Genomic DNA, 72089 nt, shown 5'->3' with positions numbered 1-72089 from the left:
TATTTTGGGGCTAGCTTCATAGTCGCAAATCAACACAACATAGCCATCACCACAAAAAAGCAAAATGTCCAACCTTTTGCTTCTTTCATAGTTTTTCTAGCTATGCATGCAGCGCTTTTATCTCACAACATTATGGAACGACGCAAGTACTGAAAACCAGATTTTTCCGTCTCCTATAAAACTTGGAATTGCTACAATCGACGTGACATGTCGCGTTGTTGAAATTTTGCCAGTTGCGTAGAACTTTGCCCCTTCTACAAGTGACGAGTGTACTGCTTATCTCCAAGAGATAATGTGGCAAATCCTGCAGCTAGTGCAAACCATCACTTCGGAGCTGCTGCGTCGTCGGAGTTATTTGATTATGGTCGCGTCACGCAAGCTTCGAGCTAAATCAGCCTTTGAATTTCAGTGAACTCGACGCATTAAACAGGAAAGCCAGAAATCTACGCAAATCGACACACTGCACAGAGGAAAGTGCGTAACACACCACAAATTTTTTTTTCAAAACATAACCGTCGTTTGACAAACTGGAACTAATTAATCACGCCAAGCCCACGAAAGGAATTAAAAAAAAGGCACATTTCATGGTTAGAACGCTACACGCGATTACCAGCGCCGCTATCAAGCGCCAGCCCTAACAAAAATTCGCGCATGAAGTTTCAACAAATGGACACCTGACTACGCAAGAAAAAAAATCGCCTGCAATCATACAATTGGGGGAAACCTAAACGGAGCTACGCCTGCAGTTATAACTACTTCACACACCAAAACTTCCAATGCGCGTGTTCGCATTAGTACTACACGTTCAGATATTTAAATCACCGACATCTGTTATCTGCTGGCTCATAATAATGCAATTGTAATAATTAAGCATTTAGTAATCGTAGCGTATAGGAAGTAACAATCGACCTACCAAATAGGCACAGGTTCGCAGCTCCACAGCACGCACGCCTGGGCCTGCCGATCCAGCGCACATGACGGCCCGCCGCCGCTGATCGCCGGTGTGGCCGTTGTACTCGCACGAGTTGTCAAAGTTGCACTGCTTTCTTGCAATTTCCGGTAACAATGGTGGATTTGAACATCACTGACATCACCGAGAGCGTTCACCGACGTGGCCAGATCACTTCGCAACACGAACACATTCGCATAACGTCGCCGGTACAAAGATATGACGATAATTACCGCCGAAAACAATCGCCCCGTTTACGCCGGAATACGCCATGTTCTCGCTCCTTCCCGGTCTGGTCGGCGCAGCCTTTCCTCCTCCTCCGCCATGAAAGCAAAGCGGAAGCGTCGACTTGTTTCTCTTCGTTCTCTCCTTTTGCCTTTCGCTTTACTTTCTCCCTCAAAGCATTACCCTCACTGCTCCTTACAGCTTTTGCTTTGTAACGCTCTCTCCATGCTACGGCGCTTTTTTTGCGCGCGAAATTTGCAAAGCTGCATATAAGCGTTGCGTCCGCTCGGGGCCGCATATAGCGGGCCTAGCCTGCCGCCGCAGCCATTGTCACGCATAATATTGCTTGAAAGTTCGTTTATATGCAGTAATTTACGCTGGAACGAAAATATACCGCATATGTGCCGGACATTATTCGGTACTTGACTAAGAGTGTAACGGCGCTGCCAATGGTGCGCGCGCTTGGGTACGACGTAGAGAACGGCGTAACTGACGGCGCACTCAATGGAGACGTTGAGAGAAACACGGGACGAACGGTTTTTCGTTTCGCCTAGCCATATACAGCTTTCACTGTAAAACATTTGCTTTCAAGTTGAGGGTGCGGCTCTTACACGGATTTGTACGGGAAGAATCTTCCTTCGTGTGCGACGCATTAAACAGGAAAGCCAGAAATCTACGCAAATCGACACACTGCACAGAGGAAAGTGCGTAACACACCACAAATTTTTTTTTTCAAAACATAACTATCACTAACTTCGCTATCACTAATACTGCTTCGCCATTGCGGCGGAACTGCAGCCTCTTCTTTTTCTTTCTGAGTCCTAGTGGAAGGTCTGGTTCGCATGACTGTTATTGATTCTCATTTCGAGTGAATCCGGCTTCGTGTCCCTTCGGCTACTAAGTTAATTATATATAGTTATGACCTCTGCATGCACGTTGCAATGTTTCCATCCTCAATAAATGTTGTAAATTATTATAAGTTTATTTTTTCACGAGTCGCTAGCATTACCTACTGGAAAAAAGCAATACTGAGACACATATTATTCAGGTGCATTTCCCACACCGTTGATAAAAGACTCTTCCGAAGGGGTCCCTGAAGTGTGCAGGTATTTTTCAGTGTCAAAAAACGCGCAAAGCAATCTGTAGTGAGTTGAACATACAGCAATGTATTGATTCTCCATACATACGCTATCCATATCATTAGAAATAATTGTTAGTTGGCTACCTCTTTCTCTTTAAAAGTATATAAACTTTGTCCTGTGTGCACATTGAAATATGTGTCTGTGCATGGTGTTCACACTGCAAATTAAAATCACATGTTGAAGGGAAAAAATACGGATAAAGTAGCCACCGTTTGTGCTTCTAATGCGCTTATTTTCCTATTGTCAGGATTTTCCGAAATAAAGCGAAAGTATGAATAAAAACCGTGCATGTCCGCGTCAATAATGATTCAATAAGCTTTTAGCCACATTAACATTTTAAGGAAAAAGGTAAAGGCAACTCAAAAGACACCATAAATGATTTGGGTAACAGGACTCTGGTAATGACACTTTAGGAGCGAGGGGGGGGGGGGGGGGGGGCTTCGGCATCGCCGGGGAGGGGTAGCCCCCCCCCCCCCACCTCCCGTAGTCGGCGCTTATGGGTGAAATCCACTGGAAAGCTTCGACGATGGCGTAGATCGGCCGTGCTGTCAAGAAGACCGCCAAGCTCCATCCCTTTCCACCGCAGCGCCCTTGGCGCATTCTAATGTGGAATAAACGTGGTTTCGCTCATTCACCAGGCCCGTCGCCTCAACAGTGCCGAGTCAGTGTAAAGCGTTGACTGAAGGTACGTTTAAAAGTACGGGGGGAAATCCTTTTTCACGAGTTAACACCACTTTTTCGTATCGGGCATGTTTCTATCCTGTTCCGTGTGCCGATCCCGATGATAGTGTGGCCCAAAAAAGTGCGCCATATGGGCTACAGGGTATGTGCCTCAGGGACCGCTAGACGCTGTCTAGTCGCGTTCGTGTGCAAATCGCCATATATATATATATATATATATATATATATATATATACACAGTGTTTAAGCAAACACTTTCAAAAATTTCTAAAGGTTGCCTGTGGCAGATAGCACAATTCTAGTTCATGAGCTGGTCTACTCAAAGCGGCGGACATTTCTTGCACAAGAAATTGACATGCATAATCGACTAATCAACAAAAATTCACTAATTAAGTTTTTAACTAATTACCTGATGGACCTGTATTGTAATTTACAAATTGTAGCCGTGTAGTTCGCAAGGCGGATCCACTTGGAATTAATTCTCAGGATGACACCAGTTTCAAGATATTAATTCCCGAACTATTGCGGAGAAATGCATTGGCGTTCCAGTTAGTTTCTTAACAAAACGTCGCTTAAATTTATGCATTGAAGCACAAAGTTAACTGGAACGCCAATGCATTTCTCCGCAAAGTTCGGGAATTAATATCTTGACACTGTTGTCATCCTGAGAATTAATTCCAAGTGGATCTGCCTTGCGAACTACACGGATACAATTTGTAAATTACAATACAGGCCATCAGGTAATTAGTTAAAAACTTAATTAGTGAATTTTTGTTGATTTGTCGATTATGCATTTCAATTTTGTGTGCAATTAAAGTCTGCCTCTTCGAGTAGACCATGCTCATTAACTAGAATTGGGCTATTTACCACAGGAAACCTTAAATAAATTTTTAAAGTGTTCGCTGAAACACCCAGTATATATATATATATATATATATATGATTAATAAAATCGGGCCCCTCGGTTCCCTGTTTTCTCGTCCATATATATATGACGGAGAAGAAAGGGAACCGAGGGGCCCGATTTTGTTAATCATATCACAGGAAGCCAACAAACATAGACACCAAGGACAAGATAGGGGAAATTACTTGTACTTACTAAGCGAATTAACGAAATGACAAAGGAAATTAAAGTGAATGCAAAAACAACTTGCCGCAGGTGGGAAACGATCCCACGTCGTTGCATTACGCGTGCGATGCTCTCACCATTGAGCTACCGCAGCGCCGTTTTCCCATCCACTTTCTGGGGTATTTATGTTTTACTACTAGAATTAACCCTGGGAGTGTTAGCCAGCGCCCTCACTCACAAGCCTTGGTGGGGGATGTGGAACATCCTTTCTGCCGCAGGCGTCACGAGTACGTGATCTTGTGTGGAGACAACTGGTCAATAAACCCACATATGCTCCCTGAAGGCTTGAATGTATCAATCCATTTTAATTTCCTTTAATTTATCATTTCTTTAAGTCGCTTATTTAGTACAAGTAATTTCCCGTGTGTTGTCCTTGGTGTCTATGTTTGTTGGCTTCACATGATGCGCTTATATATATATATATATATATATATATATATAATGCAAACACAAAATAAAATTGTAGTTGTGCGAAGGCAGGATTTGGGCAGAGGACCACGGCAGCACATCTGCCCGATGCTCTAACCTTTAGGCCATGGGCGCATGCCAGAGGATACAGAATAGACCATCCTTAAAGGAACCCTGCAACACTCTTTATCGAAGGCATGCGATGCATTTCCTATGAAAGGACACTCTTTTTAAATAGTATGGTTGGTCCCTCGTTCTTAGGAATCGGCAGAACACGAAAATGAAACGTGTCTTCACAGAAGCTGTTATTTGCTTGCTTCGGGACTATGCCCGCTGCAGCGAAAGGCGCACGATTTGCGGGCCGGCGACCATGTTGCAGGTTTCCTTGGCGCGCGGAGTCCTGTTGGCGAGCAGCGTCCAGCTGCCGCGTCGCTTCGGCAAAGTTACGAGCATTTTGGTCCGACTCCGTATAGTGTCGTGAGCAGCCAGTTGAGTTGCGACTTGGTCAGCTTCAGGGATGCGAGTGACAGATTTGGCAGCGTGCGCCGCGAACGCGCGAAGGCGTTCTGCTTCACGCTGGCGTGTCTCTCGCAGGACTAAAGGGAGGTTCGCCCGTCGACGCCGTTGCCTTTCTGCGCCACTTAGCGTAGCAGACTTTAGTTGGTGCCATCGCAAGGGAAGCAGTAGGTGGCGTTTAAGCACTGCTGATGGATCTTGTAGCTGCACTCCGTGGCGAGGCATCGAAGACGAAGCATCGATTGCGATAGCAAATTAGTAGACAGCTATATGAAGTAAGGATAGTATTTTTATCGGCCGTATAAACTTATAAACATGCACTTACGAACTGTATTAATAAGCATAGTGTGACGCGTGCGCAAGCGAACATGAACAAATCTCACTCGATGACCGCGGAAACTCGCTGTCAAAACGTTGGAGTGAGAAAGCGCGGCAGCAGCCGCAGCGAGCTAATTGACCTTCGTGATGCCTCTTGCTTCAATGCAAACTAAGCGGCGAAAACACAGCGCACATGAAGCTATCAGCACTCGCACTCAGTCCTGATCGCAGATTGCTTTGAAGATAGGGCCCGCGCGGCCGTGGCATACCCAGCAGCCGCCGGAGTACAGAACCCCCTCCCTCCCCCATGTGCCTTGCGCACGACAGAAGACGGAGCGCTTCCTCCCCGTTTTCCTCCCTTGCGTGCGCTAGATTGAGCCGCTATCGTCGGCTGACCCTCGCACGTTTTCAGTTATCGCCCCTGGACCTTATAGGGAACATCACGGTGACGCCGACGGCAAAAATGCGCCGGGAGCGTCCGTATAATTGCTATCTCAATAAAAGTAGATTGGAATAGTTTTACGTTATATCAGCCCAGGGTTTAATGCGACTCTCTACGTCTGTGGCGACATATGGTGACCCAGAAATTGTTGCAGCTACGATTGGACCACCTAATTTGACAGACAGACAGACAATGAACTTTAATGAAGGTCCTGAGAAGCTCCGTTGCCCCCTCTCAGAGAGGCGACGAAGTCGCTGGCCTCAGCCACGTCTGGACAGGGAGACCGAGCTCCAGCGCCGCATCGTGGGCTCTCTGGACAGCCCAAAATTGGCCTGACTGGTCGGAGCTCCGAAGAGCAGAGCTCCACTCCTCTGCAGTCCATCGATGCGGGCCCCTCTGTAACGAGGGGAATCCCCAGAGCATGTGGTCTAAAGTACTACGTTGTCCGCAGCTAGGGCAGTCTGGACTAAAGCAGTCTGGATTGATGTAGTGACATAAATTCAGGTTGGGATATGATCCCGTCTGAAGCATGCAGAGTGTGACAGCTTGCGGTCTGGTTAGTGTGCCGTGTGAGGGAGGGTATAGTCTCCTACCTAGGTAGTAGTGTTTGGTAACCTCGTTGAAGGTGGAGAGAGTGTCAAGGGACATTTCCCCTTTCATGAGCGTCGGCGCGGGAATATGCGATTCGATGGTAGTGCAACCGATGTTCTTGGCTTTACAGGAAAGCATGCACCGTGCTACTGGCGCTCGACCCACTCTTGCCTATTCTAGTACGCTTTAGCTACAAAGCACGTTTCTACTATACGCTTCGCGTTGGTTTATCATGTGTTTCGTCATGGTTTCGAAGTGCGCTGCCATAATTCATATTCCAATATTTCACCAAAAATTCAGATGGGCTTGCTCCAGACTGCTTCAAAGTGAACGTTTATATGCTCTAAATTACGTCAAAATGAAATTTAGTCTGCCCGAAGCTGCGCCAAAATGCAATCTTGCTTGGTCCAAACTGCTCCAAAACGCTATTTTACTAGCTTCCAAAAATTGCTTCAAAATGACTTTTAGCAGTCCCACCCCTGCAAACGTTTTCTTTGTCGTCCTGTGTTCCATATCTAAAAAAACGAATGACGTTTTGAGCCTCTCGTTCAGTATTGGCTGAAGATGTTTAGACAGAATCTTCGAACTCAATACTTACACTTAGCAAGAACGAAGCATTTCTACTATCTTGCCTGCAGGCAAGATTCATTATCAAAGAGTTAACTGCACGATTTCCCTTTGCGTCAGAATTATAAGCGGAACATGTCTAGTGTCTAGTCGTTCGTGTTCCAATCGTTCCAGTCGCACAAACTGGCGCACAGAAGTTGCATTCCAATACCTCAGGCTATAGACAGCTTTGCTTGATGGAACGAACTGTAGCACAGCCTATGCAGGCCATGCACACCCTGCGGGCTCGTGCCATCGCTTCTCCACACGTAGTACTCATGGTAGCATAGCTTTAGGGTGGAACCTGCCGGTGCGGGGTTTCCGCAGAGCAGCACCGCGTCCCTCACATCACGCAAACGTGCCCCCGCGTGCGGTCATAACTCCGGCCGAGGAGCTCCAGCCAAACGCTACTTCTTCTTTCTGGGGTTTTACGTGCCAAAACCAGTTCTGATTATGAGGCACGCCGTAGTGGATGGCTCTGGATTAATTTTGACCACCTGGGGTTCTTTAACGTGCGCTACAACGAACGCAAGCGCACGGGCGTTTTTGCATTTCGCCTCCATCGAAATGCCGCCGCGGCCGGGATTCGATCCCGCGATCTCGTGCTCAGCAGCGCAGCCAAACGCTAATCGCATTGAAATAGGGTAGGCCCGCATACGCGCCAAGACCACTTCTTTGTTCGAGATGTAAAAACAATGTGCGGCTGCGTGTGCGGCCCACGCTGCAGCTCCACGCCGGAGGACGAGGCTAAGCGACAATTTCGACAAAACCATGCACTTCAAAAGCGCGAAGTTGACGCACACACCGTGCCCGCCATGAGCATGCGGTAGTGTTCGAACGCGAGGTCGACACAAGACGACAACGCCGACAAGACCCTGTGACTCTGTCCGATGCTGCTCGTGGTCATCGAGTTCTCCTGTTCATTTGTCTACACACATCCCACCAAGCATGTTTATACTTAGGTTATGTTTGCTGCAATTAATACTGCCACTATCGCTACGAGCTTTAAACTGCGTGTAATGCTCTAACAGGTTGCTATCGCATTCATTGCTTCACCCTTATGGAAAAACTGTTACTTTTGTAAACAAATAAATCACTAAAATGGTTTAGTGGCTGGATTCGAACCTAGAACATCTAGCACAGAAGCCCGATACTCTTACAATTACGCCATTGACGCTTTTACTCCACAACGACGTGCCTCATAAACACTCGTCGTCTTGACATATAAAACCCAGGAAAATATTTAAAATTCATCAGCACGTCATCATGCGTCTAAATTTGGGCCGATTCCGAAGATAGTGCAGTCAAACAATTTTCGATTACGACGCTCTTCTTACTGCCCTAGCGTGAGGTGGGGGGGGGGGGGTGGATTGAGTGGTTTGCGTAGTGACTGCGACACTATATCAGCGCCAACTCGCCCAGGAAGACTTCGTTTTTCATCGACTTCACTTGCAGGTTTAGTCGTCTTTCAACATTTTTTCAACTTTTTAGCCACGCTGAGGGAGATTACGCAATTGAACACAATGTTACCGGTGAAATCGCGCATCGTGCTTGACACCTTAAGATAAAATAGCTTACTTTATGGCGCAGAAATCAGCATTTTTCTGACGATGTATTGCTAGCTCAGAAGAAATGCATCCAGGTTATGGGCATCGCAGGCGCATTGCTCAAGCTCAGTCGTCCCCGCTGTGCCCCTCGTCACAGTAGACTGTGTCGTCATGGAACGACCAGATTGCGTACATGAAGTACAAGGACGTGCGCCGCTGAATTGTACTAGTGTCATTTTATCATGCAGCAGTGGCTCGGCAGTATATTTGTAAGCTGCCAAAGACTTTAGCTATAGTGCAAACGTCTTATCGCCTCAGCGCTGTATTAGATTGTGCACTGGGCAGTCACCTGGCTGGTTTATCCGCTTTCAGAAGGTGCATAGCGATTACTTTCATGATTCTACCAAGGTCGATCCACATAGGTCGCGAAGCTTCGGGCGAAAAGCGGTTCAGGACCAATTGTCACCGACATCAACAAGGGTGGTTATGGGAGCAGCGATTGAAGCGCGACTATGTTTGGAGGGAATAAACACTGGGAAAGAAAAAAGCGTTTTTAAATTAAAGCGAGACGCAGTTAGATTCATTCAACGAAAATAAAATTCCTAATTCATTTCATATACGCATGGCGAGAAAGGATACAACTATATTTTACTAGATCATTATCAATAAATAAATTTTTTCATGGCCCACCGTGAGAGCGCCCATCGATAGCGGCGGGCGTTGACGCCGCTATCACTTGCAATGCCAAGTAACTCTTGGAGTGCGTGGAAAGGCGCGCTCGTAAACTTCACCTGTTACAATACGCCCCCTCACATGTGTTGTGTTGCATGTCGACGTTTGTCTGAATTAGGTGACGCGGGTAGTTTTATTGTTTCTTAACCTGTGCCGTCAAAAGTAGTGAGTTGCGACTATCAGATACTTGTTTACTTTAGTTGTTTTCGTGCGACAGCGCTGGCCGACGGACTTGGCGTCCGACAAAAGGACGAGCACTCTACGCAACCTACGCCCAAAGCGTTCGTCGGCCTCCAAAGAAAGTATGTTCTGTGCAGCGATGCGATTTCGACACCTGTACGGCTTTTCCGGCATCGCTTTTCGCGCTGAAAACTCGGAACGCCCATGAAGTCGAATGGCGAGGCATTTGAATATACAGCTCTAATGGCAGGCCTCCGAAAACAAATTTCGTACCTATGAGAACAAAATGACGTCACTTCTTTTTTAACGGATATGACATCAAATTATTTTTTCTTCCGCCGGAAGTGTTCCCTCCTCACACAGATGGCGCTAAGCCCCATGAACCGCCGGTAAGCAACCATGTTTTGAACGTATGGGCTTCTATGGAAGCTTCGCTACCAGGTATATTTACCTTGATTCTACTACTATTCTATTTCGTGATTCTAGTATTTTTACTTTCTTCGTAAGGGCAAACATACAAGCAGCTACAAATGCGCTAGATGATTATAGCACACCTGTACAACATATGCGTTCAACAAAACCCGCAAAGAGATTCTATGTTTCCCGCCAGATGTCGACTTCCACTGTGCATGCATAAGCCATAACAATTCGCGGGATCGAATCCCGGCCATGGCGGCCGCATTTCGATGGGGGCGAAATGCATAAAAACACCCGTGTACTTAGATTTAGGTGCACGCTAAAGAACCCCAGGTGGTCCAAATTATTCGGGAGTCCCCCACTACGGCGTGCCTCATAATCAGATAGTAGGTAAGTTTGGCACGTAAAACCCCATATATCTTTTTTAAACCATAACAATTGAGAATAGGGTACGTGTTATCGATTGGCTCTACTAGATAGTGCATGATGACTTTACTTCAAGCTAGTGACTGTTTTCACAAAGTCGCACGCACAGGCGAAAGAAGGAAATCTAGTAAAAAATCGGTGCAACCCATCCCATGGTGCTTGCAACCTATCTAATTGTATCGATATAGCGAAACAACGTACTGACATCGTAGAAACGAGTTATCCATGAGGCGTGTACTCCAGCGCCACTCCTCTTTCACGCTGACCTAAGAGCACTCGGTGCCATCTAGCGCTGCCGACGCGATGTCTACGCGTGGCCTCAGAAATGCATGGCGCGCCGGTACATGCGAACGCTCACAAACGCAGCAAGGCCAAGTTTACGCGGCGAACCGGCGAAATAGTCTTGCCATATCATTCCGATAAAACCTTTAAAGTTGTGCACATATACTTTGCTGAACTGCAGGAGAGTACTGGAGTTTGCAAGACGTAATCTTTACTGGTTGCAATAGGTCAGTGCACATATATTAGCAGTGTGTTCTGGAGGAGCATACGCTAGCAGCGTTATGGCCCTTCTTGATCGAGCAATGTTTCGACTACTTAAAGATGGCATGCCAGACATCTTTCAGTAGTAGAAACATTTTTCAGTACGGACCCGCATTCCCAAGCAAGAACCTCCAGCAGTGGGCAGATATAGCCGTGCTGTTACGTTAGGACGTTACGCTCCATATCGCCCGCAGGCAAATGGAATGACCAAGAGAGTTATCCGTGACCTTAAGTAGTTCATCGCCATGTACCCAACGTTTAGAGGAGGGTGCAAATGCTGTCTAGAAGCAGTTGCGGATCACCACAACAGCTAGGACGCACGCTAGTCTTCATTGACCGACGATACCAGCTGACAAAGAACTTGAAATTGAAGACAACATGCGCCTGTTTGGGCGCTGTAATTGCAACGACGAGGAAACCAGAAATTGAAACGCGATGAAGTTACAATTTGACAAAGCGACACCAAGGACACCGGGTTGATATTGCACAGAACAGCCTTGTGCTTGTACGAAAGGGGCTTCCCGGCAGCGATACAAGAACACTTGGCCCTTTCAAAGTAGTGCAAACATCGCTACAACAGTGTGTGCTTAAAACTATCGGGTAGCTCAATAACGGACAGTTAGAATTCGCTGCGAGAAATAAGGTGACGTAAAGTGACGGTTGTAAGAAGTCGAGGAGAAATAAGTGACAATAAACAGTAATAACCACCGTATGACTAACTATTCTTAGTGTCGTTACAAACCCGCCGTGGTTTCTTAGTGGCTATAGTGTTGGGCTGCTAAGCACGAAGTCACCACGGCCGCCGCATTTCGATGGGGTCGAAATGCAAGAACACCCATGTACTTAGATTTAGGTGCACGTTGAAGAACCCCAGGTGGTCCAAATTAATCCGGAGTCCCCCACTACGGCGTACCTCATAATAAGATGTGGTTTTGGCAAGTGAAACCCCATAATTATTTTTTTGTCTACGGGTTGATTATATTTAAGCCTCATGGAATGTTTAACAATCGCCCGTTGCAGATAACGTAATTCTCGTCCTTGAGCTGGTTTATTCAGAGATGCGGATATTACTTGCATGACAAATTAAAACCTATATTCCAATAATTAACAAAATTCACTGATTAACTTCCTAATTAATTACTTACGGCATATATGTCAATTTACGAATTGTAGCCGGTGAGTTTGCAAGGCTTGTCTACTTGAAATGGGTTTCCAGGGGACGTATTCTGCGAGGATCACTTTCGGCGATAGTATCGCCTCGGCGACAGTGTCGCCGCCAGGCGCGCGCTGATTGGTTGGTTGAGCAAAATCTCATCATCTCGTCATCGTGTGCTTGCATAGCTGACTGCGTTGCGCTAATCATTACAGCGTAGAATTTCACTTCTCTTCTGTCACCGTAATGGGGAGGCCGCTATTACGGGGGTATGAGCCATTAATTGTCTTACGTAATGGACAGATGTAATTTTGAAGCAATTTCATGGAAATCCATTCAGAATGAACGGGCTCGGGAAAGGGCTCGTCGTCGACGTGCCGATTCTAGTGTGAGGGCTTCCGAAGACCAGACGAAACGTCAGCGAAGGGCGATGGGCCCCGAATTGCGGGAGCGCGACGTTGAGGCCACATGTCAGCGTCGTCTAGACCTCAGGGAACCAGACAACGGTGGTGCACGCCTCGGCAACGCTAGCGCCAACTTCCCCGATGCGACGGCCAGGTTTCAACGCGATTTTCTCAACCGGAACTTTGGAGCCAGCTGCAGTGTGTGTGAACGGTTCTGGTTCGAGCACAACGTGGTACTCGTCAGCGCATTTCGTTCGGAGGAACACCAAAAAAACACACGGCAAGCTGCGCTTATCCCCTTCCTCGACAGGGGAGGGGCTACTGATTTGTTTTTTTTTTGTTTTTGTTTTTGCTTTGAGTAAGTAGCATGAACGCTGAGAACATGGTTTCTATTATGCAGGTCATCATCATCATCATCAGCCTATATTTTATGTCCCACTGCAGGACGAAGGCCTCTCCCTGCGATCTCCCATTACCCCTGTCTTGCGCTAGCGTATTCCAACTTGCACCTGCAAATTTCCTAACTTCATCATCCCATCTGGTTTTCTGCCGACCTCGACTGCGCTTCCCTTCGCTTGGTATCCATTCTGTAACCCTAATGGTCCACCGATTATCCATCCTACGCATTACATGGCCGGCCCAGCTCCATTTCTTCCGCTTAATGTCAACTAGAATATCGGATATCCCCGTTTTTTCTCTGATCCACACCACTCTCTTCTTGTCTCTTAACGTTAGCCCTAAGATTTTTCGTTCCATCGCTCTTTGTGCGGTCCTTAACTTGTTCTCGAGCTTCTTTGTTAACCTCCAAGTTTCTGCCCCATATGTTAGCACCGGTAGAATGCAATGATTGTACACTTTTCTTTTCAACGACAGTGGTAAGCTCCCAGTCATGATTTGATAATGTCTGCCGTATGCACTCCAACCCAATTTTATTCTTCTGTAAATTTCTTTCTCGTGATCAGGGTCCCCTGTGAGTAATTGACCTAGATAAACGTACTCCTTTACAGACTCTAGAGGCAGACTGGCGATCCTGAATTCTTGCTCCCTTGCCAGGCTATTGAACATTATCTTTGTCTTCTGCATATTCATCTTCAACCCAATTCTTACACTTTCTCGATTAAGGTCCTCAATCATTTGTTGTAATTCGTCTCCATTGTGGCTGAATAGGACAATGTCATGTGCAAACCGAAGGTTGCTGAGATATTCGCCGTTGATCCTCACTCCTAAGCCTTCCCAGTCTAACAGCTTGAATACTTCTTCTAAGCGTGCAGTGAATAGCATTGGAGAGATTGTGTCTCCTTGCATGACCCCTTTCTTGATAGGTATCTTTCTACTTTTCTTGTGGAGAACCAAGGTAGCTGTGGAATCCTTGTAGATGTTTGCTAAGATATTCACGTATGCCTCCTGTACTCCTTGATTACGCAAGTATCTGCAGGTTTATGCAGGATTACGCAGGATTACGCAGGTAACTGCTGTTTATTAGCAAGGAAGGACCAGATTGCTTCTAGGTGTAGAAAGAGGATGTTAGAAAATCATGTCTTAATGCATTCAGACAAGAAAAATGGCGAGTACGGGTCTGAACTGGGCAGGAACAGAATGCGCCATTACATCCCAGCTCGCCTTATTAGCCATCTCCCCACCATTCCTCCCCAGCACGGCTCTCAAAGGGTAGCATTCCCACTCCAGCTCTGTATCGCACAGAAATTTGACAAGGAGCCGAAGCGTCTCTGTCCTGAATATCGAGTATCCTCAAGGGAACGGCGTGTCAATTGCGATGGTGTGTTGGCCCATTCTACGTCTCAGTTTATTCACAAGATATAATGAAGAACAGACGGTGCCAGGAAAAGGTTAATTGCTTTCGAAATATTAAGTACAACCGGTGGTCGTGTACTTTTAGCCAGCGGCGGCCTCGAGGAAGTCGAAAGGAAAGACGTGGCTAGAAGCAGTATTTGCATGGCAGCTTGATAGAGAAGATAAGCAAAGCGTAATCCGTCGCATCGCATATTTAGTGAGGGGATTCTACGAAAACAGCATGCAGTCAGCCCTTGAGTGCAGCGCAAACGCCCAGCTCACCGACTAAATGGCCTAACAGGTGGGTAAGAAATGTGCATGACTGCCTACTATAAAGAACATTTGTTAAAGATAAAAAAATCAATCAGACAAACAATAGCCCTAAGGAAAACACTAATTTATAGTAAATCAAAAGTTAACAATTACAGATGCAACACATGGGCTTGCCACCAACCCAACTTTAAAATGTCAGCAACGGGGAGTTGACGATTTTTGCGCCATTTCTCGGCTGAACATAGATCACTGTTTCGTAGACTGGATGACGATCATTTCCTCATGCTCCTGTAATGCTGCTACATGCGCTTCCTATTGAGACGACAAGACATGCTGAGCGTACATAGTCCAGAGGCTTATGCGCAAGCGAGTGACCCGAAGTGTTAGCGTATTGAACAACAGTTCTGTAGAAGCCGAGCATCGCTTCACACAGCAAGAAGAGATGTTTTGATGCGATCCAGACGCTAGACGCCGTGAGCCGGAAAAGGCTGCTCGAGTAATGGAAAAAGCAGCTGTCTGTCATGACTATAGACGACGTACGCAAGCCAGATGCTCACATTCTAGTAAGAAATGCTGCGTTGCTGACGGAAGGTGGAGGGTGGGTGGCGGGGGAAGGAGGGTGGGAGGGATGGGAGTGCCTGGTGAAGGGCTATTTTATTTTTATTTCTAGTGCTGAGAAGAACTAGCCGCTGCCAATTTCGCGAAACACTGCCTTCAACGAGTGTTCCTCCTTGTTTTGATTTTGCTTTCTGCAGATGTAGTGATAGAAATTGATAGCGATACCAGTGATAAAAAGTACGCACGACGCGGCTTCAGAAGCTTTCACTATATTGGTTTAGGCTTAATTCCCGGGCTGGAAGGTTTATTTGCGCATGATTATAGAAATAATAACAAACCTTTTCGTGCCTGCTTGACCTACAATTACTGGAGCAATTGCGATGACTATAAGAAATAACGTGTACTTACCCAAAGAGAAGCAGCTGTTGTTATCAAATCAAATGGATTGCCTGGATTCGTTATTACTTGAAGCCTTCCTGCAAATTGCGAATCTCAGTAAAGACGCTGCCCCCAAACAAGCAACAACCTACCTTTGACACCCGCCGTGGTTGCTTAGTGGGTTTGGCGTTGCGCTGCTAAGCTCGAGGTCGCGGGATTAAATCCCGGCCGCGGCGGCCGCATTTCGACAGGGGGAAATGCAAAAACGCCCGTCTCCCGTGCATTGGGTCCACGTTAAAGAACCCCAGGTGGTCAAAATTAGGCCGGTGTCTACCACTACGGCCTGCCTTATAATCAGATGGCAGTGCTGGCACGTAAAACCCCAGAATTAAAAAAAAAACTGTTTGGACGGTTGTGCTATTGGGGGATGCCAGGCTTACAAAAGTGCAGTGTGCCCTAGAGCACTGCACGGGCCGATTTTTGCGGCCCGGGCCCGGCCCGGGCCCGTTTTTACATTGGGCAGCCCGCCCGAGCCCGATCAAAACTTTTATGGCGAGACCCGGGCCCGGCCCGGGCCCGGAAATAATCTACGTTACCCGCCCGGCCCGGCCCGCCACCCCTTTACCTTAAGCCCGAGCCCGGCCCGAGCCCGACTCGAAACCAGCCCGAACCTGGCCCGAGACCGAAAATACATGTTTTTCAGAGTTGAGAAGCCCGAGAATAACTCGCAGAAAGCCCGAGCCCCGCCCGGGCCCGCGTCAGAAAACCCGAGCCCGACCCGGGCCCGGGTCAAAAAGCACACGCCGTGCCCGAGCCCGGCCCGAGCCCGTGAAAAAACTTCTCTACCCGGCCTGGCCCGGCCCGGCCCGCGGGCCGGGCCGGGCCCGGGCTTTCGGGTAAGCCCGAGCCCGTGCAGTGCTCTAGTGTGTCCTACAGTTATGCGCCAGCTCACACAACGGCAGGCTAATGTGCGCCAATGCACGGGACACAATCTTGCTGCCCGTACTCCCATGCACAACAAGCCACGCGAGCGCGCTTGCGTGCGGCTTTCCAAGCGAAGCTTGTATTGCGTTACAGATTTCGGTGGCGTTGTGGTCACGCAAAATGTCATGTGTTGCGCATACCCGCATTGGATATGCAGGCATGGGTCACGGGCAAGAAATAAAGAAGGAAGGAAATAAAGAAAGAAAGAGCAAGTGCGGAGAAAGCTGTGCCGGCGCCGGATAACGTGACGCGCGCGACCAATCAGGATCATTTGGTGTGTCGCGGGGAGGGGAAAGGGAAGGAAAGGAAAGGGGGTTGGCGCACGCTCCGGCGGGCTTCCCTCGCCTCAGATCAGTTTCGGCGACCGGATGGGTTGAGATGTCCTCTATTGAGAGACAGTTATCGCGTTGCACTTAACCAAACCTTTCACCCTTGCAACAATCTCCAACGGAAGGTCGTGCCGATTCTAACGTGAGGGCTTCCAAAGCCCAGGCAAAACGTCAACGAAGAGCCTCCGACCCTTTGTTTAGGGCAGACCCCCACTTTCTAAAATATCTCGAAACTTGTGTCATCCTGGATATTATTTTCAAGTGGATACGTCTTGCAATATTACCGACTACAATTCGTAAATTGCAATATGGGCCACAAATTAACTAAGAAGTTATTAGTGAATTTCTAATAATTACTTGATTATGTGTTTTGATTTCTCATGCTAGTAATGTCCACCTCTTCGAATAATCCAGCTCAAGGACCAGAATTATGCTATTTCCCACAGGCGATTTATAAAAGTTCCAGAAAACTTAAAAGTGATCACCCTGTATATTCCAGAAGCGCTCTTATAAAGGTCTGAAGGCGGAGCATTTCAACTAAAAAAATCTGAAGAAAATTTATATTAGTACAACACATACCTTAAAAATTGTTTTTCTATGCGCAAACATGACTCGGAATTCAGATAGTGTTCATCATCTTTCATGTTAGTTTGTTAATATTTTTGTTAATACCTTTGTTTGTATTTTTACTGCAGTGGTTTTGTTTTCGACTCAAATCCTTTCTGTAACGCCTTCGGGCCCTGAAAGTGCGTGAAATAAATAAATAAATAAATAAATAAATAAATAAATACTTTGAGCATCGCACGCAATTCAGAACAACCTCATGTATATGTGGAAAAAATATTGCCCCTTTTCGCGGAGCACTTTGCTCTAGAGGAACGAGATGGCGCTTTCGGCGGCACGCCATACGTTGCCTCAGCGAATGCGCACGAAAGGAAACCATTACTGCTTCTGTCCTGCTACTGCGCGATCAGCTGTCGGAAATGCAACTGGGTGTTCGCTATGCACTGTGCCCAATTCATGCTGCGAAATGTGTAACGCTAAAGGGAAGACGTCTGCGGTAGTTCGCCTGCAAAAATAGTGACTTCGCATATAACGAATGGAATCAACTTGTGTTGCTACATAACGACTACCTGTGTTGGTGCCCTTCGCGATGCACGGCTTTCCTCGAGGATAAAAAAAAGATAATTCATCCGCCAGGGCTGTATAGCTAACCTTTAGATTTAGAAATGACTTCAACTCCGGAAGGTCGCCACTTAAGAGGGAGTACCGCTCGTTACAAAAGGAAGTAGCGCCACTTACTGGCATAGTAAGTTTCTCGCCCATTATCTACACACATCCACCCCTAATCGGACGCAAACTTACGCCCACCCTATCGCCACCGTATCAATAATAAGTGAATGGGCGCACACTTCAATCAATGTGCCGAAGCATGAGTGACGGCGACTACTCAGACAAGACACGAATGTTTCAAGCTGAATGTTTCGTGACGGTCCACAGAGTAAGCGAGGGACTAGCGATAATACGTCTTTGCTACGAGCTACCGCAAAGTACAGAACATTTACATTCCAAGCTTTTGTGCGCAGCAAGAACAAATCTATCGCAGCAGAGCACATCCGCGAGCGATTAGGCTGGAAATAAATAATCAGATAGTGGCCGCACCAAGGAACCGAGGAACTTTACTGAGTCAGAAACATGACAAGCCGCTGTTTCAAAATGTTTGCCAACTAAAGGACGAAGAGCACACCGATCCCGATTTAATTCATAAGCGGAAAGCTTCGACAGCTTGGAATATATTTCTAGCTCTGCTTTTAGTACAAGCACCGTATGTATACGCTGCTCGCGCCATTTGGACAAGGCGTAATGAGCTCTGAAAGCACTTACATGTTCTCTAAAGCTGTCGCCAAAGCTTCTTGTCATGCACGCAGTCTCCGTCTACGATACGCGTCGAAATAGAGGTTTGCTACGCCGCACCAGCATCACGCGCTTGAATAGCAAACGCGGAGGCAACGGAGGCAGCTGAGGCAATCAATGGACGCGTCACCACGTGATCAAACATGGCAGTGCCCACTGGAGGGCCGCGAATAGGGTCAATTGTACCTTTAGAAAACATACACTATCAACAGATATATATCGGAAGTTACAAAATAACTACTCTAGATGGAGTAGTTATTTTTTATCTTCGGCATGTGTGCACCACAAGTTCCGTTAGTTTGGTTACACAACGACAGGTTGTTAACAGTGGGACTCATAGGCATCCCCTCTTTCGCCTTAGCCAAAGAAGAAAGCATTTCTGAGAAAAGAACACAGGGTGCAGACCAGTGCGACCTTGCCAAATCACAGCACAAATTCCAGCAAAGCCGTTCATCGCGATCAGTTGTAGGGTAACAAATATATTTTTTGACCGTAATTAAACCTCGCACAGAACCTCTCATGCTGCCACTATTTGCTGCAAACTTAAACTCTTTCTCACATTTCGTCGTCCCAAGACGCCAGAAAGGCATGCTTGTAACTATTGTTTTGTACGCTGCAATAAGTATTTACTGCAAATGTCGTAGTTCACGCACAACCCCTTTGCGTGCACGTCAGTCATAACGTACTCCCTAATTCCAACAAATAGGAAGTCAGTGCCGCTATCTTTTTTCCCTAGACAGGGGGCAAACCTTCTAAAGCGTTACCCACCGCGGTGGCTTAGTGGCTTGGTGTTGGGCTGCTGAGCACGAGCTCGCGGCAAAACGCCCGTAGCCGTGCATAGAGAAGCCCAGGCGGTCAAAATCAATGCGGAGTCCCCTACTACGGCGTGTTCCATAATCAAATCGTGGTTTTGGCGTGCGAAAACCCCAGAATTCAACTGAATTCAATTCTATAGTGTTGGCTTCCTGTATGCACCGGTATGGTCCCGTATATGGGAGCCGAAACGTCTTGCATTTTTGTTGTCTCTGGTTGGCGTCCATTTCACCTTTGACTAAGTCCACCGGGGCTACCACACTTCGCTATAGCTAAAACGTTTTGAGACCTCGCAGGAGCTTGTCTGCATGCCGTTGGCGGCGCCGTAAAACGCCAAGTCGCAAACAGTGTACGCGGAACGGGGATAGCGCAAGCACACGTGTGGGTTGAAAGCCGCGCTTCCCGGTGGCGCGGCATTATAGCTCGACACTGATGTATAGCTGCAACTCACTGGCTCCGCACGTGGTATAAACTACCAAGTGTGATAGCAAAGCTTCGCCGCCGGGTTATATTCCCACCTAATGTGTTGCTGCCTTGTTTGTCACGTGTTCTTCTTGCTACTTTCCGCTGAACGAAATTCGGGCTCCTGAAATGCTTTCAACTGCGATGTGAAACACTGTATCTATATTCTTTTTTTCCGCTGCGCGCATCTGAAGGATCAGCGCAGAGTCAATACCAACGATTCATATAGGTACAAAGTTTTGTTTAGTCCGTATATCACTTGAAGCGACAACGATTCGTTAAGGCCTGAGAGGTGAATAAGTGCGAAACGCTGATGGCAAAAGGCTTAGAAGACGCGGGGTTCATACGGAAAGTTGTATTTCGACTCCGTCGGGGCACGAAGCCCGGAAATAAGTGCTGAATTTCGTTCACCGCCGCGTCTACCAACTTCACCCTTTAATTCGGGCTTCCTACTTTCGGCTAACCGTGTTTGCGGAAGCTCCGTTATAATGTTGAAACTTGTGACGTCCGAGCACCAAACAATAACATCAGGCCTATTTTATAACGAGGAAGCCCGAAAGAATAGAGGAATCGGCGAGTATGCATATTTCGTATAGTGAAACTAAACTCACATGAACGAAGACCATAGAACTCATGGAAGTTACTAAACATTTCATATTTTTTCGTCGAAAGACCAGATATGAATTTTCGAACACGCCCTCCATACCACTATTAGACACGTGTTTTCCTTGCGCCGAGATTAACTCTTTGCGTTTTCTTTGTTTCTATTCCTACATCATCTGGTAGCATATAGCAAGCCGGATTAAAAATGATAGCGCCGTTCTTAGTCAGCGCTACGTGTTTCTGTTTTCTATCTTGTGCTTTTCTCTTTAGCATTGTTTTCTTTAAGATTGTATACCAACGCTTTAAGCAGCCCGCTCCACTGGTCATAAAAGTCAGCCCCATCCTAATAAAATAGCAGTGAGGCTGTACGTACACATCTTGTTCCGTTCGCATGATCTGTACGTGGAAGTTCGGAAGCGCCGTAAATCTTTTGAGGCAGATAGTACACGTAACGTATGGCAAAGTGCGAGCTTTGGGACACCCGCCGTGGTGGGACAGTAGCTGTGCCTTTCTGTTGTTGGACACGAGGTCACGGGTTTAATTTCAGCCACTGCAGCCGTATGAGCCAAGCGGTGTATCACACGATGGATCATTCAACAACGCTTTTATCTCGTTTATACAACAACAAACGTTTTATTTCACTTCGCAGTATACACTGCAGGCCGAAGAAGATTGGGCTGAAGATATTTTGCAACACCTAACAAAGGCCCAACCTCCCTTCGGCAGTTGAAGCACATGTGGTTGCAGCATATGCTTTACAAAATGTTACACAATGTTTACAAAGTCACTAAGTGGAATTCAAACATGTTCCATGTCACATGTAATACGTAATAACAAAAAATACTAACACGTACTAAGCTAAAATACATTTCAGCAATGCAAGTCATTATGTGGCCTGCTGAACAGTAGTTTATAAAATCAGTCATTCGTGGTTGCAAAGCATTCATTGTAGATATAGAAATCATAGCAAGGTCACTGAAGAAGAAAACAAGACAAAGGTTACGATACTGGTTTACATCTCTCTGAATGGCAAACTGCATAAAAGATTTGAAGGGAGGTTACCATTTGAATGTTCCCTAATTAGAAAATAGATTTCTGGATGAGTGTTTTAGGTACGAAGTATAATAACCGAAAGTTGTTGAAGGCCCCAATTTGTTCGTGTCGTATCAAACTCGTAGTGCTTGTGTCGAAGATCGTAGGATGTGTCAACATTTAAATACTAGTGCTCGAAATTTTGTTTATCCTTTCTGACTAGGTTATGTACATTAATTGATAATTTCTTCAGATACATTTGTGGTATGTTCAGCAGGCTGTGTTTTAAAAATAAAGGTTTTAAAAATAAGGCTTTTTTAAATAAAGGCTTTTCGTGCTTTCACGAAGTGATTCATTTTCAATAGCATGCATAGATCTTCTTTGGAGTATGGAAAGCTTCATTACGTTAGTTTCCGTAGTCGTTCCCATATTAGTATGCAATAATAAAAATAAGAGTAAACAAGCGAGTAATACAATAGCAGCTTTACTCGAACAGGTAATGCGTAACGAAATTTATTTATCACGACTATAGAACGAGCTACTTTAGTAGATAAATAATTGATTCGTCCTGACCACAAAATATTCTCTTGAAATACGACACCAATAAATTTGATTTTTGATTCGTGCGCCAGGAAGATGGTGTAATATTTCAGGAATAAATCGTTGGGAATGGTTTTATTCCTTGGTCTGACCACTACATGCTTTGTTTTGTTAACATTTATTGCAAGTGATTTGCTTTTCGCCATATTGTGAGCTCAGATCGATAACCATGCATTTTCTATATGCTGTACTTCCTGACAATTTTGACCACAAAAACAAAACGCATTCGTGTCATCAGCATAAATCACAATACCCTTAGTACCTTGTATGTTAATAATGTCGTTGATGTATAATAAAAATAGGACGGGACCTAATATAGACCCTTGAGGTACGACTGTTGAGATTATTCCTGTGTTTTACTTGATATGATTCACAGTTGTGAATTGTTGGAAATTATTCAGATAGTTACTGACTAAGTGCAACGCTACTTCTCTTACACCGTAATAACTCAACTTCCTTTTTAGTATGGCGTGTGCTGCCGAATCAAAAGCTTTACGCAGGTCTAGGAAGATCCCTACCGTTATTCATTTGCGCTCAAAGTCGTCAAGCATTTTTTTCTTTATACCTAGTAAGGCGGATTCTGAACTCTTGTTTTATCTAAACCCAAATTGTTAACCTACAAATGCTACTGTGATTGTTAATTACATGTTCAGCAACTTTTGGGAAAAGTGACAGCACAGAGATAGGTCTATAGTTACTTAGGTGATTTCTGTTACCACCCTTGTAGATCACACTGACCCGGGCTAATTTCATGTCTTCAGGAAAAGAAACAGAGGTCAGCATGACGTTACAAATATGCGCAGAGGGGACAGGCGATAATATCCGCGATTTCTTTAACTGGCCTTGTCATTAGGTTGTCCGGTTCGGGGGCGCACTTGAGTTTATGAGAATGTATAATATTAAATATTTCATGCTGACTACATGGTAATAAAAATGAAGATATAGAATACATTCTCTTCATAAAACTATGTGACGGAGAGGAGAGTTTCTAAAGAGAGTTCGTTGCGCCGAGCGGTGCGTTTTGAATATGTACAATGGAATTTCATTTATGCGCTTTACACTTGAGCCGTACCATTGTAGTTTAATAATGGTTGCGTTCTGAAGAGGTGCTAGACATGTTCAAGAATACAAGAATGACGGCATTTGGGGCGCCTTTAGGTGGCATAAACTATGCGTCTTAAGGCCGGATTTCGTTGTGCGATGAGTATACATTCTGAGCCGACCATGCAACGGACAAAGCGGCCCGTCAGATGTGTGCCAGAGGAGAGATGGAGGTCGCAGAGAGGGTGTGCCAGAGGGAGGTTAATCGCCCGGCACGCGTCGCGAACAACGAAGAAGCGGAAACACCACGAAACTGGGTACGGTGGTTTATCCTCGCCAGAGCACCGGTCCCCTTTTCGTGCAGTAGCGAGCCGGTGGTCCGTATAGGAGGTGGCGGATCAGCGGTGCCCGCATTGTGGCAACTTGGACTGCACTGGGACTGCGCACCGGGCCTCGGACCAGCGAGAGAAGTGGACGCTGGCTTCTTGCGGATCCTATACTGCAGCCACCATACCGCGGGAGAGGGTGACCGTTTCTGGGTCGCTGCAGCACAACAGAGGTGAGACGCTGCGGTTGCACAAGCGCGTTCGCTCAGGTCATCGACACTGGCATGCTCGCAGCAGCGCCGGTGCTGGTGCGGCCTTACTTTATTTTCTTACGCAATATAAACCTCGAATGTCACGTGACCTGCACTTACCGTTCGAAAACATAATTCTTTGTGGCGGCGTGAAGTGCTCTAAATCATCCAAACCAGTATAGAAAAATCTAATGCGTGGTTTTGTACACGTTCGTTTAGTTCATTTGCGCCATGTGTCCCCGCAAAAGAGGAATACAAATACAGCGGGCTCATCCAAGATGCTGCAGAGATGTTACCCACGGTGCCAAAAAGATCACTCAGCGCCCTAACGAAGCGAACGCGAGCGAAGCGTGCACGCTGTCGCCGCGCAGGTAGTTTTTGCGAAATTAGCGTCAAGCTGCAATTCATTTGAGCACCTGCAGGCAATACACGTGCGCATGGAGTTGCTGTGAAGCAAAATTCCCTATCCGTGGCTCGACCCACGGGCCGGTGTTTGCGCTGCCTAGCTCTCTTGTCTGGTTGTCGGGCCTGGCGCTGGAAAAGTTACTCATCTGTACGCAAAGCCTCAAACACAGGCTGTGGCCGGAATGGGGAAAATATTTATTTTTATTTATTTATAATATTCAGTGCAAACCCTGTGAGAGTCCACGCAGGAGGGGCATAATTTGCACGCCCACGAAAGAAACACCCAAAATTTAGGAAAAAAAAACGATAGTGGCACGTAGAATAGTATCACTTAAAGATGCGCCTATTTATGCGTATAAAAAGGAGCAGTGCGACGATACCGTAACATACCGTACCAAGTAAAAAAGAAAAATCTAGGGTTTTATGTGCCAGAACCACGATCTGATTATGAGACATGCCGCAGTTGGGGACTCCAGAATAATTTGGACCACCTGGGGGTCTTTAACGTGCACCTACAGCTAAGTACACGGATGTTTCGGTAATTCGCCCCCATCGAAATGCGGCCACGGTGGCGCGGATTCGATCACCCGACCTCGTGCTTAGCAGCTCAACACAACAGTCACTAAGCAAGCACGGCGTGTGAGTACCAAGTACGGAAAGCATAGATCGAAAAAAGCTAATAAAAGAAAGGCATCAGAATGAGTCGTGCAACTGGTAACAAATGAGGTATTCATGACGTTGAAAACAACGTGGATAACAGCGCGAGAAGTATATATAGGTTCATTGAAATAATGCTATCTATCCGTTCTTCAGATAGGTTATAAGTCTGTTACTGTGCGTGACAGCACGACTATTTTGAAAGTGACTGTTTTCGTTATGTAGAATGTTAACGATTTCTCATGACGGTGTCTTGTACGGCGGTCTGTTAGTGGCCTTATGTATGCGTATGTGAGGTTGCGGACTAAGAGACTATTTGCATAAGGAGTAAAAACAAAAACAAATTTAACCCATGAAATCTTTCTACGCAATTACAAAGTCTGAATTTTGTGTTGCATTTGTAGTTTGCTTAGAGTGACATGGACGGTATTTGAAATAAAAAATAATAATCGTATCCATTTTCGCTGCATCATCTCCACACAGTCAACATTTCTGTACAGGTCCACGTAACAATGAGCGGTGTCGTCAAACAAAAAAGGAAGCCAAGAAATCTCAAGTGCGGGTTGAAAAAATTACGGCAGAACTCATCTCAATATGAGTGTCGACGGTAATGCGAATAGCAATCGAGCAATGTAGCGACAGACAATATTCCTGAAGTCAGGTTTATTCAACACATGTAGTGGTAATTCTGAGACTTGCGTTCCTTCGGCTATATGCCACATACTACGATATCGGCCCACTTTGCTATGGCACTCGCTTGCAAAGCTTGCCCGTAAGCATGGAGTCACGACGACGACTGTATGACACCGAGGCAGTGACGATGGAATCATGAAGAAGTAATAATATCGGCTCATGAAAAAGGCGTATAACAACTATTAGACCACTATAATAAAGCTATTAGACCACTTGGGCCACTGGGTCGGAATAGAAGACGCGACGACGACAGCATAACGAGAGTCCGATCACGAAGCTGGCATGACGAGCATTAAACGACAACGACGGCACCACTAGGTGGTGAGACAACGAATGCATGACGACTGTATGACAACGACGGCATGACGAGTGTCGGATGACAAAGCTGGCATTACGATGGTGCAACGACCACAGAAAGCATCATGACCGTGACCTAGTGGCCCAAGCTATTCGACAATTCGGGCCACAGGGTCAGGATAGAAAACGCGACGACGACGGCATGACGAGAGTAAGCTGTCACGAAGCTCGAATGACAACCATGGGACAGCCACGACGGCATTACGACCAAGAGCGGATACCTAGTGGCCCAAGCAGGTAAACAACCTGGCCCACTGGATCGGCGTAAGAGGATAGATAGATTGGCTCTAAACGGCTGAAGTAGGCAAAGAATGCTATTCGCATCAATATTGTGGCTACCAAGAACCTCACCCTGGAATACTATAACTTGAATCTAACCTTATCTGTTTCTATACATGCTATACTATCGAACACGCTCTTTGTCATTGTCCCCGATATAGCGCACACAGGCAGTCAGTCGCGACAGCGCTGGCGCGTCTTAAAGACGGGCAGCTTTCTGAGCAGACAGTCCTCGAACGCCAGCCAATGCAGTCATCACACCTAAGTCAGTAAAGGCATTCTTGAAATTTTTGCGCTCGAGAGAACTATTTGGAGACTATACTTCTACCGGACGTTTCCAACCTCCTCTTTCTTTCGTGACTTCGCTTTTTCTCTCCGCTGTTCTTCCCGTCTTTCATTTCCCCTTACCCTTCTCCCAGTGCAGAGGCGCTATAACGTAAAATGATTCCAAACCGTTTTGATTCCAAACTGCTCACGTCAAATTTACGTAACCACCGACGCAAGCATCGGGCGGTGCCCCCCAGCGTTGTCTGAACAACCCAATCAAACACTCCCCTCGTTTATAGGAAGTCACCTTTGTTCGCTTTCAAAACCAATAACATTGTCTACACTCGGCGGTTTTTCTTATCTAATTGGCTGACAAGAGGCGAGGAGCACGCTCTAGTGGAGAGGGTTTCGATGGGGCCGAGCCCGCACAGTGAAAATAGATAACCGCATGAAGAGGGTGGTGCCGGCTTCTCCGATTGGTCCGCTTCGACTTACTTAGCTAACGGTGGCTGGTCGAAAATTGCGGCTGCGTGAAACGGAAGGATAAGAATGCCGCTAAAATGGATCCTCAACAAGGAAGAGTTGGCAGAGCGATGTTGTATGCATGCCGAAAGGGCTCGATAACGCTTTACTGCCACGCACAAAGGTTTATCATGCCAAATAAATACATGCTCACCGGCAGGTCCGAGTAGCGAGGGCCTGAGCGATCAGCGGGCAGCCATCTTTGATTCCTTTCGGAACGGGGCAGTCTGTGGCTATTCAGAAAAATTTTCAGTTTTGTTTGGCATAATAATGCTTTTTGTTCGCGTACACGTCACTTTGATGTGGTGAGTTTTCGCGGTTTTGTGATGTCGCGTGACAGACAGGCGAAGTGGGCGTCGCCAGAAAACATTGAACCAATAGCAGATAGCTACTGGGGAAAAGACATCGAATCAGGAATGATTATTTTTCTTTTGTGCGGTTTAATCATGCATAATCAGTGCGTACACGTTATATCAGATGGGGAGCTATTGCGGTTTTCGTGACGTCGCCTGACAGACAGTTCGGAGCAGCCCGAAAATGTTTTGACCAATCGTGGAGGCTGATTGCAGAAATTGGAAGCAAAACAGTTTGGGAATAATTTTACGTTATAGCGCCCCAGGGTAGTAAACCAGACACCTTTCGGGTTAACCTCCCTGCCTTTCCCACACCGTTTTTCTCTCTCTCTTAGGCCTCCGTGATTGGTCAAACATTTTGAGGACCAGGCCCACTTCGCCTGTGTCACTTGACGTCACGAGACGTCAGGAGACGTCAGAATTCCCCACCGCAAGACGATGTGTGCACATTTATTATGCATAACTAGGCGGGACAAAAAAACAAAAAAAAAACATCACTATCCAATTCTACGCATTTGTCGGCATTAGCCTTCTGCGATTGGTGAAAATGTTTTCGGGCCACGCCTAGTTCGCCTGTCGCTGATGCGCCGTCACAAAAACGCGAAAACTCACCACGTCAATGTGACGTGTACGCACTAAAAATGCACAAATATGCCGAAAAAAATTACGCAAGTGCTGCACGTTTGTAAAACGTTAAGGAGAAAGCCTGATTGCACACTTCGCGCACTTTTGTCACGAATATTATACGTTTATGAAGAATTGTGGCAACTGTCCACCGGAGCGCACGACAGAACTCACCGAAATCGCCGCACCTACTGGTAGCGCGCCAGTGCCGTCAGTGCGTTCGCAGAGGGAGGGATAGTATGGGAACGCTCGGAGCCGCTCGGATGAGCGCCATCGGAGCCAGCGGTGGAAGAAGAGACGACGAACGCGCGAGTATAGTGGCACGAACGCGAGGGGCAGTATGGAAACGCTGGCATTATGAGCAGCGTAGGATCCAGCTGTGGAAGAAGACGACGAACGCGTGAGCAGTGGCACGAGCGCGTGCCTGTGACCACGCGACATGTGCAATCGAGCACGCACTAGTAAGCCAGAACCGGGGAGCAGCCGTGGCTTCAGGGAAGCGTGCTCGTCTCACTCGCGGGCGGCCTGGCCTCAATTTCCACCCAGATCGAAATGTACCACATTTTCTTTTCAAAGCCATTAATTTACATTGTTTACAGGAACTTCCCTGAAAAATGTGACGTCAGGCCGAGTATTTGTTGACGTAGCTTTATTCTTTGCGGTGTCGGCCATTTTTCGTCACAGCGCAGTTTCGCCAAGGTCACCACCAAGGGAACCGTGAACATAGACACCTAAGGCTTTCGCCTTAAAAACTGATCTTTTTTTTTTTTTCGAATAGCCGGAGACTGTGTAGAAAGGAATAGATGACTGTGTACAGATAGTTCTGGCGCTGGCTGATCGGAGCTGCGGGCGAGACTCAATTTCTTTGCGTATAATTAACATTTTTGCGTGTTAGTATAACGTTGTCGAGTCCTTTTGGCACGCATACGACATCGCTCTGCCAAATCTGCTTCACTGAACATTCATTCTGGCGTCATATTTAGCGCCCCGTTGCACGCCGCCACAATCGTGGAAGAGCCACCGCAAGATTAAGCAAAATGAAGTGGTCCAGTCGGAGATGCCGGCACCACTCTCCTCACCCGGTTATCTACTTTCATTGCGCTAGCTTGGCCACCCCCCGGAACCCTCTCTTCGTTGCGCTCCTTGCCTCTCGCCAGCCAATTTGACATCTGCAAATTGGAATAACGTCAGAATGGAATAACTTTACGTTACATGCGCCCCTGGGTCGTATTGATTTTGCTGCCAACGCCACTCTTCATTGTGACAGGTTGTGTAGCTAAACAAGAGCCACAATCGAAAATTACTGCATAACCTCCCTAGCGGTAGCTAATAGTCTGCAAGCCTTAATTTCAGTCCCTGATCTTTCACTCATGCAACGAATGATTGATTCAGTGGCCGAGTTACGCACGCCGGGGCTCACTGTGTCGTGGATGACGCAATGTGCTGAAATATTGCAATGACCTGTTGCAATTACCTGATTGGTCAATCTAATTAGGGGAATTATTTAACAAGAAATTATGGGGTTTCATGTGCCAAAACCGCGATCTGATAAGGCGCGCCGTAGTGGAGGACTCCGGAATAATTTGGACCACCTGGGATTCTTTAACGTGCACCTAAGTCTAAGTACATGGGCGTTTTCGCGTTTCGCCCCCATCGAAATGCGGCCGCCGTGGCCGGGATTTGTTCCCGTGACCTCGTCCTTAGGTCACGGGAACACCATAGCCATTAAACAACCACGGCGGGTCGGGATTATTTTTAATGGGCGAGATTAATGCAATAGTAAATCATCTGAATTAGGGTTAGGTAATGTAACAGAAATAATCATTATTACACTTATTATTGTTGATTGGGCTTAAGTAACCATATCGTAATTACTCCTAATTGGGCCGAAGTAAACTTAATTGATCCGGAGTAGACTTGATTAGTTTATTGTCAGTCAATTGAGGTTAGGCTTAACTAAGCATAAGTACCAATAATCATTCTTAAATATGGCTAATTAGTTTAGCGCTAATTAATCTCGATTAGTCTAATTTATTTACCATACATTAAGTTTATAAACCCTTTCTATTCTTAATTACCCTCAAGTAATCATTGTTGCGCTTAAGTTTTTCATCGTAATTAATCGCCGTTAGGCTTACTTGCACTTCATTATTCTGAAGGAGTCTCATTAGGCCTAAATAATTTCGTCATAATTATATTATCAGTCTTTTATTAACGTTAGTTACTCTTAATAACTCTTCAGTACTCACTATATATAGGCATAATCATGCATCTCAGCAGTCACACGAAGTGATAAGGCATTCTCATATATACCCCCATAGGACCCCATGTATACCTATGGATCGCATGGTGCCACGCGTAGCAGACAGATGGATGGAGAGATTTCCGAGGGAAGTAGCCCTGCAAAGTTTACGCCTTAAAGGCTTTTCATTCGTCTGTGGTATTTTTTGTTTGGTGTTCCCAGCGCAGGTTCCACTTGGGGCGAGCCCTGAAGGCTCCGGCTACGGACATGAGCATGCCCCCGCTAGAGGTTACTCTGTTTGCAGCGGTCTTTCTCTTTGCTGCATTTACCTTGTGGGCCACTCGGAGACGCCACAAACAGGGTCGGCTGAGAAGATACGGAATTCCAGGACCTGAACCAAGCCTATTTTTTGGAAACTACATGGAACTCAAGAAGGACCGAATCAAGGTATTGAAATCACCGTGAAGCACGGAATTCATAATTTCATATAGTCGAAAATCTAATTTCGGCCAGCACCGTAAGCAGCTTCTGTTGATACAAGGTGGGAAGCGTACAACTGAAATCAAAGCTACATTGCGGTGTAAGCTCAGCAAAATGGATAGTTAGGAAGAGAAGCAGAAAGCACGAAGCATTAGGGTGCAAACATTGAACAAGAGGGGTTGTCTTCGAGAAAGACCTGAAAACGATTTTTTTTTGTCAGAAGCAGCGCCACAACATTGAAACTCAGATCCTGTTTCTTTTCTCTAAGAGTGCAATGATGTAGTGCAAAGAATCACATTGGAAAGCAATAAATGAACAATGGGAACATTATGTGCTTGCCTAATGAAAGAGAAAAGCCGACAAAGTTAGCACTAGTGTCTTCTCATTGTGTCTCTCCTTTTACGCGTGGTTGTTCAACACGAAATTCTAGTCTAACATAACATATTTATGAACACCTCACTCCCAGAAATTCAGTCCTTAAAAGTAAAAAAAAAAACAGTTTTGAGGTTTACTTAGCAAAACATTTACTAACAAACCTTCCATAAGCAAACACCATAAATGCCTTTTTTTATTTCTCGCCGAGTTCAGCAAGGAAGCGTCCAACTAGATTGTCATAATTCCAGCGTCATATGCAGAATGAGAAAAATGTTCGGAAGATACGAGAAAAGTAAGAGCCCGCGTAAAATAAAATAAGTCGCTATTCTTGACAGCTTTAGTTTAGCGTGCTTACCGTAATAGCGGGCTTAGAGGAATAGCGGGATCGGAATGCGCATGCGCAGAACGTTAAACGACCGATACCGTTTACCGAACGGACGCTATTTCTCTGCTTTAACGTTACCGTGTTTGCGTGTTTTATGTAGTTTGTGTACAACATGGCGGCGCTCACGGCCGCCCGCTTCGAACTGAATTTCGCGTTCTTTTTGTAGAATTCAATTCGTTAGTAGCAAATCACTGTGTAAACGGCTTTCGCTTAGCCTCAGGCCGCATCGACGACAGAGTATTTTGGATAGCCTTAAGGAATTTTCGAGAGCGCTTCTCGTTTCGAACGCGCCTAAGCCTAACGAGTGAAATTTTCTACGAGATGCGAGCGTCACCTATCGGTAAAGTCGGAAGATAGGCGCAATGACGGCATATGGCCTCTGTCTGATATGGGAAGATTTCGGCGGCTATGGTAGACAGCTTGCACTGCTTGTCTGTTTCGCTGCAGATCGGCGGACATGGGAAGTAAAAATACAACGCGCTCCTGGCTTCCATTGTGCTCGCACTTTCCGGACGCACACACACATAGAATTAGGTGCCCTATGTATACGAAATTCAAAAGCGTAATGGAATAGCGTCCCGCACGTAAACTACGCTATAACGCTATACTTAAACTCTATTTCTGCAAAGTTCGTTTGCGTAACGGTGACGCTATTTCCCTTAACCCCGCTATAACGCTAACGTTAAACTAAAGCTGTATCAGACTTCACGACCCCCGCGGACTTTTTCATGCACGCCGCTGTATCCACTGGTCACAGGATCAATGGGTAATCACACTGACCTTCTAGGTACTTTTTCCTAAGTAGGAAAGAAAAAACGATTAACCATTGCAATGTTGCGGCTCTGAGGAGCTGCAATGGCTTGCCTGTCCACATATGTAATTACATTGAGCAGCCTTAGTGTTATTGGTTCAACGGGGAGAAACAGAAAAAAAAATACATTGAAGAAAACATGCGAATTTGCAGACTACAGAAAACAACGGAAAGGCTTTAAAGTTGCCTCTGATTCATGTGTAAAAATTGTGTCCAGTTCTTTAATGTTTGTTTGATTTTGTGGTTGTTTGTTTGTCACAGCTATCGCTTATCAGCTGAAATACACAGCATTCTGGTAAAATTCTCATTGTACACCTACAAGTTATAAAAAAGGAAACTATAGCTATCCACTTTGCGGACAAAAATAACGCGAACAGAGAACCTATGAGCGTGAAATATTTGTTATGGTATCTTCGGGTAAGTAGTTTGCACGAATGTGAAAGCCAATAATAATACAAGCTAGAGCGTGGCGTAAACTCTCTAACAGCTGCTCGCGCGAAGTACGTGAAGTACTTGGCCCAAATGCGTTTGTACTCGTTTTTTTTTTCATGCGTACACATGTGAATTGCATGCATGTGTTGTTTACCTGTTCTCATGAAAAATTAATAAGGTGAGAAAATATTAGGCCGCCCAACCTCCCGTACATTTACTCATTAAAAAAAAGACACTCAGCACGAGACTGAGCAAGAATAAGGACCAACTAGTTATTACGAAGGCCAACGGGTGCGTAAGGCGACAGCTAGAAATAAAAGCCGGACAATGTAAGGAAAGAAAAGATTTTGTGCTGTAACAAGGCAGTGCCAGATAAATTTGTAAGCGGCTGTGAAACAGCACTGGCCATAAAATCCATTTTCCTTCCTAATCTCGCGAGCTCATTCAATTTCATGCAGCAATGTTATAAGTTCCATTAAAGATTTTCTGCACGTTCGACTGGTGAGACGACTGGAAGTCAGCATCATCATCATAATCATGATCAATCTATATTTATGTCCACTGCAGGACGAAGGACTCTCCCTGCGATCTCCAATTGCTCCTGTCTTGCGCTAGCTGATTCCAACTTCTGCCTGCAAATTTCCCAACTTCATCACCCCAAATACTTCTATCACCCGGAAAGCTCTTCGGGGCCACTAACTTTCGGGGCCCCTATTCTAAAACTTTATGCACATTAACATGGTTTGCTTTTTTGACAGTGACCGGTTTTTACAGCATAACCACTGTTGTCAATTTATTGTTTACCTTTGCTCTTTGTGCGTCGTCGCGGCTTTTACCATTTCAAGCGAGTTACGTTCGGGACGTGCTCGTCGCCGAAAACGACTGCGCGCTTCTTACACTGGTCTGCCGTTTGCGCAGTAATCTTTTAAAGCTTCGCTTACACTGATTCAGACAGCGAGTGGCATCTGTTGTCTGACACTTTATTTTAACGCATGTTCTTGCTGTGCTATTTTGCGTTCGCGACAGCTAAAAAGTAGAGTTCGTAGTTAATAGTTCTGTAAATAACTAAAGATAATAACTTAGTGCTATCTGTCATAAAATAAAAGCACTGATCTCGCCCTCTGCAGCGATTCGCTGGAACTTAAGAGTTTCCGGGCCCAACCAAAAAGGGTTCTGTGCAAGCACGATGTCGCTGTTGTTGATGTCAAGGGCCGACCGTCACGACGGCACGGACATTTTGTTACGACAGGTTGTGCTCAAAAAGGATTGTCGTAGTCGAATTTGAAGATGTATGCACAAATAAAACTGCAAATAAAAATGGCTTTATTTGGCTGCGAAATATTTTACACTTTTTGTGTTTGGCTATATTGGGCTACAACTTCTCTGGCTTTTGCCCACGCCGCCACATCGGACCTGGCAACATTGCCTCCAAGTTTCTGCCCCATATGCTAGCACCGGTAGAATGCAATAATTGTACACTTTTCTTTTCAATGACAGTGGTAAGCTCCCAATAAGGATTTGGCAATACCTGCCGTATGCACTCCAACGAAATTTTATTCTTCTGCAAATTTCTTCCTCATGATCAGCGTCCCCTGTGAGTAACAGACCTAGATAAACGTACTCCTTTACGGACTCTAGAGGCTGACTGGTGATCCTGAATTCTTGTTCCCTTGCCAGGCTATTGAACATTATCTTCGTCTTCTGCATAATAATCTTCAACCCCACTTTTACACTTTCTCAGTTAAGGTCCTCAATCATTTGCTGTAATTCGTCCCCATTGTTGCTGAACAGGACAATGTCATCTGCAAACCGAAGGTTGCTGAGATATTCGCCGTTGATCCTCACTCCTAAGCCTTCCCAGTCAAAGAGCTTGAATACTTCCAAGCATACAGTGAATAGCATTGGAGAGATTGTGTTTCCTTGTCTGACCGCTTTCTTGATAGGTATAAGTCTACTATATATTCTTGTGGAGGATCAATGTAATGGCGGAATCTCTGTACATATTTTCTAAGATATTCACGTATGGCTCCTGTACTCCTTGATTACGCAATGCCTCTATGACTGCTGACATCTGTACTGAATATTTACGACCAGAAATATTCTGCCTTAAAAACATTATGCAGGTCCCCCGCACTCTGGGTAATCGATGTGCGCGAAGCTGTGATGCGCCAGCAAGGCAAAACGGCGCATTACGACAAGACACGCGCTGCAGATTCTAGTGACGAACGCGTCCCGCAGGCATCGTGATGGTCATTGCAGAGAGAGCGAAACTTTTGATTAGCTTTAAAACGTGTTTAACCACAAGGCACGTCGCGCTAAACCATTTAGAAGCACGCCACAGCATGATGAGAGACGCGCAGCAAATTGCTGTGACGGACTTCTACCTTCATTGCGAGGTAGAAGATGAGAGCGCTCGCTTGTTATAATTAAATTCCCGCTAAGCGACACGCCTCACGCGCCAAGTGTCTGATATAGCTCGCTTGCACGAGATAAATTTGTAAAGGTGTTTTATTCGTAGTTGTATGCATGCGTCGGTGGCCTAATGGTTAGAGCATTGGGTATCTGTGCTAGCGGAAGCGGGTTCGAAACAAACCCTCGGAAACGTAATGTATGTGTGTGACGAAAGGGCCATGGCGTCAATCTGAACATTACGTTTCATTTTGTATCGCGCGGACGTCCACATTCATCCGCATGTGTACGAAAAAGTGTCATCCCGATACTGTTTAGTAAAAACGTTAGTGAACACAGTTTTCTGTACGTGTGCAGTTTATTTCCTGCTGCTAAACTAAAACCAGAACCACGACAATTCTTCTCTGTGATTATTTATATATAGTGAGCTTTTCTTCCACCTTCATTTCCTTTTTTCTTTATCATTTTCTACATTCCAGTTTCAACCACACCTAATTTACCCAATTCTTTCCTTGGCTTCATTGTCTGTGGGCTTTATGTGGTTGTGATTACCAAAAATTGAGCCCCTCTGCTTCTCTCGTTCATTCATCACGACGGTGTCCAATCTGGCAGCCTTGATGTCGTTGGGTAGCATGCGGGGGTTTTTAGCCACGTGCCTGCGCTCCTATGTTCCCGTGTTACGTGACGCCATCGGACAAAAAAGGATGTTCCACCTCCACCCACCATGTCTCTTAGTGCAGCTGGCTAACACTGCCAGGGCCAGATCTAGTAAACATAACTGCCCAAGTTAGTGCACGGATTGATAGGCGTCACCACAGGACAATTGGTAGTATAACGCAAACATCATGTGCACGTTGTGGGTTCGGCTCCCACAGGTGGCAAGATATGTTTTCGTTGACTTTTATTTTCATTTTCTTTGTTATTTTGTGTTTGTGTGTATGCACGCGTCAAGCTCAGCTTCAAGGTCACATAAACGTCTTGAAACTTAGAACTAAAAGAGCCAAAAGAAACATATCGCTTTAAACAATGAAGATTGATGTCACTAGGAAGGGTCAACAGGTTTCCAGGTCTTCTTCGGGTGGTCGGCCTGGGTGCTCGACTGGGAGGCCTCCTTTCTCTTCTCTTCTTTTATTCCCTTCCCCTCACCCTTGCACGGTGCTGTTGAGGTGTCCTCACAGTGAGAGACAGTTACGGCGCTGCACTTTTCAATTTTCTTCCGTTAAAAGTCATATACTACAACTTTTCACAAAAAATGTCAACCAAGCGATTCAGTCATGTCAGTGTTAGCTCGATAACTCTGCTTGTGGGCAAGTTATTCGGCAGGTGTGAAGAACAAAACTAAACTGCCGTGTTTTGTGTGTGTTTCACGGGTATTTACTGTCACCGCACAGGTCATGGAGCAGTGGGCCCAAAAGTATGGAAAGGTGTACGGTTTCTACGAAGGCGAGGTTGCGAAAGTTGTCATTGGCGACGTCAACATTGCCAAGGAAATCTTCGTTAAGCGAGCGCATGAATTCACAGACCGGCCACCGATGGTAACCGACATCGAGTGCATTCTGAACAGCCTCATAGGACTGAAAGGTAACATTTATTTACGGTGCATCCATACTTTATGTTACATAGAGGTAGGCGTGCTAGCACGGACATAAGCAGGAACTAAAATGACAACAGAAATGCCCGATTTGTGTCCATTCCTTTGTAAGCTTGCGCCCGTGTTAGCAGGCCGGCATTTCAGTAGCATTACATACATATCAATTTTATAAACTTCCATGCAGTCGCTCTAATAATCCACACTTTCCGTTAGAAAATGAAATGTGCTCTCTGCTTGCCGCTCGATGCCTGTACAGAAGCGTCTACCCCACGATCAGTACCTTAGGTGCATGCAGATATGACTACACAGAAGTCTCTCTTGTAGAAGCACCATTCCATTACACTCACTGGGACTGGATAACAGCGTCTGCCGGGCCTTTGACTATAGTAAAGCTCAGAGAGGGCGAAACTCGATCATGCCGCTAAGCTGGGTGGCCAGTTTGGAAAGCACTCACTATATCTTATCATAACCTTGCTGTAATTCGGCAGGTTTCTAAGCTTGAGAATAATCAGAAATGTTCAGCGCTCTACAGGCCTTTTAAGTTGGCACCGCATACACGCATATGTTCAGAAATGTTACTTTTTATTTATTTTTTATTTTATTATTAGTATACCCTCAAGACCCAGAGGGCGTTACAGAGGGGGTGGGTGCAATGTAAATAAAAAACAAAGCAATAAAAGGAATTCACAGGAAAACAACAACAACATTAGTTTGCAGCTACACCAGTAAGTGTTCAGTAACTGCAGACTTGAACAATGCTTGGTCCTCAGTGGCAGCGATGGAGGGGGGAAGGTGATTCCACTCTCTACTTGTCTTCGGAAGAAAAGAATGTAAAAAAAGATTAGTGCGGCACAAAGGAACGGCTACTTTATTTGGGTGGTCAACACGTGATGAAAAGTAGGCAGGTTCTGAGATGAATTCCTGTCGAAGTACTTGATTATGAAAAAAATTTATGAAAAAGCAAGAGACGGGAAATCCTTCTTCTCATTACCAGGTCTGGAAGGTGAAGAGTGGATTTCATCAAGATGACACTGGCAGTACGAGCATAATTATTGAGTATAAATCAAGCTGAATGGTTCTGGACCGATTCTAAGGTGTCAATTAGCGTTGATTGAGCGGGATCCCATACGGCTGAAGCGTACTCGAGCTTTGGACGGATTAATGTTTCATATAGCTGTAGTTTAAGGTGTGCTGGCGCTTGGCGAAAGTTTCGGCGAAGGTAACCAAGAGTACGACAAGCATTGTTAGTAATGTAGTTAATGTGAGAGTGCCATGATAAACCATTGGATATGTAAACACCAAGGTATTTCTAAGTACTAACCTGCTCCAATTTAGTTCCATTCAAGGTGTAGGTAAAAGGTTCAGAAGTGTTAGAAAGACGCGAGATTGCCATACTTTTACATTTATTTACGTTAGGAGTCATTAGCCATGTACTACACCAGTCAGAGACGCGATTAAGGTCGGCTTGAAGAAGGTAGTTATCGTTTTCGTTAGTTATTCTACGGTACAGGACACAGTCATCTGCATACAGTTTTATGGATGACTTGATGTTACGCGGAAGGTCATTGATATATATTAAAAAGAGCAAAGGACCTAAAACTGATCCTTGTGGAACGCCAGATTTAACTGCGCATGGATGTGAGGAACAATCATTAGCTGTTACGTACTGAGTGCGGTTGGTCAGAAAGCATTCTATCCATTTGAGGATATTCGGGTCGATGTTTAGCGTGCTGAGCTTAAGTAGTAATAGTTGGTGCGACAATTTGTCAAAGGCTTTTGCGAAGTCTAAAAACATACAATCAACCGGAATTCTATTATCTAGCGCTAAGATGACATCATGCGGCATGGAGCCGCATGATGTCATCTAAAAATGAATGCAGCCATATATCTTTCAAAGGTTGCTTGGAGGGGCTTGAGTAGCGGCGTGGGATCTAAATGGGCAGCTTCCGTGAGACAAAACTATAATTATGTGAAAACTCGCAAGCGTATCCGCATGTGAAAACTGCAGTATCTCATAGGAAAGGACCTTTCATGTCTCAACAAAAATACTCGAGGCATTACTGTATATAGTTAACGTCAAACATGAGAGGCGCACAAGTTCTACCCGGTGTCACAGTTAACTTGGACCAAGATTTGAAAAACCCAAGAGCTCTAGAGAAATCGCACCGATTGCATATTAGCGACAGTCGTGTGCACTTACAGCCAGTATTTTTTCATCACGAAGTATTAATTAATTATTTGCTTTTAATTAGTGAAATTTTAAATTATTGCTTGAATCGCGAACATGTCAATTACGAAGTTGTAGGGCACCTCAAATAACCTCCGAATCAAGGATTTATTTCGTGCTGAAGTGTGCATGGTATCCCGCGTATCTCGCGAAATACGTAAAATATGAAATAGATGCGCGCTCCCACGCCGCTACTCAAGCCCCTCCAAGCAACCTTTCAAAGATATATGGCTGCATTCATTTATCGCCGCATCGTACAAAGCTTCGTCATGTAGGATGGCTCGAGATGTTTCGTGACCTAACTAGCGTGGTGTGATAAGCGTCACCATGCGCGGACGCAAGAATGTTGTGCTCGATCATTAGGCACTTGCGATAGCTTTAACCTTTGCGTATCATGAAACAAAGCAACAAAATAAATTCAACCAATGTTTTAAAAAAACAGTGCGCGAAAGAGCACGAAAAAAAGAAATAAAAGGCAGCTCTCGGAAGAACAGAAAAGAGCTACTCAGGAATTTAGTTCAATAAAAATTAACCAAGAGCACGTAAGGCGTCTCAGCCACCCAATGAGAAACATACAAAGGTTTAGCCATTTACCCGTTCTGTCTCTTGAACTCCGGAAAAGAGGCAAAACAAAGCAGTTGTTTACCTATTTCTATCTTTGTCGCAAGTTTTTTTAATGTAAGGATAGGGTGACATCATGAAGGTGCGTTAAACAGTCACGTTTTCCACCAGTTTTGAGCGGTTACTTTCCACTGCCACTTATAGCACGTGTTCAAACAGGTTATCGTCTGAAGCAATACAGCACTTGCTTCTTTCTAACACTTGCGCTGTGGCAGCTTTGACCAACCACGTTAGAATCTCGCGGCAGACTGCTTATTTTTGCCTTTATGGCGTCCGGTGAGGTAGTTTCGCTGCTTTACACGCGATCTTTCACGTAGCCCCACAGGAAGTCCAGCGGTGTCATGTCCGGCGACCTTGAAGGCCAGGGTACAGGTCCGTGCCGGTCCAGGAAAAATACTGTCGAGCCACGCTCCAAACTGACTACTACTATGCGCAGGAGTACCATCGTTTCGAAACCAGATGTTCCGAAGGTGCGCAAGTGGAAAGTTGCAACAGACGTCGTTCACGGGGTCCTCGAGGATGTCGTTGCCGTAGCGTTGCGTCGTTAGTGTGTTGTCAACTAAGATGTGTCCGATGATGTTGCCATCAAAAATACCGCACCACATATTAATTGACCACTGGTATTGGTGTCGTGTTTGTGCCAGCCAGTGGGGACACTGATCACTCCAGTAGTGTGCATTGTGAAAAATAACTTGTTCATTTCTTGAGAAATTAGCCCATCCGTCCAAAGCACGCGAGTGCGAAAGTCCGGTTCTTCTTCACATTTCGTGAAAATCCAAGTCAAGTCTGTTTTCAAAATCTCGGTCTTCAAGTTTTTGAGATGTACTACACGGTAGGGTACATTTGACCTTTTTCGTAAAATCCTCCACACTGATGACCTTGAGGCTCCGGCCTCCGCACTGGCGTCGCGCACACTACCGTGAGGGTTAGCAGCAACGAATGCCAAAACATCCATTTGCGCTTCTTGAACTACCGTCGCAGTCCTGTGTCGCTTTGTTGTGAAGTTACCCGTCTCGCAAAGGACTTCGAAGTTCTAACTATTGTTGACGGAGTAGGGCGTCCTCCACAATGCCACATCCGGAATAGCTTGGCTGCCTTCCTCTTGTCGCCATGCGCCACCCCCAGAGCCAGGACCATTTTAGCCTTGTGATCATTCGTGAAGGGCATAACTGTTTCTTTGAAGAGCAGGGCTCTGGCGTGGTATCGTTGAGATGGCCTGTTATTATCTACGTACTGACACGTCAAGCAAAAATTATTTGCGTAATCGACAACAACTTATGCTGGCCATACAGATTCGCCAGAACGCATTAGATAGACATAGCCTGCACAAAGTTTGTTTCTACTGCTAAAGGGAACAAAAGGGAACATACGTTCCGGGCGCGCCTATCCACATAAGAACATGAGTGCGCAAAATGGCAGTCCCATGTGCGCCGTCATGGTTTCCCGGCTTCCAACCCCCCCCCCCCCCCCCCCTTACGGCTCCGCTACGCTTATCAAAAGAGTTTTAGCTGAGCGTTTGCAGTCCGCTCCGCTCAGACCGGCATATGCTAGCAAATGCCACCCAACCGCTAAGCGGGAACGCTATTGCGCTTGCGCACAACTCTCATACCGGCAGCGAAACGAAGACCGCATCCCTCGCTCCGCTGCAAAGTCGACTGAGCGGAGCGTGACAGCGCGTCTACTTGGCCTCTTCGTGGTTTTGCAGCCGAGCTGATTGATAGCGCGTCGCTCACGTCTCGGCAAGCCGCGCTTATCAAATGCGAAATCTACGCAGTTCCCTGCAGTAGACACTTTTAGCAGAGCGCCGCTTATGCTCCGCTAATATTTCACGCTCTGAGATACTGCAGAGAACTGCGTAGATAAGCGTGTCTTGCCGAGACGCGAGCGACGCGCTATCAACCCGGCTGCAAAATAACGAAGAGGCCAAGTAGACACGCTGTCAGGCTCCGCTCAGTCGGCTTTGTAGCGGAGCGAGGGATGCAATCTTCGTTCCGCTGACGGTATGAGCGTTGTGCGCAAGCGCACTAGCGTTGCCGCTAAGCGGTTGTGTGGAATTTGCTAGCATATGCCGGTCTGAGCGGAGCGGGCAGTAAGCACTCAGCTAAAACACTCTAGTATCTCAGAGCGTGAAATCTGAGCGGAAGCGGTGCTCTGCTAAAACTGTCTAATGCGTCAGCGGCGTGTTCTCATGATGCGGCGACCATCACATAGCGGGAAGCCCTGTATCGAGCTGCCGCCGCAAGTAAAGTCCCATATCCGTGGCTATTCGCTTGGGAGTGCTTGAGTACCCGCGCGTGAGCGCGTATCTATTTCGTATTTTAGATGTTTCCCGCACTTTTACTTTTTCCCGGTAAAACCAACGAGGCAAAGCTGAGCACGAAACAAATGTTTGATTCGGAGGTTATTTGAGGTTACCTACAACTTTCTAATTGATATGTTTGCGATGCAAGCAATAATTAAAACGTTCACTAATTAAAATCAATTAATAATACTTCGCGACGAAAAAAAATACTGGCTGTAAGTACAAACGACTACGGCTGCTATGCAGTCGGCACAATTTCTCTAGAGCTCCTGGTTGTTGTTTTTTAATCTTGGTCCAAGTTAACTGGGACACCCGGTATATTGTATATATATTGTATATTTAACCGAATTAAAACCACGTGACATCAGATAGTCAGGTAATGCTGTCCGGTGCTGATTGGATCAGCATTCTTTTCATTGACACACCTTCCCTAAATAGTATTAGCGTCGTTGGCGTTTAATTCCAAAGGAACTAGACATTATTTCGGTTTAACTGACTAAGGATTGAATGTGAAGCACATCACACAGGCATGGAACAATCCATTTACTGTAAACAATTCATATTGCTATTGCTATTGAATTGCTATTCATATCCCTCAACGAGTGATGACAGCCACTCATAGTCGCACAACATGGCGCTTACGCATGTTGTTCAGCCAAACCAATAGAGAAGACTCTATATGAATGGAAGCAGTTGTATGCTGCAGCTAGTCATCTGTGCAAATTACATTACTGCGTGAATATGTACAAAATAGCTTATTCGATATGATAGTGAACAAAAATAACAATAGTGGTAGTGACAACTGCTATCGGCCAACGCCTCATACATTCGCGTAAACATTTACCCTATTCTGAAATCAAATGGGAATTTGTGAATTTTTTCTCAGAAACCCATGGAGCTATAACAAGCTTTCTTTAAATTAAATTTTGGGATTTTACGTACCGAAACCACGATATGACTATATCGTGGTTTCCCGCACTTTATTCCGACTATATCGTGGAGTCCCGCACTACGTCGTAGTGCGGGACTCCGTAATAATTTTGACCACCTGGTGTTCTGTAACGTGCGCCCATTGAACGTTACACGGGCGCTTTTGCATTTCGTCCCCATTGAAATGCGGCAGTCGCGGCCGGGATTTGATACCGCTACCTCGGGATTATAAGTGCAACACCAAAGCCGCTACGCCACCATGACAGGTGACAAGCGTTCTTGTTGGCGTTCATGGGCCACAGTCGTTACATTACTCTTTTGCAGCGGCATCGTTATGAGATAGCGCCACATTGGCTCATGTACGTGTATTTAACTGAAATGTAGAACGAAACCTTAATTAGAGTATTCATATATATTGCATCTGTTTACAATTTTTTGGGAGGCTTAATATGCTGCTACGCTGCAGTGCAAGTTAAGAATAAAATTATCCCGAAGAAATTGCATTTGAAGCACGTGGACTCTTTAGTATCCGTCTACCAGTGCTCATTACTCAGAGAAAGTAAATTTATGGTAGTAAGGCCGCGGGAAACACGTATGGCATCGGTGTGCAAGCTTAACATTATCACATATTTCTTCTCGAATAAACCTTCTTTATTAGCAAACAGAGTTGAATTTAACGATCATGACTTCGTTTCAGAAGTCTATATTTTATTTTTATCCATACGCGAACCATTCCAGCAACAGCTTGATTACCATTTTTGTATATATTTTCCTAAATATTTGCCTCCTAATATTTAGTTTAGCTTTCTGACGTTTAATTTTCAGTGCTCCTGTATCCAATGTTGCTGAGTCATGCTGAAAGAAACAAACTCATAAAGATCACAGCAAAAGGCACACTTCAATACAGCAATGCTGCTGCAACGAGCAATGTAGACGTAAGCATCTGCTGCTGTGCTAAATGCCACTGCTTATGCCGACCAAAATGCTGTGGGAACAACGTTGACCAAAGGGAATCATCATCCGCGTTTACAAGAATGCGACAGTAGCGTATAGCATTTCTTTTGCATAACAGTAATATTGTGTGATAGAGCTTATAGGTCCTAAAAACGCCAGAACCTGTTACCGGCGAGCGTGTTTCGCCCGCGAGAGGAAGAGAGCACACGCAGGCAGCCGCTTCATTTTTCCTCTCTATGTAAACGCCAGCTCTTACATGCACCGCATGAGGTGACTTACCCATCTCGATCTACCCTCTCCTGGTGCATTGGTGCGACTCGCCTTCATAGCGCATTACCGCCGTATACAATGATGCCACGCTCTAGAAATGCGATTAGATGCGATGCGCCACTTGTCGCATTCATCTAAACGCGGCTACCGAAGTACATAATTACGTGAAATAAATGGTCACATGCATTTATCTATTTTTCGCACTCGTCGATAAGGGCCGACATTGGCTATCTTATTGAAATGTGCCGCATCAACTGCAGCAGTGATGTCTTTTCACAGGCCGTGGTTACGAGCATGTGTTCGACGACGCACTACAACTGTCGTCGACCACGTTACATTATTGCATTTTTCATGATTAAGACCTTGAGCTCCTATATTTAAGTGAAGCTAAGCGGACATTCTTTTCTAATACTTGGGACATCCCATGATAAAATGCGTATGTGGAATTGATTTTTTTATTCCTGGTCATTTTATCTTTGCTTCGCAGGGGACGAATGGAAGACAGTCCGAAACCTACTAAATCCTAGTTTCACGTCAGTTAAGATGAAGTTAATGCTAGACATCATCCACCATTGTTCAGACACCTTGGTGGAAATTGTTAGCCACCAAGTGTCGGCGAACGGATGCGCTGACGTAAATCTCTCCAAGCTCTGCCAAGGTGTCTCTATGGACGTCATCACCAAGTGCTCCCTCGGATGGCAGGTACGAAGCCCAAATTATTCGAACCGCTGGCAGCTTCAACTCTCGGTTCGGAGTCCCACTGTGCTTAGTTTATAAAGTGTGATGCAGTGATGTAATGCACACTGGGCTTCTAAAACCTTGAGTTGATTATGTACATAGCAACCTTTTTCGAAAGTTCGCCCAACGGCATAAACTAATAAATCTACAAATGTAGGCCGGTTTTCGCGAGGAACATCAATAGTGCTCGATGGTTGGTGCCAGAGAACCAAGAATCACAGTCTGGTGGTTTCTTGGGATGAAGGCCCACTGCAGGTAGCGCCGTTGTATCTGATTTTGACCAGGGCATGTCCGCAATCAGGTGTTTGATTGTAGCCGTGGACTCTCGAGCTGGGAAATATGGGAAGGTATCCCCAAATGGTCCACGGAGGTGTTGTGCATAACACTTGCTGGACTGTATTCAGTTAGGTTGCGCTTAGTCTCCCATAGCTGTATTTTGCCCTTATCGAATGATGTCTCAGCTGCCTTAAGCATATTGTTTTTTAAAGCTATATACTTTATGGACGCGCTGAGCGGTACGCTGTCAGATGTCTCGCTGTGTCCCACACGTCATTTTTACTTCGCGTTTGCGGTATGCTTTGCCCAAAATTTGTGAAGCTATATGAGCTTATCGAAATAATGTTTTACTCACGCGCACGGTCTGGACGTTTCTGGTAGAAAAACTACTTTATATATTGGCGTAAATTGATAAATGTTATTGTTATTTTTTCGTTTTTCAAAAGTAAGCATTTGCAGCATGCACATCACAGCTGTACGCAAGACGAAAGCTTTCGTTTTTGGTGATTATTCGAGCTTTATATTTAATGATGCATGAAAAAAACATTCCGTTTGTTAAATTATGCTTTGCAGCTTATTTAAAAAATGCTAGTATTTTGAAAGTAACAGCTATGTATGCTAGCTTGGCGAAAGTCAAGAAGAGGAGTTATTAATACGCGAACATTGAGGACATCGCATTAGTGTATATACACGTCAAGAACGCTTAATTCATGCGCCGAAGCACTTCTAGCTTGAACGCGTAAACTTCACGTGTCATAAAACACTTCATGCGACGCGTCAGCTACCAAAGTACCTGAAACACGTCTTCAAATTTAAGGAACGTGAAATGAAATACTTTCCTCGAGAGCATTTCATAGGTTACGGTTCTGAAATAATAATTATGTATTTTTTGTTCACCGAAACGAAACTTTTTTAAACGAAATTTTATTAACGCGGATAAGTTAGGAGGGGTATCACCTTTATTTTCAACATGTGGAGTTGATTATTTACTCACCTGCCAGGATACTGTAAAGGAAGCTCAACCATTTGTCGCCAAAACTAAATTACAATTATTTTAAAATAAAAGAAAATGGAGCCTTCAAGCATTATTTATTGTTTCCTGTTTACGGCACTGGTGATGGTTAACCTTTTTTTATTGCGATTAAATGGACACTCCAGGCAAATTTCCGCCTTTGGCGTCGCCGTGATGTTCCGTATAAAGTCCAAGTGCGATAACATCGCGGCCTCGCGCCATAGGCTGAAGGTGCGAGCGAACGCTTGCGAGGGTGATACGAGAAAGATGGTGGCTTGGTGTGGCGGCGTCTTCTCACACTCGCAAAGGAGGAAGGCGGGAAGAGTGACGCAGATTTATGCACATGCACTGCTTTTAGGGGCGATTTAAGCTAAGGACGAAAAGTGCAGCATTCAGTTCCAATTTTATACGTGATTTTTAAATCATGCCAGAAAACGAACTCGGTTGAATTTCAATGCACGCAATTTATATAATATGAGCTTGTCTTAATATTGCTTTATTTCGTAACCCTCTAAGTTTCTTTTCTCGTTTTTTCTACAGTCGGGCTGCCAGAAAAATCCGGATGATCCCGTCATCAGCACGATCAAGAAGATACTGTGGAATTCAGGGAACCTGATCAATGACGTGTGCATACTGGTGCCATCACTCGGAACTGTTATGTCATACATATTTCCGCTACTCAGCTACGGGAGGCTGTTCACGCAAATGCAAGATAATCTGCATCAAGTCCTCAAGCTGCGCAAGAGCGGAACGTCTGCCGCTGCGGATATTGTTCAACTAATGGTTGAGGCTCAGAAGAACGCCTCTAGCACGAACGGCGTGCAAAATGGAACAGTTACGTCCGCCTCCAGCGCTATCAGGTTAAAGACCAGCTTCATCAAGGATACGCATATTGTGTCCAACTGCTTCGTCTTTCTCGTTGCTGGTTACGAGACCACGGCAAGCACGTTAGCGTTTGCGCTCTACGAGTTGGCCAGGCACCCCGAAGAACAACGTCGGCTCCACGACGAGCTCATGTCCGCCTTTCCCGATAAAGACGTTCTTAGCTACGAGGATCTGCAGGCTCTGAAGCGGCTCGACGCGGTCATCAGAGAATGTCTGCGTCTCTACCCACCTTTGGTGCTGGTAACGTCACGTGTGTGCGCCAAGGACACTCCGCTGGCAAGTGGCTATATCATCCCGAAAGGCTCTCACGTCATCTTGCCGACGTGGAATGTTCTACACGATCCCGATCTGTGGGCTGACCCTTACGACTTCGACCCAGACCGGTTCAGCGAGAAGCTCGAAGGGGAACGCCTCGCTGCATCCGGCGTTGTGTTCGGCTTCGGGCCTCGTGAATGCATCGGAAAGCGTCTCGCTCAGCTTGAACTAAAGGCTGTATTGTCGAAGCTCATCAGAAAGTACAAATTCAGCGTCTGCGGCGAAACAGAAATTACTATGAAAGTGAAGGTTCCTCTCATCAACGTGTTTCCGGAGCGCGATATTGTGCTGGGCGTTGAGGCACGCCGTCCACAAAAAGCATAGGACGACAGTAGTCGACCGGCGCGTTGCGTCGTAATGCGACGTAAAATTTTACAAGACAAGCACTCGCACGCCTTCTTCATTATGAAAATCGTTTGGGCGAGAGACTACTGGCACCTTCAGGTAATATGGCACACCAAAACTCGCTGGTTCACAATCACACCCACTTTCATAAATTCATGGTCATTTTGACTAATCTGCACATCGCATCACTCGGTAGCACATAAGAAAATGCATCAAATGGATGAAATGTCTGAGTCTTGTGCGAATCATCTTGATGACTCATTTAGATACGTACAGAAATGTAAGCACATACGCTCAAGTCTACCCGTTCCAGCTATTCAGAATTAAGATTTAGCTCCAAACCAGGTAACTGAATGCCGTGTCCTAAAGATATATTGCGGGTAAAACAATAACGAAGTTGTAGCACATTAGCTACGTCTTGGCGGCTGTGGTCATGAAAACAAACACACATGATAACTAAGGGCCAAAATCCGCCGTCATTTTCTTTCATCAATCTCATTCTTCCACAGTTCAACCTCTTCACGATCATCCAACATATTTAACATCATCTATTCCAGTGAAGTTGGCCTGTGAAATGTGCCTGTTTCACAATGTATAGTAAAGAAAAATGTAATGGTGCAATTGGCGTCTCGAGTATTCATTTCTACACTTACAATTCCAGCGCTGCTGATACGGTGGTTGCGCTGGGTGAATGGCAGAGGCAGATAAGACTTAGCTAAAAACAACGTTAAGAAAAATGCTGTCCGTAGTCTTCTTTACTTTCCACATAACCAAGGGCAAGATGAAACAGTGTCTAAATTGTTGAACAAGTCCTATCCAGCCGGTATCACAGCGTACGTCAAAAAATATACACCCTACTCTTTGAACCCTTAATCTCATTACTTCTTTAACACCGAATCACAAACCTACGAAGTTAACGCAACACGGTAGTTTCTTTCTTTTCTTATGCACTGATTCAAACCATCTGATGAAAATTAAGGCGATGGAATTGTGCATGCTTGTCCATCTCGTAAGCGAAGAATGCGTGCTCCGTCTTCAGCTCCATTAGATATGGAAATCTGCTTTGAATGTACTGCGCCTCAAGAAAGCTTGGGGAATGACAAAAAAGAGCAAAAGTATGCAGATGTCGCGCACGGTGGGAAACGATGTTGTGTGAAGCGTTTTGTGTATAGCAGTCTGTCCAGCACTGTTTGACGTTCCGGAAAAATTATCATTACACCTCATTGCTTGCAGCACTCTCCATATAGGAATTTCTCTGTTTGCTAACATTCAATAGTTTGAGAATAACAAACACAGAAATTGTAGAAAGGACCAAGGAGGATTCTTAGAAGACGGGCTTTGGTAATTATAGTGGTACCTGTGAGAAGACGCCGTCCTACGCGAATGCAAACACCCCAGCCCCGAACTGGAATTTATTTCATGAAATCTTTTATGCATGCTCAACTGCAGAACACTGATGCCTTTTTGCAGTTTCTTATGGTCAAACGTTTTGTACGAGCTTGGGTTTTCGAAGGTGTAAAGTATCACTGCAATTGAACTATTTCATATTAGAATAAAAGTAGGCATTAGCCACAAGAATAACGAAGTAAGGACAACACCAGATGATTTTGTGCGCTAAGCTAAAACAGCCCAAAAATACACTGTCCGCCAGTACCGTTAGTTATTTTGACTTTAAGTTGGCGGAGAACTTGCCTGCGAACACGGCATTGATTTGTGCGAGTTGTGATAGCGATTCTATAGCAATTAGAGCAGAAGGGACACTAATACCCCTGTCAAGCGGGCAAGTTAAGCGCACTTACGGGGAGTGCACTTCGGGACCTTGAGTGACACTTTAGGCTACGCGGTTCTAAACGGGAAAAGAGAGCGCACTCGCAGTAAAAAAATGGCGACAAACTGCGACAGCGTTTTGTGAAGATGTAGATTACAAAGAAAAGTACTTCTAAAGAGTGATTGTCTTAGCTTGTATTATTAAATAAAAAAACTTAATCTAGGTTTTTTCCACAAAAAACGAAAACATTTTTTTATAAGTGTGTGGCAAGTCAATGCTGGCCAAGAAAAATGCCTAGCCAATCCAGAACGATATAGCGGCGTGCGACAAGGCGGCATTTCATCCTGCTCGAACAGAATATGAACGCGTTTTAGGCTATTATTTGTGCGCAAGAGCTGTTCAACCACTAAAATTAACTTCGGTGTCCTTTATTTATGCATTAAATTTTTTACCATTGAAACCGCTGGCGACGACGATACGCACTCGGCCAGCAAAGTGCGTTCCGTGAACACACTTCGACCGGAGTACACTCTGCAGCGAGTGACACTCCACTTGTGACGTTTAGATTTGGCAAAGTGCACTTAAACCGAGTGATACTCTCCGTAAGTGCACTTAACTTGCCCGCTTGACAGGGGTATAAGTACTAGAACACTGAAAGAAACGAAGATACAGCATTGTCTTAGAACTTTGTGTGTTTCAATTGCTCACACATACAGACGCTGAATGGCTGCAAATGTAAAATAAGCCAACTATCAGTGAAAAAAACACAACGAAACATAAAATACAACAAATCCAACACAACGTGTAGAAGAGTGATGTGGCACACACTGTAAGTTTTGATTTTTGTTTTCCTATTGTTGCCTAGGTTCTTGGTTGCTTTTCCTTTTCATTAATTCAACGTATACATATATACGCGTGCACGATTCAAAAACAGATCAAATGGACAACACTCTTTCAGTATTCTTGGGCTTTGTGCCGTTTCATCACTGGTTGCTTCCCATGGTTTAACCTTGAAATGTTATTGCGTTAGAAAGAAGTCCAGATACACGTGACCACTTGTAAACAGTGGTAAAGAAAAAGCACCACGAGTGCAGGGGGCGTGAGAAGAATGTGTCAGGAGGAGGAAGGTGTGCCTTACATTTTGCAAGATCTCTCCATGACCCCAGCGCTTGTGAAGGCCCATCTGCTTCATATCTACAACCCTGGTTCAACAGTGCGTCAGCGACGACGTAAATTGCAATCCTGACTTGGTGAGGATATTGGAAATCGGGGATACAGAAGCCACCGACGAGAAATTAGAATAATGGAAAACACGCATCATTGTACTGAGGAATTGGTTCGTGTAAGCCATTTACACCATCCCCCATTTCTGCTTTAGGGCCAGCGGGTTGGTAGAACCAAGAAAACTACTCGCGCCCCGCCAACCTTGACCGTTGATATCCTTTCACTAGGTTGCGCCATCGTGCATGTCAGGTGTGCAGATAGGCGTACTTGTTAACTATCATATAGCCAGTGCGGCTTCTTTTGTTTCTGTGCTCGTGCGTTCTCTGATAGAAAGAAGCCGTGCAGCGACATCCCCTGAACGCTGTTTTTAACGTAGCCTGAAGAGCGCTTTTAGGACTAAGAGTCACCTTACAAACTCGCCTTTTAGGGATGCAGCTGGGGTTTCTGCTTCAGAGTATAAATATCGTCCGCTGATCATGTCAGACTTACATCGCAGTTCAGTCAGTCCCATAGATATTCTCACCTCTTTCATCCCTTCACCCAGTAAAAAGAAGGCAATAGGTGTTGCTTCGGGTCACCCTTCCCATGTTGCTTCTCGTATTTTTTCTCTCTCATCCTATGTCGCCGTCTGTTAATCAGGACCCAATTCACAAAGCTTCTTGTTCGTATGTGCTCTTCGCCACTGGCCGCCCGCCGTCGCTAATAATGTGCCCAGCATCAAGATTAGCTCAAATTTTCCTTACGAATAGTTCTAGTGCAAGATCTTTTTGTGAATATGGGCCCAGGTAGTTTATTTACTGTACGAGTGTGTGTGTGCGTCTGTATGTGTGCGTATGTGTGTGTGTGCCGGCGTCTTTGTGCGCGTGCGTGTGTCTGAGCGCATGTGCTGGTGTGTGCGTTTCCGCGCGCGTTCGTGCTTACCACCTACCAAGGTCGCAATTCGCTGGTGCACAACCAGGGAACCCCCAATTTTTATGTTATTACGAGCGTATTTTTCTTTTAACTTTGTGTGATCGATAGCTACAGACGTAAAACTTGCTAATTATTTGCGCACTTTATGCTATCAGCATCTACTTCTCATGAAATTGTAAGGAAAATTTCCTTGAAATGATATTTGACGGTAGTGCAGCTTTGAAGCCTGGACGTACAAGTCACAGAGTGAAAGCGACAATCCCTTTCCTAACACAGCGCAGCACAACGTTGAGGTCAGTGCTGGGACATGTTGGCTTCCTCACAAAGGCGAAACGGCGATCGTTGTCGCTTAAGCATTACTTCGCTTTCTTGGCGCCAGTTTGCTTAATCAGAAGTTCTATTTTCCAGTATGTTCTTTTTGGAAGCGTTTCTGTGTCTTCAAGGTCAGTGCCATGTGACAATGCGCACACATACGAAGAGCTTATACAGCGCCTCTGGGCGAAAACAAACAGAGATGAGCTCGCATTGACATTCGATGTAGTCTCTAATGAAAACGAAAGGTAATCAATAATTATTTTCGTGCGAAGAACATATGCATTTTAAAAAAAACTGTGTGTGCGCAAACAAACAAAGACGAAGAAAATGAGCAACACAAGGACAAGCGTTTGTCCTTGTGTTGCTCCTTTTCTTCGTCCTTGTTTGTATGCGCGCAAACAGGACTTTAAAAATGAATCTGTTGCAACTAGGCCAACTCGCAGTTATGCTTCAGGAACATATGGCTTGCTTTTAATACTTCAGTACTGCAACACCTTGCTTTACCATCGCGAACTGTAAAGGCCGGGCCCAGCACGCTCAGAGTCCGAGACAGTGAGTGGGAGCCTTAGCTGCGCGTTAACATATAGTGGAGCCAGCGATGATGCGGCTGCGTTCCTCGACTGCTGGCTTCCTGCGACACCTTTCCTGTTTTTCCGTACTGTGGAATGCACCTTCGTCTCCGGCTGTCGGTGACACGGCCCAGGAGATCAGGAAGGAAGCACAGGCGTATTTTCCTATAGGACAAGGCCTTAGGATGACTGATTGAATGCGGAAACTTGGAAAAGCTATGCTTCTTCGATAAGAATACCTTAGGCGTAAGATCACGCATGAGATCAGCAATGCAGTATGCCACGCGGATAGAGCCACGTTCGGCAGGTTGATTAGTGGATTCAGCAACCGAACAACAGGAATTGAGTCCTTTTCTAAATACATAATACCCACCCTGGTGGCGTAGTGGCTTTGGTGTTGCGCTGCTAAGCCCGATGTTGCGGGATCGAATCCCGGCTGGGGCGGCCGCATTTCGATGGAGCAAAATGCAAGAACACCCGCGTACCATGCATTGGGTGCACGTTAAAGAATTCCAGGTGGTCAAAGTTAACCCGGAGTATCCCACTACGGCGTGTCTCGTAATCATATCATAGTTTTGGCACGTAAAGCCCCCTAATGAATTTATATATATATATATATATATATATATATATATATATATATATATATATCTTAGAAAATAAGACGAGTTTATGTGGCATCCATGAAACCAATTTTGATGTGCTTCGTTTTAACTAAAACCAAACGAAACTCAAAAAATACTGACTCCGAATTCACATTGGCTAAGCGACTTTCTGGTGAGACCATTTTTATAGCGTTTCGCAAGTATTTGAAGAGGGGAATCGGTCTTCGCCTCGAGGTAAAGCTTCCTGATAACGTGACAGACACAAAGATTTGGTAATAAGGTGCGTAATATTTTTTGCGGACTACATCAACTGTTGTTTCTTGTTAACCTGTGCGGTCTGTTAGGATTGCTAATGTTCCTACGTCAATGGCATTGGATAATCAATGTTCAGCAACTTATTACTCTACTTTGGCATATCGTGGGCCTCAGAAATAGCTTCCCGGTTTCTTCCTACGTGTCCTAGGCTGTAATAGTTTGGAACAACGGACGCCGAGTTTGGGCTGGTGCAGTATAGCTTTCTTTCATTTTTTATGAATGACGAACCTTGCAAAAATCGTCGGTGCTCTAGGCAAGTGCGAGCAGCACACGCATCAAAGACACCGAAATTGTGTGTGTGGTTGAGAACTTCTTCATACCCAAGGTCTTATGCTCACAAGTATTTGTAAGCGGTTCATTCTGTGTGGTGCAACTCCTTGACTTTACCCGAGGTCTTTATGAACGCTCATAAGTACGCAAAAGTTGGGATAGCTGCTATGGCTTCATTTGTGGTGTAATGGCACTATACAAAAAAGAAAACGGGAGACAGAAACGTAGAAACTGCGAACACCAGCGCCGACACTAAACTCAACCATTAATCAAAAACAGACAGAATATATGCTACCGTGTGGTCGTATGGTGTGATGTTATGCACTCAAAAACAGACATTCGTTTTCGTACAATGCAAGTGGTGGATGGCTAATTCTTTTGCGTGTTGCGTATGTTGTGTATGTGACTGAGTGTGACATGCCACAAAAATCTCTAGTGTTGACGGGTGATGATACGCTGCTAAAACTCAAGTCTGATAGAACACAGGGGCGAAGCCACATTTCTTGCGGTGCCAAGCTATGTGTGATTGAGGGTATGTGCGCACGCATGGCTTGTTCTCCATCAATTTCACATTAACACAGCGTTCGGTCTACCCACTAAAGGCAGGACCACATGGCAATGGTAGACTGTACACAACACCGGGTACGCATCCTACCGCCAGAGAACTTTGTGCACGCCGCGACAAACCCTCTTCGTGTTATGCCTTCTGCCTTTTTTTTTCTGGTGTCGGCGCAAACCTCTCCTAGCTTGCTTGGGACGGAAAAAGAAAATTTTACGCCGTTGTGGTGATCCACGCTCTTTAGGCCCATGCACGCAGGGGACAACTGCTACTTCTTTATTTTACGAACGCATCAGTATACTTGAAATTGGTGTGTATACAGGGTGTCTCCCGTATCTTTCCCCAAACTTAACAAATATGCAAAGGCCACGTAGATGGACAGAACCAAGGTAATGTTGTTTACCGCCGCTTGGAGTTGCTCAAATAATTTTTTGAATTCCGCCTAATTACATAAATATTGAACTTCTCAAATATTATAATTAGATTAAAAGTGCTAATGAGAAAATTGTAGAGCTACATGAAAAACTCCTTATACAGCTTTTTGTTGCTCAATACGTGCCACAGCGCTGGCGCCGTGCTGTCTTCTCTGTGTTTTTTTTTTTTTTTTTTGGTGCTGCTTAAACTGAATGATACATACCAACTAGATCACGCAGAAACCCTTCTGATACATGACAGTGTTTTTGCGAGCGTGAAAGGAACCCGCAAATACACGCAAAATTGCCGCGCGACACGCCGCTCCAGGCACTTTGTGTATATTCGCAGGCTTCTTTCACGCTCGGAAAAACACTTTTATGTAGCACGTATGGAGCAACTGAAAGCTCTATCGTGAGTTTTTCATGTTGCTCTACAATTTTCCCATTGACACTTTTCCTTTAATTAAAATATTTGAGAAGTTCATTAAATAATTAAGACTAATTATGTAATTAGACGGGATGCAAAAAACAGTATTCAAGTGACAGCAAACAACATTACCTTGGTTCTGTCCAACTACGTGGCATTTGCATGTTTTTAAAGTTAGGCTAAAGTTACGTGGGACACCCTGTGTATTTACTACCAAGTATTTTGTCACTTTTTATAAAACCCATTAGAATGGTTCTTAACACTGCGGGTGCTGCATTTTCACTAAACGCTCGAATGGTGAACGCTCGCAAGCGTATCCGTAAATTAAGTCAACAAAAGTTATTGCAATAAATTTTATGGTGACATTTAGAACCTAGCTGGTGAATAATGGGACAGATCAGCTCTAGAAATGCAACGACCGGGTACGTTCACGCGAATCTAAACGCACGGCCTCCGTTTCTCGCTGCTTCCGGACAAATCAATACTCCACGGAGCTCTCAGGTGATTCAGGGGCGGGCAACGTATCATTTGAGCATGTCGAAGACAAATGTAGTTGTCATTGCCGTGTTGACAGCATGACCAAATTCGCCACACCAGCAAATCATGCGACACCTAGTGGCAGTAGGGAGAAACGCCATACAGAGGTCCAGTCTCCGTGTGTGCCGTAGAGGCCGCACGGCCGGAAGAATGGAGCCGCTAGCAAAAAAAAAAAAAATGCGAATGGCCAAGCAGTTCGGCTGTGTTCCTCAGTGCGTGTCAGCGAGATAGAAGGACTGCTATATTTCCTTTCACGCATTTCCCTCCGAGTCGAAAGACCGAAGCCGCAGAGCCAGGTGGATCGCTAACTTCCGCATCGGCAAGGCTGTAACGCTGACAATGACTGTTTGCTCACGGCATTTTGCGCGGGATAATTTCTCCTTACCAGGTGAGACAGTATTGTGAACTTGTGAACTCGAACCTAATACATGACCATTGTGCATTGCCATTATACATGTCGCTTCGGTACCTTATGTAAACACGTTTCGCATTGCGAGGACTTGCGATTGGGCTGTGCATTATTTGCTGCATATGTTAGCCGCAACGCGAAATTCGAGCTCATGTTCAACGTTTCACAGCGGTTTCTGCGAGGAACGTCTCCTCTGCACTCGTTGACTACACGTGGCTATAACTCGTGAGGCTTTTGATGCCCAGCACGTCTCGCACAACTTATACGGGCGTCGGAGATTCAAATGTTTACGAATTATGTACTAGCAAGTTTGGGAAGTGTTTAGCGTCAGCGGGGCGCGTATGTGGCATGCTAAAGCGCAATAAATATCATGCGTGGCGCGGATGAACTTGCTGCACAGGCGCACTGCTCATGCAAGTGATTACGAATTTGTCACTTGCACTTGAGAATCTCGGACGCGCTCAAGAGTGCCCATATGACACTGGTATTTCGCACCGACGGCGAGCATGTCACGTTCATTGCAGAAGTTTGCCACTTACGCGGCAGCCACATGTCAATTTTACATACGCTTGCCAGTTGCGAGGAAAATTTACGGCGTCCGCCGTTTATACTGACGTGTCCCATATATATGTGCAGTATTAGTACCTAAACTAGAATTATCTGGATTATTAAATCATCCCTAAGTCCGTGGCAAAAATACTCGGGTCATGTGGTGGTGTTTGCACCTGTGTACTTTGTGTTATGAGCAGCTTTGAACTACATTTTGCAGATGCTACATTTGGTGTACAACGTTGCATAGCTCTGCACACTCAAACCTGTGCTTCATTTTCTTGCTAATGTTTTTTATAAATATTGTGGCCTTGTTTCTGAGGTAAAAAAATTTTGGGTGCAGCCCATATTGAGACACAATAAAGCATAAACAATTTATTTATTTTTTAAGATGTTGGATGTGAAAGACGACGGCTGAAATAAAATGCAATACCAACTGAGAACTTGCCAAGGACGTCATCTTATGATGAGAACAAGGATGCTCGTATGAAAGAGCTTTCACTGGCAAGACCGTCGATGTGCGTATCGGTCAGCCAGAGTAAGTTAATTTGACTGCATAGTGCAGCACTTATATGCTTATGGTACATACACCATGGATACAAGCATATAATAAATAATGTCAGCACTTTTTAATGCATTACAGAATGAATCAGGCAAACAAACTACTGCCTCCCCATTAGAAGCAAAGGCATTGACACATGCACCTGTTGACTGCACCTGTTGACACATGCAACTTTTGACTACACATTGCTTAACCACAAGTTCCTTGGGAATAAACTCTGGCTGACATTGCTGGACGATCTCCCATCCCCTGACAGCAACAGCATAGACCAAATAAGTGACAAAGACAATATGGTATGTCTTTTTGTATATATATATATATATATATATATATACCAGGAAAAGCGATTCTGGATCTGGGTAAATATGCACAGTGAAGTAGACGCGCGTATGAGGCGGTTTATTGACGTTTCGGCTGGGGTCCGGCCATCATCAGCATACAATGAATGGCGTCAGTACAGTTTATATACATGTGCATATCACCCGAATGAAGATATGTTTACATGAAAAACGATAAAAATGAGTGAACGCCATTGTAGATTGTAGAAAAGACAGCTGATACGTGTATAAACAGATGGCGTTTGCAAACACATCGTCTACACATCGTCACATCGTATATAAACGGTACATGTATATAAACTGTACTGACGCCATGCATTGTATTCTGATGAAGGCCGGACCCCGGCCGAAACGTCAATAAGCCGCTTCATACGCGCGTCTACTTCACTGTATATATATATATATATATATATATATATATATATACAGGGTGTTTCAGCGAACACTTTCGAAAATTCTTAAAGGTTGGCTGTGGCAGATAGCACAATTCTAGTTAATGAGCTGGTCTACTCGAAGAGGCGGACATTACTTGCACAAGGAATTGAAATTAATAATCGAATAATTAACAAAAATTCACTAATTAAGTTTTTAACTAATTACCTGATGGGGCGCCGATATTGCAATTTACAAATTGTAGCCGGGGAATTCGCAAGGCGGATCCATTTGGAATTAATTCTCAGGATGACACCAGTTTCGAGATATTAATTCCCGAACATTGCGGAGAAATGCATTGGCGTTCCAGTTAGTTTCTTAACAAAACGTCGTTTTATGCATTGAAGCACAAAATTAACTGGAACGCCAATGCATTTCTCTGCAAACTTCGGGAATTCGGGAAATATCTCGAAACTGGTGTCATCCTGAAAATTAATTCTAAGTGGATCCGCCTTGCGAGCTCCACGGCTACAATTTGTAAATTGCAATATGGACCATCAGGTAATTAGGTAAAAACTTAATTAGTGACTTTTTGTTAATTAGTCAATTATGCATTTAAATTTTTTGTGCAAGGAATGTCCGCCGCTTCGAGTAGACCAGTTCATTAACTAGAATTGGGTTGTCTGCCACAGGCAACCTTAAATAAAGTTTGAAAGTGTTCGCTGAAACACCCTGTATATATATATATATATATATATATATATATATATATATATATGTGTGTGTGTGTGTGTGTGTGTGTGTGTGTGTGTGTGTGTGTGTATGTGTGTGTGTGTGTTGTGGTAGCTGTCTTTACCTAGACAGCGGCATGCTTTCTGGATTTACTTCCTAAGAGCATTGTATGATATGGTGTGTGATCAGTGTTGCCAGGTCCGACGAGGCGGCGCAGCCAAAAGCTAGAGAAGTTGTAGCCCAATGTAGCCAAAGACAAAAAAGTGCAAAATATTTCGTAGCCAAATATAGCCATTTTTATTTGCAGTTTTATTTGTGCATACATCTTGAAATTCGACTACGGCAATCCTTTTTGAGCACAACCCGTCGTAACAAAATGTCCGTGCCGCCGTGACGCTCGGCCCTTGACATCAACAACAGCGACATCGTGCTTGCACAGAACCCTTTTTGGATGGGCCCGGAAGGTCTTAAGTTCCAGCGAATCGCTGCAGAGGGCGAGATCAGTGCTTTTATTTTATGACAGATAGTAATAAGTTATTATTTTTAGTTATTTACAGAAATATTAACTACGAACTCTACTTTTTAGCTGTCGTGAACGCAAAACAATGTTTAGCATCGTCGAACTCTCACGTCATATCTGCCTATAACGTAGAAGTTCAGCTGTCCAGCGATCTGTGACCTGCTCACGGCTTCTTTTTTTTAGCTAAAACAAGTCTTTCGTGCTATGTTATCTCGTGTTATTTGTCTCATCGTCCTATCTTGTTTTCTAGTTTTTTTTTAATTAGCTTAGCCCGGGTTAGTTTGTACATGCTCTATATACTGTCCATTTACATCAACCTGGCCGCTATCTTAGGTCTCTAGCACGGCAAGAACATGCGTTAAAATAAAGTGTCAGATATCAGATGCCACTCGCTGTCTGAATTTGTGTAAGCGAAGCTTTAAAAGATTACTGCGCAAACGGCAGACCAGTGTAAGAAGCGCGCAGTCGTTTTCGGCGACGAGCACGTCCCGAACGTAACTCGCTTGAAATGGTAAAAGCCGCGACGACGCACAAAGAGCAACGGTAAACAATAAATTGACAACAGTGGTTATGCTGTAAAAACCGGTTACTGTCAAAAAGCAAACCATGTTGATGTGCATAAAGTTTTAGAATAGGGGCCCCGAAAGTTGGTGGCCCTGAAGAGCTTTCCGGGTGTTGGCATTGTGGCATAAATATTAAAATAAAATATACCATTTCATGATAAGAAGAGTAATTTAGATTTTCGTGTTTAATTACAATTTAGAACTTATTCTATTAGCAGCAACCAACTTGTTGCGCTTAGTTTTGAGTAACCAACTTTACGTTCCTTCACCCAGCTAAGTCAATCCGTGTTAGGCCTACGAGCCATGAAATCGACAATTGTATTCGGAATCAGCGGCGTCTAATGAATCACTCTTCATTACACATGTTAGTTGAGGGAAATCGATAACCGCCAACCACGTCTCTAGCTTACGAACTTCACGCGTTACCACGAATAGAGCCCAGTGGGGTGCTAGGTTAGAGCCGTCGCTTCGATGGGCGCCGCCATGTTTGTTGACGAAAGCTTTTGGGGCAGCTTTTCGGGCTTTCGCTAAATCGATAAAATAGCGTGCCTGACGCAAAACTCAAACACAGTTTGCGCCTTGCGAATGCGCAGTGGCTTCGATGCTATTTCTTTGGGGCCCCAAAACATTTGAGGCCCCTATTCTAAAACTATCTAATAATTGCTGGGATTTTACGTGCCAAAATCACGATATGATTTCCGGGAGGCATGACGCAGTGGGGGATTCCGAATTAATTTTGGCCACCTCGGGTTCTTTAACGTACACCTAAATCTAAGTACACGGGTGTTCCTGCATTTCAATTTGATAGAAATGCGGCCGCCATGGCCGGGAATCAAACCCGCGTCCTCGAGCCAGCAGCGCGACATCTCACCAGCTAAGCTAACACGGTGGGTGAAGTTCATGTGACGTGGTGCAGAGATGTAATCGTGGCAAACATGTTTCGATAATAGCAGAATGAGTATCTTTATCCCTGAAATTGCGGGCAAACCATGCATCTAGAAGTAACAGCTCTAGAACCCACATTTAACTCGGGGTGTTGCTCCCATTTTTTTATACGTTCTTGCATACTTGGCCCACTTCCCCATGTTTGGATGCTTCTCTCGGAGGAGGATGCGATCTTACGTCCAACATTTGAAATGAATCTCGTTTGTAACCACCGACAAAAAATTATCTAGCAGGAGAATGAAAATGGCACTAAAGGTTCGCGCGAGATACGTGGAGTAGGTCGAAAGCTGGGCCCGGCGCGATACTTCACCCAGAATGAGGACATGGACATGAACACACTGGGGCGTGTCATCCACCCGTGCTTGCCTTCTTTCATGTCGGCGCCACGATCGCCCGACGGCCCCGACCCTATGTTACTGCTCTCCATTCCTGAGCATAGCCATGTTAGTACAGTGTACTGTGAAAAACCCACTACTCCCAGGTTCATCCCGATTCCCTGCGATCAGGCGCATTATGTTCAAGTGGGGTATAAGTTTATCTGCATCAAAGATCAAAGCCACCGGCTCAGACAATGGCGCAGAGAAGGATGGGAAGGAGAGGGGAGGGGGTCATTTCGCGTACGCGCACACGCACAGCCACACGGCCGGCTCAGCCAGCTAAAACATAGCCTTCAAGATTTGCTTCTACCCGATCAGAGCCACCTCTGGAGCGTCGATTAGAGCGCCACTTATAGCCCAAACAAAGCCAAGTCGCAGATTTTCAGTAGCCGAAATATAGCCACATAGCCAACTCATCCAAGTCGATGCCAAAAAAATTTTCCTGTAGCCCAATTTGGCTATATATAGCCAAACATGGCCACACTGTGTGTGATGGGTGCACATTAAATGCAACTTGTGCACACATTGCTTAAGCACTGGTTCCTTGGACTAACTCAATCTGACATTGCAGGACGATCTCCCATCCCCTGACAACAGCAAGGAGAAAAGCCTCGTAAACACCAGAAGTGAGAAGAGCATAGCAAATATGGTAATTTGTTTTTCTATATATACATGTGATGTGGTAGCTGTCTTTACCTAGCCGGCAGTATGCTTTCTGGATTTACTTCGCAAAAGCATTGTGGTGTGTGATGGGTGCAAATTAACTAATGCAAAAACCCTGGATTTCCTACTTCCGACATTGAATTTAACACATTGAAATGCATTATTAGAAAAATTACTTTGACAAAAAGAAGCTATGCTCGCATCAGTTATGTCAGACATTATAACTCTTGTTTTGGTTTTGTGACAGGAATGTGCTTGCCAACCTGGCCCCCGGACATTCAGGGCAGAGTACTCTAGAGAAGAAAAAGATGTGGCAAATTTCCTCCTAGAAATGGCTCTGGGGACAAGGTTTACAGAAAGCAAGGCTGTCCAAGGGATATCGGGTTCTTTTCCAAAGAAGTTTGTGGACACCATAAACAGTAGCAACGTAAATACGTTCACAGGCCTGCCATCAGTCGATGTTCTGAATGCTCTTGTGACGTGCTACACAGAAATTCATCCACTTTCAGGACGGCACCAGTTGTGTGCCTAAGAAAGAGTTGCATTGACATTTGTGAAATTGAAGCGCATATCCACTGAATTCTTCAGTCACCTTTTTAAACTGTTCTCTAGCTACATGTAGCAACATAATTGCAGATACTGTTCAGTTGATGTCTGATATTTTAAAGGTAACTGTGGCTGTGCCACCAAAAGAAGATGTTGAACATTTGCCTGTCTGTTTTAAACACTTCAGTAACGTGCGTGTCATTGTAGATTGCACCGACATTCCTATTGGCCAGCCCAACTGTTTGCGATGTGCATTACAAACCTACTCCTTCTATAAGAAAGGTTTCACGGTTAAATATATGGTTACTGTTACACCAAGTGGTCTTATTACTCACATAAGCCTCTTATTGCCCACATGGAGGCCGTACCTCCGACAAGGCCGTTTTTCAGCAAAGCTGCCTCAACAAGCAACTAGACCCAATATCAGATGACATATTGGCGGATCGTGGCTTTCTTGTCGATGACATTTGTGCGGACAACTTAATTGAGTTAATCAGGCCTCCATTCAGAAAACAAAAGCAGATGTCAAAGGGTGATGCACTTAGGACACAAAAGATAGCATCAGCAAGAGTTCATGTAGAGCGTGCTATACAGCGAATGAAAATAGTCAAAGTGTTGTCAACAACAATCCCATGGAGCATGGTGGGACTACTTGACGACATTGTTATAATAGCTGCAGGCATCACAAACCTCTTATCACCGATTTTAGCAGCACATCAATTTTTGTGAGTCCTGCATCAATACATTTGCCAAACGTATTATGTGCATCGTAAAAGTGGTTCGTGCGTTCCATGCAAGGGAGATTTAAAACACTAGTAGGAGTGGAAGCGCTATGTTCTTCAACAACATAGGTGAAGCCAGCGCTTGCCCTTATTTTACATCTGACACCGACCTTTCTTGGGTTGTCCTCTAACAGATCAAGTGGTTTGGCTCTAGTAATGTAATAGCGTGGCTAATTAGAAATTAAAAGCATGCTGTTCCTGTCAGAAGTATTATCTTTCTCTGATTACGGTATTTCTGAAACAATTTACCAAGACTTTCAGGCTTCATCTTAAAACCAGTAACACTAAGATACACGTCAGCCAGTCTCTGTATGGCAAAATAAGTCAACTCAATGAGCTTGAGACATCAAATTTGGGGCTTGCGCGTTCTTTGTTTCAAACGTTTCTTATTGCTCCAGGAAGCATGATACACGCTCGGATATTCGTATATTCTCAGTAAATAATTGAATATCGCATTATGTATTGTAAACAATTCTCAGTTTCGGTTTGTGGGCGCCGAGTTTGACAGTGATGTCACTGTCTAGGAAGCTTGTTAACGTGGGCCCACCAAGCTGTGACGCACACACTGCCGCATCGTCTGGTCTCGCACACACATTCTGTACCAGCGCAGGCAAACAAAACCACGTCGACAGTTGTCCTGGCTAGCTGCGGCAGATCCAATTCTGACTCTACGTCTGCGTCCGACGCGGCTCATTGCCCTCTAGACTCGAGGCTCTCTAGGCTTGCCGGTGCAGTGGGTCACCACTCATTGCACGCCATTCTAATGTGGTATGACGTCACTAAAGCTTTTGTTATGCTTCCAACACAGTGAAGTCGGTGTCAATCGCGGTAGCAATGGGTCTCGATTGCGAGAACGAGTGTTTAGGCACTCTTTGGAAGCGAGTTAAAATATATTTTAAACGTTTTCTGCGTCTAACACTTGATGTTGATTGTTCTTGCATACTGAGGAAGCCTACAGTATGCTTGTTATGTACTCAAAATTTGGTGTCTCAACCCGTTTAAACTAGTGGAAAGTGTGAGGAAACCACTTCTTTTCCTTCAGTGCAAACTAATCTTTTATAGTGCCCCTCCTAAAATGATGGTCTGGCTTCCCTTTCCGCACACCAATTCCCCTGCAACATTTTTTATATTCCTTTTTTTCATTGTGTACTTCTTTATTATAGCCTGTTCGAATGTTTTGTTTGCTTTTTTTACATCTCCCCAATCTTAAGTATTGTTGGAGCGCATTTGAACTTATATGTTGCTATGTTCCCTGAGTTTACCTTTTTTCTATGTTAGGATAACTTAATTGTGCATGGCCCCGTAAGGGCCCCTCAGTAGGCCCCTTTGCAAATTTTGGCTATACACACGTAGTTGTAAGGTGCCGTCTAGGAAGCCTTTTTTCGGAAATTTTCTAATTTATTCACCCCATGTTACTTGGATGGCCTTCTTTTCTGTAAGGAGTACCTGAAGCTATTTCTAGGAAGAAATTTGCCACAACTTAGGAATTGGAAGAACCTGTCCTGTTACCATGCTGCCAGGAGGCAAGCGTTACTGCCAGCAGGCATTTTGTCTCTGCCTCGACTAGGGAGCGCAAGTGTTCCTTCTCTGCCTCCTCTCATACCAAAGCGAAGATACCATGTCACATGAACGTGTCGTATGCCACATTTCTTACAAATTCTTCACAATTCCAGAAGCAGCATTACATATTCGGCATTAGGTTATTTACCTGAAGTCATGTGCCATGGCTGGCGGCATTGCAAGTAGCCTGTCTTGCATAGAGGCATTTGTGCGTGTGACCTTGGCTCCGTGATAGCGTGGCGGCCTTTAGAGTAAGGGCACCCGCTCTTCTGTTTGGAAATCCAGCATTTTTATGCCACTCAGCCGTTTCATTCTTTTCAGACACGTTCGTTACCGTGTGATCTGTACGCTGCACTTGTTTGCATTGGCCAAACCTGCAGGCTTCAACTTCAACACACTTTTTGTAGATTAGCAATGTACATTCTTTTGCAACTTGTATTCTCCATTGAAGTGCTGATTTACACTACGCATTCTGACGCAGTTTTCGTTTTATGGTATTCCGAGATATATGAAGTTCACTTATGATCTGTATGCACAGAGTTGTGGTTATTTTTCAATGGCTGTTTGCTGTCTGTTGCCTTGTATTTTTTCACAAAATAAAACACACGTACTCAATCTTTTTGTTCACTGTACTCATTGTCAAGGTGTTTGCCTTATACATTTTACTCGAGCCTTTTTGTTGAACTTTTATAGCATATGAGGGTTCGTTTTATCTTGCCGAACAGAACATGAGAAGTAACATGTAATAGTGTCAAACCTGCATACAATGAGTATTTGGAAAGTTTGGTCACCAGAGTAGAGTACCCTGAAAGAGTTGTTTCATTCAAATGATCCCAGCTGGTATATGTACCATAATTTATGCTGCTTCCTAATTTGTTGAATACAATGCAAATGGCTGTCCTGAGAAGCACAACTAAACCACCAGTATTACAATATGGGGAGACATTTGTGCAGACTTAGCATCAGTGAATGATAATTATTGACCTCCAGAGAGCAGATAGAGCTGTCCAGGGAGGGCGGTGGCTGTTGTCTCGTAAGGGGGCTCCCTGTTGGCGCGTCACAGTCGGCGCCGGGCCTCGTCATAGTTCGCGCTAGCTCTGGTGCTTCACAAAACACACCAAGAGCGACGTTGCCATTTTAGCTACGCACGAGGCCGATGACCCGTGCAACTTATCAATAAATGGAAAGTAAGGGACATATAAAAATTTATCATGCACAAAATTGAAGCACTTAAAGTGGCACTGAAACACTTTTCGAGTGATAATAGAGACCTCACTATTAAAGAACATCGTCTGACTAATCTGTTGCAAAAAATGTTCGAATACTTGAAGTGTAAGCAGAATTAGTAGTTATAGCACCGATGCATTGCTTTCTCCTTTCGTCTCCACTAGTGCACTGGAAGCTACAGGGTGCATGGCAAGAGGGCAAGGCCCTGCAAGTTTTTTTGTCACATTGCTACTTGTGGTTCAGGCACGTGTGGCACTCTCTAAACGCGAGATCTGTACCTGAAGCTACGTAATGTAATGCACTGGGTCAGAATAAGTTCTTGACTTGCTCTTCAGAAGCGCCTCCGCCTGTCTCGCAACCATTCCCGAAGCGAAAGCCCTGACGGCCGCGCGTGAGTCAGTGTAGATATACGGCCCTTTAAAATCCTGCATCGCCAGCGCTACCGCCACCTGCTCTGCCACGTCGGCCGTGACAGCGCCTACCGAGGCCGCAGATAGGAGCTCGCCCTTCTCGCTGACCGCCGTGACCGCGAATTTATCGGAGCACCCATATTGAGCTGCGTCCATGAAGGTTTCCAGGCCGACCGTTGTCTTTAAAATTGTCCTGGCACGAGCTGCTCGCCTGCCCGCATTATGCTGTGAATGAAGTTTCTAGAGAAGGGACCGACGACGTAGGTCCCTCTGGAGCCTCACTGTGACTGTAACGCGGCCGCAAGCCCGCCGCATCCAAGAGGCGCCTACCGGCGCTGGAGCCCGAAAGCCTCGTGATCTGCGCCGCTTGTTGCGCCTCTATTAGTTCAAGGGTGGTGTTATGAACGCCGAGCAGCATTAGCCTGTCCGTTCTCGTCTGTCTGTCTGTACCTGAAGCTACATCACACACTGAGACCAATATACACGGCTGTCTGATCGTCCTGTGGACATGGCTTGTGGTGGTCGTGGTATCTATATTATGCAGCATGCCAGTTTCAGGGCGCCTTTAAGAAGGGCACAAACAAAGACAACTGTCATGAGTGAGTAGACAGCGTCAAAGCACTGCGTAGGAGCGTCTGCTCCACACACCATCGAGTCGCCGACAAAGACGACGACGTTGGCGGGCGGTGGCACGAGCGACCAGACGAGGGAGAAAGAGAATCGACCAATCAGTGGTCGACACGAAACCACAGGCTGTGGTACGAGGAACGAGGAGGGAGAAGAAGAGACTGGGACGCTCGAAGTGGGATCGCTTGGAGACAGGGGTGAAAAGATCGCTGGTGTCGAGGTCGGTGTCGTCGGGGTCCAGACCCGAACCCGAGAGCCTCAACAGAACCAGCATGGCCCCGGTTGTCCCTGGAGAGATACGCCGAGCGTAAGGCCCAGTTATTCCTGCGGCAGCTGTTCCTGCCGGCGTTCGTGTTCCTGCTGGCGTTCCTGCTCCTCTTGCTGTTCCTGCCGGCGTTCGTGTTCCTGCTGGCGTTTCCTGCTCCTCTTGCTGTTCCTGCTGGCGTGCCTGTTCCTGTTGGCGTTCCTGTTGCTGTTCCTGAGCCGCCGTGCGGAGAGCAGAGGTCACCTGGGGGTGACCAGAGGCCTGGAACGACGCTGGCGAGAGGCGCCAGGGTGAAGCCGCGAGCCAGCGAACCAGTACGGGCGCCGCTCAGCTACAGCGGTCGGACTTGGTCGGTCTTCGACTCCGACAACCTTGGACTCGGACGTCCGGGTTGGCTCTACCGTGCGTCCGCGTCCCTTGCATGCCACTGCCCGCCACGTCGCTACTGCCGTCAACGCAAGTGCTAGTGCACGCCGTCAACGCAAGTGTCCGAGTAACTAAGACTCGATGATTTTTGTTTCTTTGTTTTGATTGAGACTCTTCTCGCGTGGACTAACGGGGTTAATTGTACTTTTGGTTTTCATATACTTTCTGTGTGCTGTTTAGTGTTCTTTTCCTTTCCTCCCTTTCCTTGCTTTGAACATTAAGTTTGTTTGAAAAAGAAAATGGCTTCGTCTTTCCTGAACTGAGGCTTTGCCTCAGTTAAACAATTCACTCCCGAAGAACCTGACATCACAAAATTGGCGTCCGCGACAGGACAAGACAAAGCCATTTCTTCCAGTTATCATTACCGTGTAGTCATCGAGATGAGTTTGTCAGAGCTTACGGCGTTGGGCGAGCGTATGGGTATGCAGGGCGCGGAATTGCGAAAGTGGGTAGATGAGAAAGCCGACAGGGCGCAGGAGGAAGCTGCCAAAGCACGTGAGGAACGGCTCGCGGAGCGCGAGGCAACCAAACAGCGTTTAGAGCTTGAACAGAGGGCACTGGAGCTACGCCTTAAGTTAGCCGAGGCAGGAGGTGGCACAGAATTGGCAACTCCTAGCCGCGAATCGGAAAGAAGTCGCTTATCTTTTGTGAACCCTCACAACTTAATTCCTGTGTCTAATGAGAATCGAGACGACTTAGACGCTTATCTAAAGAGATTTGAGCGTGGCGAAAATGGGCAGGAATGGCCTAAAGAGAAATGGGCCACGGCACTGAGTTTGTGTCTGGATGGGGAAGCATTGAAGGTGTTTGGCCGCTTGTCGCCTGAGGAGTCGATGGACTATGACAAGGTCAAGATGGCATTGCTCCAGCGCTATCGTTGTACTGCCGAAGGCTATCGAGAAAAATTTCGTCGCAGTAAGCCCTACGATAATGAAACTGCTAAGCAGTACGCTACTAGGCTTTTCAGTTTTTTCGACAGATGGGTAGAGATGAGTGTCCAGGGGAAATCTTTTGACGCGGTTCGGGACTTAATAGTCGCTGAAGAGCTTTCGAATAACTGCCATAGTCGTCTTTCACTGTTTCTTCGTCAGCGGAACTGTCAGACGGTTGAGAAAATCGCAGAAGCGGCTGACCACTTCATGGAAGCCCAGCAACAAAGCAACTTGCTTGTTTTCCGGGAGAAATAAGATGAAAGCAATAAAAAGGACGCTGGTCAAACTGTGAGGTCGAGCATAAAATGTTTTGTTTTTGGAAAATCAGGACACAAAGCATCAGATTGCCGCGTAAGGGTCAACCAGCCCTATTGCGGGTACTGTCGAAAAACGGGACATGACGCCCAGTCCTGCAAACGAAAAGGGGGCAATGCAAAAGAAGCATCGGTTTGTCTTTCTTCACCTGTCGAAGTTCAATGCAAGAAAGAAGAGCCTAAGTTTGACAGGGAAGACGCGACAGAAGTGTCTCCAAATCAACCGACGGGACTCTACAACTTACCTGTTTTGCCAGGAGAAGTGTATGGAAAAACGGTATCGGTACTACGCGACACGGGCAGCAACAGTCTCGTCGTACGCCGGTCTCTTGTCCCGGATGACGCGATGACCGGCACCAAGGCAACGCTGCTGCTCGCTGATGGAAGTACCATTGAAGTGCCGGAAGCAAAGGTTCACATCTCTTCGCCATATTTTTCAGGTCTTGCCATCGTGAAATGTTTGAGAACCCCACTATACGACGTGATAGTCGGGAATGTTACAGGATCACGGGACCCGACAGATCCCGACCCAGCCTGGAAGCCTCCTAGCAGCACCAGCAACCTCCCTGGAAGTAGAAGGACGGACTGTGGAGAAAAGCACAACCCAGTTATGGTGGGAGCGAAAGTTGCGACTGAGCAGCGCACGACCGTCTTGGACTTGCTTCAAGTATCTAGGCAGGTGTTCCAAAAGGAACAAGATGTGAGTTTAGACGTCTGCAGGAAGAAGATCGGCAAAACGTTTCCTGGCGCGGGATCAACGGCACAGTCGTTTTACATGGATAAAGGGATCTTGTATCGCGATTACCAGTTTTGTCCCGGAAAGACGGTACAACAAGCTGTGGTCCCAAAGAAACTTCGTAGCCAAGTTTTGGTACTCGCGCATGAAAATGCACTGTCCGGACATGGAGGAATTAAGAAGACCACGGAGAAAGTACTTGGTGCATTCTTCTGGCCCGGCGTCCAGGCAGATATCAAAAGATATGTTCGATCGTGCAACTCCTGCCAAAGGACGTTTCCCAAAGGAAACTCGGCAAAGCTCCTCTCGGTCGCTTGCCGCTCATCGATACACCATTCGAGCGAGTGGAAGTGGACATCATAGGACCTTTGTCGCCAACTTCTAGTAAAGGGAACCGTTATATCTTAACATTGGTAGACTTCGCCACGCGGTACCCTGACGCTGTACCGCTAGCGGCTATTGATTCAGCTACAGTAGCTGAAGGTTTGCTAGAAATGTTTTCTAGGATCGGGTTTCCACGAGAAATCCTATGCGACAAGGCGTCTTGTTTTACGTCGTCTTTAATGGAAGAAGTGAATGAACTGCTTGCTATTAAACACCTCAGCTCTACTCCTTACCATCCAATGTGCAACGGTTTGGTTGAACGGTTTAACGGCACTCTAAAGGGAATGCTGCGCAAGCTATCTCAAGAGCAACCGAAGATGTGGGAGCGATACATTGCGCCTCTTCTCTTCGCATACAGAGAAGTGCCGCAGACAAGTCTCGGGTTCTCACCCTTCGAACTGATATATGGTCATCAGGCAAGAGGGCCATTGAGCGTCCCGAAGGAGCGGTGGACTAAAGATGAACTCGATGAGGAAGCGAAGACCACTTACGGATATGTACCGGACCCAAGGAAACGATTGGAAAAAAACGCTAAAACTAGCGCATGAAAACCTTGCCAAGGCACAAGCATCACAAAATTTTGTGATGTCAGGTTCTTCGGGAGTGAATTGTTTAACTGAGGCAAAGCCTCAGTTCAGGAAAGACGAAGCCATTTTCTTTTTCAAAACAAACTTAATATTCAAAGCAAGGAAAGGGAGGAAAAGAACACTAAACAGCACACAGAAGTATATGAAAACCAAAAGTACAATTAATCCCGTTAGTCCACGCGAGAAGAGTCTCAATCAAAACAAAGAAACAAAAATCATCGAGTCTTAGTTACTCGGGCACTTGCGTTGACGGCGTGCACTAGCACTTGCGTTGACGGCAGTAGCGACGTGGCGGGCAGTGGCATGCGAGGGACGCGGACGCACGGTAGAGCCAACCCGGACGTCCGAGTCCAAGGTTGTCGGAGTCGAAGACCGACCAAGTCCGACCGCTGTAGCTGAGCGGCGCCCGTACTGGTTCGCTGGCTCGCGGCTTCGCCCTGGCGCCTCTCGCCAGCGTCGTTCCAGGCCTCTGGTCACCCCCAGGTGACCTCTGCTCTCCGCACGGCGGCTCAGGAACAGCAACAGGAACGCCAACAGGAACAGGCACGCCAGCAGGAACAGCAAGAGGAGCAGGAACGCCAGCAGGAACACGAACGCCGGCAGGAACAGCAAGAGGAGCAGGAACGCCAGCAGGAACACGAACGCCGGCAGGAACAGCTGCCGCAGGAATAACTGGGCCTTACGCTCACCGTATCTCTCCAGGGACAACCGGGGTCATGCTGGTTCTGTTGAGGCTCTCGGGTTCGGGTCTGGACCCCGACGACACCAACCTCGACACCAGCGATCTTTTCACCCCTGTCTCCGAGCGATCCCACTTCGAGCGTCCCAGTCTCTTCTTCTCCCTCCTCGTTCCTCGTACCACAGCCTGTGGTTTCGTGTCGACCACTGATTGGTCGATTCTCTTTCTCCCTCGTCTGGTCGCTCGTGCCACCGCCCGCCAACATCGCCGTCTTTGTCGGCGACTCGATGGTGTGTGGAGCAGACGCTCCTACGCAGTGCTTTGATGCTGTCTACTCACTCATGACAACAACATAAAGAAAAGTTGGTTTCATGAGTTCTGCCTGAGTCGCCACTAATATCACGCAGCTGCTCGTGCACAACTTGCGAAACGATAGCCTATGAGCCTTAGGAAGCGAACAGTCATGTCGGCAAAAAAACAGGATATGTACTGTGCCAGCCTTGATGGTAGGTGACCTCAAGCACCACAGTACAGGGTGAAGCTAAGTTGCAGTTTGGCACACAATAGGGTCTTTTCTGCTTACAACGGTGCATGCACATGAACCATTGCACTTTATACAATCTTTACAATATGAACAGTCCTGAAACGCAATGTAGAGATGAAACATTAAAGGGACTGACAACCATACCAAATGTGCCAAGAGAAGGTGTAAATGAAAGACAATCGTTTATAGTGACAGAATCGAGCGGGCTGTTTACAATTTAAGTGAAAATAATTTCAAATTGGCACGAAAAGTCACAAAACCTACTAAATGGCGCGAACTGGTGGTGAAACGTTGGCACTTCGCATGCATGCAATGAAACTTTTGTAAGTTACCTGCTATTTAGTTCCACATACTGTTTAAGATCAGTCTCTATACTATAGACGTTTGCCTTATTTTACGCGTATTATGAGCTAAGAAAAAGTACACTCAAATTACCGGCGCTGCTTTCGCAGCAATGAGTCCAGTGGCAAAGAAATGGCATCCTCAATGCATGGTGGTCCACATGACTGCTTTCGTATGCACACAAGTTTGTGAGTGAGCAGCCAAAGTTATGTGATCTTCATGTGAAGTTTTAAACTAAATGTGGCGTAAAAGGATGCCAGCACT

The 72089-nt window shown here is 45.6% G+C and overlaps 1 protein-coding gene and 1 pseudogene across 1 annotated transcript; both read left to right on the top strand.

Annotated features, from left to right (window-relative positions):
- The first annotated feature begins 30409 nt into the window (after positions 1 to 30409).
- Positions 30410 to 48103, top strand: LOC119445741 (cytochrome P450 3A4). Its single transcript, XM_049663142.1, has 4 exons — positions 30410 to 30609; positions 36446 to 36635; positions 44407 to 44651; positions 46516 to 48103. Exons 1-4 carry the CDS (start codon positions 30430 to 30432, stop codon positions 47497 to 47499), a joined length of 1599 nt encoding a protein of 532 aa, XP_049519099.1. The 5' UTR covers positions 30410 to 30429; the 3' UTR covers positions 47500 to 48103.
- A 13961-nt stretch (positions 48104 to 62064) lies between these two features.
- LOC125942432 (uncharacterized) lies at positions 62065 to 62835 on the top strand (annotated as a pseudogene).
- Positions 62836 to 72089: the final 9254 nt, after the last annotated feature.

The sequence above is a fragment of the Dermacentor silvarum genome, chromosome 1 (genome assembly GCF_013339745.2).
Source record: "Dermacentor silvarum isolate Dsil-2018 chromosome 1, BIME_Dsil_1.4, whole genome shotgun sequence".
NCBI classification, from domain to species: Eukaryota; Metazoa; Arthropoda; class Arachnida; order Ixodida; family Ixodidae; genus Dermacentor; species Dermacentor silvarum.
The sequence above is the reverse complement of the archived record's forward strand: the minus strand, read 5'-3'. Positions and strand labels throughout refer to the sequence as shown.

Excerpts from the sequence above, each read along its gene's own strand:
- LOC119445741 (XM_049663142.1), top strand. The coding sequence starts at position 30,430 with ATGAGCATGCCCCCGCTAGAGGTTACTCTGTTTGCAGCGGTCTTTCTC. Across the intron at positions 30,610-36,445 it reads TCAAGAAGGACCGAATCAAG|GTCATGGAGCAGTGGGCCCA; the intron begins GTATTGAAATCA and ends GTCACCGCACAG. Across the intron at positions 36,636-44,406 it reads CAGCCTCATAGGACTGAAAG|ATTCCTGGTCATTTTATCTT; the intron begins GTAACATTTATT and ends ATTGATTTTTTT.